The following is a 60,948-nucleotide window of genomic DNA, read 5'->3' on the forward strand; positions in this document are numbered from 1 at the left end:
CTGCTGTCCTGGAGTGGGCATGCACCAGAGCTCGATCCAAATTCTGTGGTTCCCCTTTTCTGGTCCTTCTTTTCCTTGCTGTGTGACCTTGGGCCAGTCACCTCTCCTCCCCAGTCTTCAGTCCCCTCATCGGTAAAATGGAAACATCCTAGAGTGTGAATTTCATGCACTCAGAGTGGTAGGGAATATCAGAAGAAGAAATGGATGGACAAAAAAAAAAAACCACATTGTAAACTGTAAAATGCCTGGACTTCTATTTGGGCTCAGTCCAACCTCTGCCTCCAGCCACTGCCCAGTGGATTTCTCAGACTTCACAGTCTGGATTTCTCAGCCCTCCCGGGAGGAAAAGACACAATGTGGAGCTCAAGGATCCTGCGATCTTATTATCCTGGCCCAGCAGGCTTGACATACCCACTGGACAGATGGGGAAAACTGAGAGGCAGACATCTGCTCAGAGTCACCAGACAGTTAGGCCTGAATTCAAAGGCTGGGCTCTCTGATCCAAAGACGAGAAAGATCCTTATCCATTCAGTGACCCAGTGGGACAGACGGAGTAAACTGCCAAAAAGGGGAAGCAACCTGCGTGGGGTCACGAAGGCAGCCAGCAGGCAGCAGGGCGGAAGGGTCACATGAGGTCCCTAACTCCCAGGCTGTGCTCCTTCTACCAGCCCTTGTCCACCGCCCCTGGAGCTTGCAAAGGGTCTCCCATCACACTGGGATAATCACAGTCATGTCACTGGCAGACTTGGGGCTCCTCCTCAGCCCCATTTTCTTCCCACCAGAACAGGCTGCAAACTTTCTTAAGAGATCCAACAGAGAGACATTGCCCCTCCTCAGCCTCAGAACAGAATTTGGGGATTAGTAGGGAATCTTTTGGGGTGGAGGGGCATACCATGCCTCCTCCACGGGAAGGTCAGGGGAAAGTCAATCAATCAGCTCTCTTTGGCTTTCAGGAGACAGCAGGGGATCTACTAACTGGGGATACTAATCAGGGAATCCACACGATTCAAAGAGCAAAAGACTCTCTGGGAATCCGTTGCTGTCCTCTAGAGGAATTTCTTCCCTGATTTGTTGGATAATGAAATCAGAGGCTGGGCTGGCTTGGTGCCAGAGTATAACACTACATATCACTTAATGAGCACTTACTGGGTTCTAGGAGCCTTTCTAAGGACCTTCCATGTAGTAACTCACTTAATACTCACAGCAAGCCTCTGAGGTTTGGTGATTCTCATTTTAAGGATGAGGACATCAAAGCTCAGAGAGGTGGCCTAATCTGGCCAAGGACTCACAGCTAGTGAGTTATGGAGCCTGGGCAGGAACCCAGTCCATTCATGTGACTGACCACCAAACCACACTGCCTTGGATGCTACTGGAGACCAGAGAAAGTGCTGCCTAAAGGGCCAAGTCTCACCCAGCCAAAGTCCCTGGGTACATGGAGTGTCCAGACACAGCAGGACTGCTGAATGGACAAAGCCCATGGCCACTGCAGAATTAGCAACCAGCCCAGCTTGTCTGAGGGTGAGTCTGAAGCATCAGTGCTGTGTTGAGTCCCAGTTCTGCCACTCGTGATGTGACACTGGGCAAGGCATCACCAAACCTCTCTGAGCCTCAGTTTCCTCCTCAGTAAAATGGGGTGAAATCAGTATCGGCTTCATAGGATTGTTGTGAAAAATTCAGCAAGGCCAGCAAAGCTTTTAAAGTGCTTAGCACCAAGCCAGGCACAAAGAAAATGCAGAATATATGTTGACTATTATTATTAATTATTTTTAAAATTTTTATTTTTTAGCTGTGCTGGGGTCTTTGTTGCTACATGCAGGATTTTCTCTAGTTGTGGCCCTTGGGCTTCTCATTGGGGTGGCCTCTCTTGTTGCTGAACATGGGCTCTAGGACACACGGACTTCAGCAGTTGTAGCACTAGGGCTCAGTAGTTGCAGCTCCTGGGCTCTAGAGCACAGGCTCAATAGTTGTGGTGCACCAGCTTAGCTGCTTCTTGGCATGTGGGATCTTCCCAGACCAGGGGTTGAACCTGTTTCTCTTGCATTGGCTGGCAGATTCTTTGCTACCAAGCCACCAGAGAGCCCTATTATTATTAATTACTATATTTCACTTCTGCACCCCCTTCTCTCCTTTGGGCTGCTGTGAATAAACAAGCTGTTGGGGTTCGGTTCTTTTTGGAAACAGAGGGATGTACGAGATGGCTTTGGAGCCCCCTCCCTCCCAAGGATTCCTGGATTATCCATACCCCTCCTCAGCCCCCCTCAGCCCTAGCAGCAGCTGTAGTCTCTCAGAACTCAGTTTTCATCCTTACACCCCAGGTACCCTGGCTCCCTGCCTGTGGTCCCCACTGGCTGGATGCTGTTGCTATGGCAACAGCATTTTAAGAGCCTTCAGCCCCCGTCTGAGGCAACAGGCATGGAGGGAGATGGGCAATCAAATGCCTCCTGCATCCTCAGGCCTGTCTGGACAGAAGGCAGGAGATTGGAATGAAAGATCAGAGCTGGCTTGGGGTTGGGGTGGGGGGACCGGTTCAGGTCTCAGCTCCAAGTGTTTCCCAACAGCACCCACACTTCACTGTGTTGCCTGAGCAGTTGGTTACAAATGCAAGTTCCAGCCACCCCGCCCCAAGGGTCTGGTTTTGATCATCTGGGGTGGGATCCCCTAGGAAGCTGCCTTTGATCAGTTCTGCTTGTGGTTCTCAAGAGAGAAGGCCTCAGATCACTCTTGACGGAATCTTGAGTCCCAGAAGATGCCCGAAGATATTTTGGGCATTGAGGTTTGTGTGGCTCTCTCTACTGAGACGGCTCTTGAGAAACCCTGTTTGTTCTCCAGTCCTGCCTCTCCCCCTCCTTCTAGAGCCTCATCTTGTGGGAGGACGTGTGCCCCACCCTCATCCCAGAGCCAGGGCTAAGCTACCAGAGGCCACCTTGGTGAGGCATCCTAGGACAGACAGGCGCTCGCTCTTGGGATAATGACATTCAGGGGAGGTGCCAGCCAGGGTCACTCCGGGCAGGGCGAAAGGCTCGCTTTCTTCTGGATGCTCTGAGATCAGAGCCTCTTGGGTCTCTTCCCACTGTCTCCTTGCACCACCTGCTGGCTGGGGAAGTGGCTCCCCACCACAGCAAAACCTGATGGCTCTGGACACCAGAGGCTGTGCCTGAAGAGAGGTGGGGCTTGGGGGTGGGGAGGGCAGATGGTAGGGTCTGAGGACCTGTGCTGGGGAGGGGAAGAAGACAGAGATACAGAAGGAAGGGGTCCTCTCTGGGGTTCCTTGAACTTGAGACTGATGCTCATGTGGGTTGGATGAGCCAAGTGACAGAGACGCGGCAGACAGTCCACCTCCCTATCCCTCTTTCGTGCACTAACTGGCCTGCAGCAGGTGATTCTCTTTGCTTGAGGCCAGGGGTGCCAGCGAATAAATTACACGCGATAATTCCCTTGACAGCACACCCTTTATTCCCTTCCCAGACTCACTGCCCTTGCTCCTTTGCCAGTAGTTCCTGGGATCAAAGCCAAAGAAATGTGCTCTTAAACCCTTACATAGGGTCTGTTTCCTTGTGGGCCCCTAAGACAAGAAACCACTCCCCAATCTCCCCAGCCTGGGTTCCATCATGAGGGCAGCTCTACCCATTGTGTTCCAAGAGGAAGCTGGCATACCCCAGAACTCCAGGTGGGCATCTGGCCCGCCTAAGTCAGAGACCTCTGGAAAGGTCTGTACCATCAGCTCTTTGCACGATGAGGCTCTGGGGTTTGGAGCCAATGCCACGCTCCCCCATGTCCTGCCCTGCCCTGCCCTGCGTTCTCATTATTCTGAATGTGAGAGTCGGGCTCCCTGGAGCTACCTGGAGCCAGGAGCAGGCACCGGCTTCTCGTCCTCCAAGCACGGGCCAAACTCAGTAGCCATGTTCTGAGGGATCGTCCCGGGCTCCCCATCTGTTGCTGGCTCCACCCCAACCACCCCCCAAGCCTTCGGGAGCCCGGTATGATGGACGGGAACTCCCAGCTAGAGGGATGCAGGGGGACTCGTGTGGGGCGAGTCCTCCAGAGACGTCTGTGAGCCTGTCCCCTCCGAGAAGCTGTCCCCGGCAGGCCGGGGGATCTGAGTCTGCCTGGGGAGTCGCTGCCAGGAGAAGAGGGTGGTGAGAAAACGCTCAGGAGCGGGGTCCAGGGGCCCATGGGGGCTTCTGCCTTCATCAGCCTCGACAGCCTGGCCAGCTTCCTGGGTGGGAGGGGCTGCTTGGAAATTTCTGTTCTGTCCGCGCCTGGGGCCCCAAGGAGGCCAACGGGATTTGGGCGAACGATCTGAACCCAGTGAGTCCTGGAGGGGCAGGTCCCATCTGCCCTTGGAAGTGACTTCCCCATTCAGGCCCTGGTCCTTGGCGGCCGCTCCCCTGAGTTCCGGGCACGTGGGGTGAGCCGGGGAACCAGCCGGGCACGGACAGTGGGCCAACGCCTTCTTCAGGAGCATCTGGATGTCCTCGTGTCTCGCCTGGGCCTCCTCCCACAGGTCGCGGCCCAGGCCCTCCCGGCTCAGCGAGGCCACCTGCAGCCCCATGGCTGTGAGCTTCTCAGCAGGAAACTCGGACACCAGGCGCTGCAGGTAGCGGTGGAGACGGCGCTGGTCCCCAGGGCTGGTCCTCTGGGCCTTGCCCAGCCTCAGCTGGGCCATCAGGTCCTGACAGTCCATGTGGAACCAGGTCACCTGGGAGACAAGAAAAGAGGGAGGTGGGGGCTCCGTGAAGATAGGGATGTACCCCCTCTGAGCAGAGAGGAGGATTCAAGAATGAATCTATCTAGAGAGAATTAATAAAAATGCCCAATCCATGTTAGCCACCCCCACCCCGCACCCCTGCCGGCATGGCTGTGGTTCTCTCTGCTACTGATGATGACAATATTCCTCTTTCTTCCCCAGGGACCCACCAGAAACAATCCCCAGCACCCTTGAGATCTTCAGGCACAGTCTTCCAGACTATGGGACCAGCAAGGACTCACCCCTCTCTAGGGCTCAGATTCCCCCTCTGTAAAGTGGAGGTTGTGGCAGATAATCATGAAAATTGGGGAGCTGAAAAATGTGGATTCTCAGACAGTATGAACCCCTTATAAGTGGTGCTGAGGGAGGAGACTGGCTCCTATTGATTGAACCACTGACTGTCTGCCAGCCTCTGTGTGTCTCATGTAGGATCTCACTGAACCAGTGGCCCATTTTACAGAGAAGGAAACTGAGGCTCACAGATGTGAAGTCACTTGCCTCGGGTCAGGGAGAAGCTGGGATTTGAACTCAACTGTCCTGCCACAAGAGGGTATCTTGCAAGCACCTCCTTGCACAGGAGAAACCAGCCCAGGCGGGACCACATCCTTGCAGTTCCACAAGGGGGCTGTCAGCCAGACCTGGCCTGGAGGCCCCCTCACTCTGGTCAGGTCTCTGCCTGCTTTGGGGATCTTGCCTGTCCCCACGTCACCCACAAAATGTCTGCAGGCCTCAAAGGAGCCAACACATTTCCAGCAGTTCGTGAAAAACATAATCTTTCTCTCCATTAATTTAGAAGCCGACAGCAAGTCGTTAGGCAGTGGGGACTGAAGAACCATTTTCTCCGAGGAAACCATCCTTCCGCGGATTAAAGGAACTTGTCTGTAGATAAATGGCTTCATATTCGCGGAAGCACATTGAGCTCATGGCTGGGAAAGGGCTCCATAAATCTCCCTTAGCGGTACAATCGTGTTATTATTATTTAGTGCCAAAGCTGCTACCCGCACGCTCTCCATCTGGGGCTGAGCCCAGCACTGAGCCGTCCGGCTGTCTGTCTGTCTGGGACCAGATATTCCAGGCCAAGCCAGACAGAGGTGGACAGCACCTCAGAAACCATCTTGCCCCATCCTGCTTATTGTGCGAATTAAAATTCAAAGCAGAGAGGAGAAGGGGCCTACCCAGGCTGAACACCGAGACAGGCCAGGTGGGAATGAAGGCTAAGGCCATCCCCTCCTGTCTTGTATGACCTCCGACAGACTCAGGCCTCCTGCACGCCCCCCAGCCTTTCTCCCTCCACCAGACTCCTCACTCTTCCTCCATTCACGCAACCAATTACTGAGCCTCCTCTGGGTGCTGACCCTGCCCTGGGCACCCTGATAGAACCAGGACCCAGTCAGACCCGGTCCCTGCTGGGGGAGCCCAGCTCACAGTGACAGATAAGGGAGAGGCAAGCAGGTGATGGAGGATAAGCTCAGATTACAAACAGCACCATGAAGTCATCAGCACAGGATGATGAGAGAGAACGGGGAAGGTGGGGCAGGGGCTGGGGGCTCAGGCAGGGCCTCTGTGAGGAAGGGACATATGAGCTGAGAGTTACCAGAGGCAAGAAGCCAGCCCGTCAAGAGGAAAAGTTTTCCGGCCTGAGAGAACAGCCAGTGCAAAGGCCTCAGTGCTGGAGCTAGTTTGCTTTCTCCAGAGAAGGTTGATGGGGCTGAAACTGGCTAAATTTAATAAACAAAGGGAGAGAAGCTTCCAGATACCCTTAGCCCACGAGGCATTACCCCTCTTCCTCCTGTTGCCCCAACTCTGCAACAGAGAGGTGGGACGAGATCAAGGTTCTCAGCCTGGTTCTCACCCCATGAAGTTGCCTGCAAAGGTCTACATATGGAGGGAAAGACTATGACTTTGATCAGATTTTCAGAAATCCCCAGGCTCCAAAAAGCAATGACAAACCTAGACAGCATATTAAAGAGCAGAGACATCACTTTGCCGACAAAGGTCTATAGAGTCAAAGCTATGGTTTTTCCAGTAGTCATGTATGGATGTGAGAGTTGGACCATAAAGAAGGCTGAACGCTGAAGAATCGATACTTTTGAACTGTGGTGCTGGAGAAGACTCTTGAGAGTCCCTTGGATAGTAAGGAAATCAAACCAGTCAATCCGAAAGGAAATCAACCCTGAATATTCATTGGAAGGACTGATGCTGAAGCTGAAGCTGAAGCTCCAATACTTTGACCACCTGATGCAAACAGCTGACTGACTAGAAAAGATCCTGATGCTGAGAAAGATTGAGGGCAGGAGGACAAGGGGGCGTAGGGGATGAGATGATTGGATGGCATCACCAACTCGATGGACATGAGTTTGAGCAAGCTCTGGGAGATGGTGAAGGACAGGGAAGCCTGGCGTGCTGCAGTCCATGGGGTCGCAAAGAGTGGGACAGGACTGAGTGACTGAACGACAACCTGGCCCTAAACCCATCACTTAAGAAGCAGATGTTTTCCTAGGGTCCTTTGAGAGTTTGTGTCCCTGGGGGGCTCCTGTATAGTGGGACAAACCGGGTTCAGAGGTCAGCTGCACCTGGTTTGGGAGGGTAACTTCATCTTGCAAACCTTGTTTCCCTTTCAGAAAATGCAGTTAATTCTCTTCCCTCCTCACGGGACTATGGAATGAAGACAGCCTAGGGCTGTGTCTGGCCGACTCCCTGCCCCCACCCTTCCTCCCAGGAGTTGGGGGGCAGCGGTGGGAAATCTACGCTGGAAGGCTCACCTTCTTGCAGAAGTGGTGCAGATGGAGCAGCGTCTCCAGATCTGTGCGTTGCCGCTCAGCTGCCATGTAGAAGTGGGTCAGCTTCGCCTGGAAGGCCCGCTGGGTGAAGGCAAAGGCTGCCAGCTCCGGGAGCTCGGTCCCTCCTGCCTCCCCAGCCCTGGCGGCCGCTGCCAGCTGGGCCACCTGCTTGCACAGCTCCAGGCCTCGGCGGTACTGGGCCTGAGCGGGGAGGGGAGGGTGTCCACTCAGCTTCAGCCTCTCTACCAAGATGCAAGACTTCCTGAGCCTGTTTCCTCATCTATAAAATGGGAACCCGGGGTTCACTTTGCCCACTGGGACTCTGCTAAGTGTCACCTTCTGGAGAAATTCCCTGACCCCAGAGTCTGGGTTAGAAGCTTCTCATCTGTGTCACCACGGTGTTCCTTTTCTGACTATTTCTCTGTTGCCCCTCCAACCTACCCTCCAAAAAAAAAAAAACAAACTGGCCTGAAAGTTCCCTGAGGGCTAAAACAGGGGCTGAATTGCCCTGGACCCCAGGGCTTAGCACATCGAGGAGGCAGACTCCCCCCGCCTCCCAGGCTGAGCCAGTAGGGCTAGAGTAGGACTCTGGAATCTGTATTTTAAGAAATCCATCAGGGATTCTGAGACTGGTCATTTTTGGACTTGGTAGTCAGGAAAGGCTTCCTGGAGAAGACAATTCTAAGCCGAACCCTTTGTGACGCAAGCTGCTTCCCTAACTGTCTCGAGCAACTTTCTAGCACTTTCCCACCTCCGCACGTTTTCCCAGCAATGCCACCCCCACCCTGCTCTGGTCCTCTCCATCTGCTCCCATCCTGTCCCTCAGTCTCAGGAACGCACCACAGCCTGAAGGAAGAAGTCCTCGAACTCTGCGTGGGCTTTCTCCACTGTCTCCAAGCTTCCGTCCCTGGGGGTCAGCACTTGCAGGCACCGGCTTCCTTCCTGCTCCATCCAGTGGCTGACCTGGAGCAGGGAGGGAGGTTTGGACGTAACGGACTGCTGAGGAGATATCCCTTGGCCAGCTTCCTGCTTTCCTGAGAGGCTGAGGTCTTGTCCTCCAGTCATTTGGGGGCCCACTGGCCTGGCCTGAAACCCCGCCCCCCCAATTCTGGAGACATGAGGATTCAATGAGGGACAGATGGGGTAAAATGACTCTCGATCCCACGAGTCCTCTTTGTATTCTGGGGTGTCTTAAAGGGCACATACTCACCCACTTTATCTTCACAAAGCCCCATGCGGCCACTAATTTTATCCTCCATTTAACAGATGAGGAAACCTAGGCACTGAATAGTTAAGTACTTGTCTAGATCACACCACTAGTAAGTGCTGGAGCTGGTACTGGATCCAGGCCGTCTGGCTCCGGGCCCCCTGTGCTCCACGACCCCGAGCATGCAGGGATGTGGTGGTTCTAGGCCCCAGCAGTTGGACAAGATGGTGCCCAGTGTGGGCCCCAGGATCAGACCCCCAGGTGTGCGACAAGGGCAGGTGACATAACGTCCCCCAGACTCCGTTTCCTCATCAGTGAGTAGGCGAAATTCTAACGTCTTCCCTGTGTCACTGGTAAGGGATGAGGTTGAAAAGCGGTGATGGTCGCAAAGGCTCCGGCCCAGGGCTTGGGACAAAGTTGGTGTTTAAGAAATGCAGCTTCTGGGGGGGCTTCCTTGGTGGCTCACCAGTAAAGAACCTGCCTGCCGATGCAGGAGACACAGGTTTGATCCCTGGTTGGGGAAGATCCCACGTGCTTCGGAGCAAGTAAGCCTGTGCACCACAACTAATGAGGCTGTGCTTTAGAGCCCAGGAGCTGCAACTACTGAGCCCGCAAGCCTAGAGCCAGCGACAAGGGAAGCCACCGTCATGAGACGCCTGTGCATCGTAACTAGAGAGTAGCTCCCGCTCGCCGCAACTAGAGAAAAACCCATGCAGCAATGAAGACCTAGCACAGGCAGAAATAAATAAATACACAAAATTCTATGTTATGTCCTCAGTCACCAAGCCCACTTACGGAGTGCATGTCGTGTGCTCCAAGAGCCCCCACCTGGCTCTCCAAGAAGTGCCAACCTGGTACCTTTATACCAGAGCAAAGCACCCGGCTGGGGCGGGGCCTGGAGCGGCAGAAGCCCCACCTCCACCCTCAGGTCCCTGGCCCCGCCTCCTTCCCCTCTCTCACCTGGTGGATGGCAGCTTCCAGGCGGCCCAGACGGACACGGAGCTCCAGCCTTCTCAGGAGGTGGTTGGACACAGTGACCAGGATGTGCAGCTGCTCATCCACAAGGCTGTACAGGGCGGTGGCTTCAGCCAGATGGCTCCTGGGAGGCCCCGGAGGGTGAGAGCAAACCCAAGAGGTCGATCCCCTGCACTCCTGCCCAGCATAGGCCTGCCTCCCTAGCTCCCTCCAGCTCTGTGGCCCCGGCCTGGGTGCTTCAGCTGCTGACTTGCTGGGTGACCTTGGGCGGGTCCCCACACCTCTCTGGGCCTCAGCCTCGGCCTTCCGTGGGACGGGGAGGACCAGAGCCACAGCAGGAAACCAAATGACCCTCTCTTTCCCTGGGAAGGTAGGAACTGAGCTGGACAGACCTGGGTTCACACCCCAGGCCTGCTACCTTCTAGTAAGAGGAGCTTATGCAAATTCCTCACTCCTTCTGTATCTCGGTTTCTTCACCTATACCAAGAAGGGATAACAGAACCCACTTCATGTTGTTGCACCCTCCTCCGCCCTAGCGATCCTTTAGAAGGAAAAGGTAAAAGGGAGGGAAGGAGAGTCCATTTTCCTGGAGGGAGCCTCATCTGACCGCCGCTTCCCATGGGTCACTGCCCTTCCAGGGAATGGGTGAGCACCCAGGGTGAGTGAACAGGATGGAAAATGCCAGGCTGTCTGGCAAAGGGAGGGAGGAGGTCGGGGGCAGGCAGGAGCTGCGGAACAACCACGCAGAGTGGCTCACATGGGACCACAACGCCCCCTGGTGGAGCTGCTGCTGGCCAGCAGTCTGGAGGGGCCTATGGAGAGCCAAGGGGGCCCCGGAGATGGACTAGTGAGGCAGGGGCGTGCTGGGAAAGGCAGTGCCAGCCGCGCCAGGCCATGTGAGGGGCAGGGAGATGACTCCACCTCCAGGACTAGGGCCCGCTGCTGCCCAGCGCTCGCATCTGCATGAATCTGTCTTTGGGCACAGCTCAGGGTGGTGTGCTCAAGATTCTGGGCCAGGTTGCCTGGGTTCACATCCTGGCTATGTGACCTTGGGCAAGTCACTTTTCCCCTCTCTGAGCTTCAGGCTCTTCCACTGTAAAATGAGGACGGTACTAGGATCCACTTTGTGGGTGGGAATTAAACACGCTAAGATTCTTGAGGCCCTTAGAACAATGCTGTGTTCATACTAAGTGCTACTTGGGTTTGGTTAAATAAACAACACGTTCTTGGAAGCGCATGCAAACTTTGTAATTGTGCTTGTTCTAACAGAGACAAAATTTTTACAAATACTGGCTGATTTAATTACTGACTTGCGCCCCCCCCCCCCCATCCCTGAATTTAAGAAAATTGGTACTTTCTAGGAATGTGCACTGTTTGCTCTGTGGTTCTAAGACCTTAACACACCGTGAAGTTCTCTCAGGCCCCTGCCAGAGAAGGCAGGGCAGTTCGGGGATTAGTGCTTACGTGGCCTGGCTCTTATTTCCCTTTGCTCAGCCTCAGCATCCATTAGCCAAATAGGAGGATGCAGACCTCATGTAATCTCATGAGGAAGAAGAGACAAGCTCTTGAAAGCACTCATCCCAGGGTTTAGGTCAGAGATACTGCTTGGTTGATGATAGTCACCGGAAGCGGGGGAGCCTGTCCTCCAATGCCTGGGCTTAGGAGGGCTGCAGAGAAGGAACTTGCCAAGGTACAAGCCTCAGCTCAGGATATGGGCACTGAAAACACCCCATCCTGGACCTCCTCGGAGCCCACCCTATGTGTCCCCTCAGCAAAGTGGCCCCAGCTCTGAGTCCCAGCCCAAGGAACAGGATGGGGGAAGGGAGGAAAAGCCTGGTGCCCGCACCTGACATCCGGGTTGAAGTTCAGCCTGCTGCCCTCCTGTCGCAGCCTGGCCAGGGTGGCTCCGCCTTCCCGCTGGAGGCCCATCAGGCCTGGGTCCCTCAGCACGGCCTCCATCAGCTCCTTGGACTTGCTCAGACACCTGGAGGCCTCCTGCCAGGGTAGGGAAGTGGCCTGAGGCTCAGTTCCCGCTCTCCTTCTATAACCTTCCAGGGCTCCCCACACCCTGATCCTGACTGACTTCCCCAGTTTGGCATTCAAGGTCTTATAGAAAGTCCATCCTTTCTATCTCTAAAACATCTCCGCAAGCCAAGCTTCCTCTCATCACCATGGCAACCTCACTGGTCCAAGCACCATCATGTCTTACTGGGACACCCATCCCAGTGCTCTGCTGATTTCCCCACAGCACCCTGGCTCCCCCTGCAGTCTGTTCTCTGTATGGCAACCAGATAGATCTCAAAGGGCCCTTTTGATCATCCCACTGCTGCATAGAATGCTCCGGCAGCCGCCCTTCCCCTTTAGAATCAAATCCCACCCCAGCTTCTCCCTGATACAGCTGTGGACCCAGAAGGTCTCCTCCTTTCCCCTTACTTTGTTTCACACTGGCCTTCTTGCTCAAATATACCAAGCACAGCCCCGCCTCAGGGCCTTTGAACGTGATTGCCTTCCACCTGGAGCACAGTCCCCTTCCTGTTCCCAGGGCTCCATCTCATCCTTCAAGGCTCAGCTTCAGTACCCTCCTTCCCCATTACTCTCAATCTTACTTTCACAGCCTTTAGCATCACTTGTAGTGACATGTCCATTTCTGTTTACTTTTTTTTTTTTTTAATGATGACCTCTCACACTGCACCATGAGCCCCATGAAGGCAGGGACAAGTCGATCTGCCCAGGCTGCATCTCCAGGATGTGACACATAGTAACTATCCAATAAAGATCAGCTGAATGAATGAATGAAAACAAAGCTCCTGCACTGAGCCCTTTGTCCTTGGAATTGGGGGTGTGTTGTGGTTTTCCCACCTCCGACTCCTGGCTCACCTGCACCCCTCCAGGGGGCTCACCCTTCTCGAACTCCTTGATGGAAGCCTTTAGCAGGCAGGAGGCCTGGCGAAGGTCAGCAAGGAAAGGATCCAGCTTCTGCAGGACAGGAGGCCCAGAGTGGGGGTGTCAGCCTGCGAAGAGGGTGCCGCTCCCCTCCACCCACCAGGAGGACATGCAGGCTGGTGGTTCTCAAACATTAGCTGCATCAGAATCGCCTGGAGAGCCAGTTAAAATCCAGGCTGCAGGACTTCCCTGGTGGGCCAGTGGTTAAGACTTTGCCTTCCAATGCAGGGGATGCAGGTCTGTCTGATCCTTGGTTGGGGAGCTAAGATTACACATGCCTCTTGGCCAAAAAAACAAAATGTAAAATAGAAGAAATATTGTAACAAATTCAACAAAGAATTTTAAAATTGTCCACATCAAGAGAATCATTGGAAAAAAAAAAAAAAACCCAGGCCGTTGAGCCCTCCTCCCAAGTTTCTGGCTTAGTTTCTCTTGGGTGGGTCATGAGAGCATGCATTTCTAACAGGTTCCCAGGTGATACTGATGCTGCTGGTCCAGAGACCACAGTTTGAGAACTACTCATGCTGGAAATGAGAGGGAAAAAGAGAGGACAGGTCTGACCTACTCCCAGGCCACTGGGGATACGGTGGGGGAGGGAATGGTAGGAGGGGTGAGATGGCAGGGTGGAGGACATCCTCTCTGGGTCCCACTTCAGCCTGGCTTTACCACTTCCTAGCTGTGGGGCCTTGGGCAAGTTTCTTAACCTCTCTGTGCCTCCACTTCCTCTATAAAATGGGAGCACAGTAGTTCCTGCCTTAGAAGCTTGTGGGTTTATTTGTGCCAGGCACTTAGAATAGCATCCTTAATCATCTTCATTATCAGCTTTATGAAAGTGAAAATGTTAATCACTCAGTCGTGTACAACTCTTTGTGACCCCATGGACTGTAGCCCACCAGGCTCCTCTCTCTTTGGGATTCTCCAGGCAAGAATACTGAAGTGGGCTGCCATTCCCTTCTCCAGGGGATCTTCCTGACCCAGGGATTGAACCCAGGTCTCCTGAATTGCAGGCAGATTCTTTCCCATCTGAGCGACCAGGGAAGCCTCTATAGGCTGGGTCTATAGCTAAGATTCTATTTAAAGGGAAGGCATTAAAGCAAAAATATAGTTTAAAAGCCCCTGGAGGAACTGGAGATCTCTGGAGAGGGGAATTGGGGGCCTGTGGGACAAGTAGGGTAAGAGATTTTTCAGTTTATACCCTTCTGTACTAATAGGATTTTGAACGTATGGTCTGTTTGAAAATAGACCCAATTAAAAAGAAGAGCGCAGGCCAAAAGCAAATAAGCAAACGGCCACGTGAGACTAGAGACCGGTGGTTCTCAGTGGGGATGGTCTCCCATGCCAGGGGACACCTGGCGATGTCTGGAGACATTTTTGGTTGTCATCATTTGGAGAATGATATTGTCAGAGTGGGTAGGGTCTAGGGATGGTACTAATCATGTGACAGTGCACAAACAGCTCACCCCCAAAATGAATCATCCAGCTCCAAATGGGAATAGTGCTGAAGCCGCCCTGGTCTAGAGAAAGCCCAGGGCCGGCTTTCTGCACTGGTCCTCGAGTGGTTATAAGCACCTGTGTGCCGCTGCAGAAGTGCCCATCCTGTGTGTCCTCATGTGCTAAGCTGGACGTGAGATGCCCCCTCGCAGGGTTGGGTTGAGGAGGGACTGAGCTCACATCGGAAAGGAGCAGACCCCTGGCGGTTTCCTTACTTCCTCTCTCTTACAGGAGGGAACACGCCTGCCTCCCCCACCAGACCCCCATCTCCCTGAGATTTGTGCGTCCACAAAGCAGATGCCTGTAAATGTGTTTGCAGGAAACACTCACATCACTCTCAGCATGTGTCAGGCACTCTTTCTTCTAAGCGCTTTAACCACCTTAACTCAAGTCTCACATTAGCCCCCAGAGGAGGTACTTTTCTTAAGCCCCATTCTGTCACAGAGCAAAAGGCCTCAGAGAAGTATATAACTTCCCAAGTTCACACAGCAGAGCTGGGGCTGGGAGCCAGGCCGTCTGGCCCCAAAGCCTGAGCTGTTCTTCATCACTCCACTCTGCACCCTCATTATCAGTGTTCGTTGAATGACTGTTTTTGAACCAGATAAGCTCAGGTGGATCCATGGAACAGGATAGAGAATGGAGAAAGAGAAGGGATGAGGGTGTGGGGTGAGGGCTGTGATGATAGACACCTGGAAGAATTGCACCCACTCGCCATGACAGTAGGGGAAAGGGCCTTCCAGGGCTGTAGGGAGCTGGCTGGGGTCCACGTGGTGGCTCAGGGCCTTCAGTGAGGTCAGCACCTCTACCTGCAGACCAAAAAAAAAAAAAAAAAGTCATTCTGACCAGGGAACTCAACGTAGAGACCAGTGTCTGAGAAGGTCCTGCCCAGATCCATGTCCCAGCATTTCTCCACCTCCCAGGGGTAAGGCTGTCCCTGGCTTTAAGAGTTGCTTTCTGGGCAAAGAATTTTCTATGGAAACTCTGATCAGTAAAAATTGAGAGCCAGACCCTGGGTAAGTAAGAGCAAATAATAGCTATTATTTGTTCATACTGCTACTCTCCTAGCCTGTGATCAAGGCAGACGTCATTAATCAATCACGGCACTCCTTCCCTCTGAGCTGGGCTCTTTCCAGCACAGTTGTCCAGGCAATCACACAGACGGATTAAAGCTGGCCCTTGTCATGCAACTTCTCTGCAATCCTTGTACCGTTTTCTGGAGACCCATGAAGATGTTCTTGGGGATGTTGAGAAAGGTCACCAAATCCTAACGGTACCCACTAAGACATGGAGCAGGGACTAGGTGACTGCTTCTCCCAGGTCGTGAAGCTTGAAGCTTATGGTACAAACAGCTCCAGATACCTAAGCTTGGGGTGGGGAGAATTCTGTGGGGTTCTGGAGCCCATTTTTCATCCCTGGTTTTTCAAGTGTGCTCCACGGACCAGCAGTCCCAGTAGCACTTTAGGAACATGCTAGAATGCAGAATCCCAGGCCCAACCCAGAACCACTTAATCAGTACTTTGGTGATTCTCCAAGAAATTTGTAGGCACCCCTGATGGCTGAGTGGTAAAGAATCTGCCTGCCAATGTAGGGCACACAGGTTCGATCCCTGGGTCAGAAAGATCCCCTGGAGGAGGAAATGGCAACCCACTCCAGTATTCTTGGCTGGAGAATTCCATGGATAGAGAAGCCTGACAGGCTACAGTCCATGGGGTCGCAAAGAATCAGATGCGAGTGACCACGCCTGCACGCCATGGGGGCTGGGCAGGAGACTCGTAGCATCCAGGCCTCGTATCTAATTGACTGGCACTCTGTTATTCCAGGGCCACCATTCTTCACCCCAGCTCAGCTGAAGCCCAACTCCTCTGCACCTCAACTGATGCTGCCTGCCCCTTACCTGAATGTCAGGTAATGCCTCCAGCTGGAGAGCTGCCTCCTTCTCCCCCAGGAAGAGCATGGCACGGATGGAGGCTGGGACCAGCGCCTGTCAGAAAGAACCATTTCAGAGCTGATCTGCCTAGGCCCTCACCGAGCCTCCCCTCTAAGATGTAGGCAAATGGGCCACGGAGACAGGGGTAAGGGTTCCCCATGGCTGGGATCCACATGGAAAGGAGGGCTGGGATCCTTATTTGGAGGATGAGTCAAATGATTCATTGGGAGTCATCGGAAGTCAAGGGAACAGCAGCTTCAAGTTGGGTTGCAAACTTTCTGGGTGCCCTGCCCTCTCTGAGTCTCAGTTTCCCCATCTGTAAAGGGAGAAGTAGGAGGAGATGGGGTGGAGGTCAGAACACAAGGTGAGCTTATCCCAGACTTCCATTTATGCTGCTTCCTGTACGGTGAGTCATGAATCTCCTCCCTGCCCCATTCTCAGTTGGTGAGATTTATGTGAGTTAAACCTAAGCCAATCAGCGTGTCACAGTCCCCTGATCACAGACGTTGGCTGATGGATGGATACCTGAGCCAACGGGGGCAAAGAAGACCCTCAAAAAAGCTTTTACTGGGACTTCTGGGAAAAGAATTGCTCTTTTCTATTGGACTTAAATGACAGACCATATGAAGTTAGAGATGGTGGGGACCACACTGCCACAAAGAGTGGGACCTGGCTGATAATGGCACTCTCCCAGAGGAATGGAGCCAGAAATGGGGAAAGAAACCAGATCCTGGTGACAATATTTGAGCCCCCAAATCAAGTCATACTTGAAGTTGGATTTAATTTCCAGACTGAGTCACATCAACCGATGAATGACCTTTGTCTTTAAGCATGTTTGGGTTTGGGTTTCTTTCACTGCACGGCATGTGGGATCTTAGTTCCCCAAACAGGAAACAAACGCAAGCTCCCTGCAGTGGAAGTACAGAGTCTTACCCACTGGACCGCCAGGGAAATCCCCTGGGCTGCGGTTTCTATTATCTGCAACTAAGGTTCCCTGCCTGGGGTTCCGGTCCTAGCTCTGAGAACCCCCAGGATCTGTGGATATCCAAAGGCCTCCAGTGCTTCTAAGACTTGGTAGGCTGAGGCTGTCCACTTCCACTCACCTGGGTGGCCTGCAGGGCTCTGACGAGACCAGGATGTGGGGGCTGTTTCCTAGCATCAATCACAACTGCCAGCCCCTTAGTTTTATCTTCAGGCCTGTGGGTGGTAAACAGAACTGATAGTCTTATTGGATGAATAAGGGCCCTCGAAGGGGAACAACCCAGTGGAAGGTGAGGAAAGCTGGCTGCTAGAAGCCTGGATACTACTGAACTCTTCATCCTGCAAGACAAATTTCCAGCGCCTCCCCAAGCCCCCAACACACACCACTTCCAGGGAGCCCTCCATGATTCTTCTCCAGGCAGAGTTTATTGCTCCCTCTTGAGGGCTCCTACAGTACCTCACACAGCCCTCTCAGACACCCTAACAATCATAAACTATATGCTACTATCCCAGTTGCAGTAGGTGAGTCACCCAACCTTCCATTCACCCCTTTTGTTGGGGCAGAAGGCTCATTTTGTTCAAGAACCTAACTTTCTTCTTATAACCACATCCCTTCCTCCCCCAGGGGCTGGATTCTTATTGGTTGAGGCCAACAGCTGACCCAATTCCCCTGGCCAATGATCAATTTAGATAGGGACCATGTGACATTTTCTGGCCAATGAGATGTGAGGAGATGTTTGTTGGAGACTTCTGGGAAAGGCGTTTTCTACATTATAATGTTCTTACAAAGAGATGTAAGGCAGAGACAAAGACTGATACATTTACTTATCAGATAAGACATTTTGAATTAGAGTTTGTTACTTGCAGCCCAAACACCCTCACCAGTTCACAGTGCACTTTTCAGTGATTGCCTTGGGATTTTCCAAACAGGCTCAATTGTCAGAACTTGTTAAAATAACGATGCTTCACTTCCACCCCTCCTCTGTCCCCCAAGAAATGTGTCCAGTGGGTAGGGAGTGGAGCTGGGCAGTCGGTGGTTCCAAGTACCCTGGCCATTCAATCAGACTGGGAAAGTAACCCCCAACTGCCTTCAAGTCTTACAACCACCCAAGTCACAGACCAAAGCCAGAGGTGGCCAGTGTGGGATGTGGAGCCGTGGCAGTCACCTGGGCATGCTGTTTCACCTCTCTGGGAGTCAATTTCCCAGCTGTAAATGGGGCTAATGATAGTATAGGCTTCCGGGGGCTGTGGTGAGGACTGATGGATTCATTCTGGTAAAATGCTAAGGGACCGTGCAGAAAAACAGGGATGTCAATGTCTGCTGTCATCACTGTCCTGAGAGAGGAAACTGAGGTGCTGGGCAGTGACATAGCATACAGTGAGGGGAGGCTCTCGGAGGTGAGGCCAGGGCTCTGACTTCATGCCCTCACCTGCTTCTGGCTATGCCCATACTGGGAGGGAAGTGCACTTCCACGCCTGCCTCCACTGCCAGCCTGAACACCCATAGAGATCAAGGCCCAATACAGGAGGATTGGGGTCCCTAGCGTGGCCCAGCATGAAACCTGGCTCAGGGCAGGTGCCCAGCATTGGAGGTTCACAACAGGAGTGGAGAGGCAAGCCCAGCATATGAGAACCCCATGCCCAGTGCTAAAGGAAATCCCCAGGTGCAATCCTAAAGGAAATCAGCCCTGAATATTCACTAGAAGCACTGATGCTGAAGCTGAAGCTCCAGTGCTCTGGCCACCTGATGCGAAGAGCCAACTCGTTAGAAAAGACCTTGATACTGGGAAAGGTTGAAGGCAGGAGGAGAAGGGGATGACAGAGGATGAGATGGTTGGATGGCATCACCAACTCAATGGACATGAATTTGAGCAAATTCCGGGAGATGGTGAAGGACAGGGAAGCCCAGCGTGCTGCAGTCCATGGGGTCGAAAAGAATCGGACAAGACTGAGCGACTGAAAAACAACAAATGCGCAATTCACACTGCACCTCACTTCCCTTTTTGTGATCATGCTTGATCCTCACAGCCCACTTGGTCATCTCCCTTTTTCAGGGGGCGTTTCAGAGAGGGAAAGTTACCACTCCCAGGTCACACAGCAGGTTGGTGGGGGGTGGGGGTGGTGTCCATCTCCCCTTCAGACCGGGAAAACCACTCCTCTTTGGACAAAGGGTAGAAAAATCTCAGTGGCCAGCAGGTGGCAGTGTTGGCTCCCATGGGGGGGAGTTGGAGGTGGAGGTCCCAAAGGGTCCCATGAGTCCCTCCCCCACCCACCCCAGCCTGGGCGCTGCAACTTGGAGGAAAGATGGTGTCTCTTCCCCAGGCAGTCCAACCTGAAGTTTTATGGGAGGTGGAGGGAAGGAGTGGTGGTAGAAATAAACCTGGTCACTCATCACTCGTTCTCTTGCTCTCTCACTTATTCATTCCTTCACCCATTCACCCTTTCCTTCATTTGTTCAACAAATACTTATAATTCAGATCAGTTCAGTTCAGTCTCTCAGTCGTGTTTGACTTTGCGACCCCATGGACTGCCACATGCCAGGCTTTCCTGTCCATCACCAATTCAATTATCACCTCCTCAGGGAAGCCTTCCCTGATTTCCCAATTGAAACTAACTGCCTCTCGCCCTTCATTTTACAACAGAGGCTCTCAAAATGTGTTTGCAGCCCACCCACATCAGTATCACCAGGAAACTTGTTGGAAATACACATTGTCAGGTCTTATGCAGACCGACTGAACCAGAAACTCTGGAGGTGGGGCCCAACCATCTGTTTTAACAGCCCTCCAGATGGTTCTGATGCCTTTTGAGTTTGAGAGCCACTGATCTACGATATCCCTGTTTTCTTCACCACACTAACACTCCTGAGAGCTGCTGGTCCATGGCTGGTTCCTTGCATACCATCCATCTCCCCCGCCAGCCTGGGAACACCCCATTGGCAGGGACTATCCTGTTTTTTTGGCCTGTCCTGCTTTTTTCCCAGCATCTGACTCAGAACCAAGAGGGTGTGATGTCTCTTCACATGGTACCTGGTGCTGGGCTCCGGGCTGAGAGGCCGAGGGGGCATGGGGTGGTCAGGCTGGCCCAGCCCCTTACCTGGGGATGGTGCACAGGTAAGAAAACAGCTTGGTGACCTCCGAGGCAGTGCACCATGGCGCCTCCCAGGGGCCCTTGGTGGTCGACACCAGAAGCAGGGGCCGCCCCGCCCTGTCCCGACCGCCTGGAAGAGAAAGCACACACATGAGCAGTGAGCATTTTGGTGGAGCCCCTTCTATAGGAACCTGCTCTGTGGCCTCTAGGCTTTGCCTGTACTGGTCTCTCTGTCTGGAATGCCCTTCCTCTTCTCCATCTAAACTCCTATTCATCCCTCAAGACCCAGTTCAAAAGCTACTTCTTCAGAAAAATCATCCCCAAAACCATCCTCCATGCAGAGGCAGCCTCACCCTCCTCTGGGCACCCCTTGCCCTGGGCACCTTGGGCAGAATAGAGCTCACGGAATGAGCTTTGGGGTTCACACGGACAGGAATTGAAGTCCCAGTTCTGCACTGACTTGCTCTGTGTCCTTAGACAAGTCAGTGTGTCTCTGAGCATCAGTTTCCTCATCTGTTAAATGGGGAGAATACAATACTGAGCAGATTAGGTTACTTCAAAGACTAAATGAAACAGCTCCTGAGAAGCATTTAACATGGGGCAAGGGCCTCATAAACAGCAGTTGTGGTAACAGCCATTATCTCTGTCCTCATCTCAGCCCCCATGTGGTGAGTGTGCATTCCACAGCTGACAGCTCACTATTTATTCTTTTTTTTTTTTTTTTTTTTTGTGGCCATACCACGCGGCATGCGGGATCTTCCCTGACCAGGGATTGAACCCATGCCCCCTGCACTGCAGAGTTTGGACCACAAGGGAAGTCCCACTATTTATTCTTGCAGACTTCTAACCATGAGTTCTTCACAGACTATTTCCTGTTCCAGGAATCCAGACAGTGTGCCCCACGCTCCCCACAAGGGTCAAGAGTCTGAGGCCCAGGGAGTCAGCACAGCCTGTTTACACCACGGGAAAGGAAAAGTATAGCAGGGGGAAAGAGGCCCTGGTCACTGGAACTGGGCCTGTCCTGCACCCTGGGCTCACAGCCCTGACCCCCAGAGTCACCTCACTCAAGGCCACCCTTCAATGAGCACTGTGGACTCCATGCAGGTACGACCCTCCACAGTGTGGAGTGTGGGAGACCCTTTGGAGCTCATGAAGCCTTCAACAGACTTAACCACCTTCACAAGTGTTGCCTTAAACATGGGTGCAACCATCTAGAACATAGAAGGATTGTGAGACTTTGTGAACAATTAATATGGGGACAGGGCTTCCCAGATGGTGCTAGTGGTAAAGAACTCACCTGCCAATGCAGGAAACATAAGAGACGCAGGTTCAGTCCCTAGGTCGGGAAGATCCCTTGGAGGAGGGCATGGCAACCCACTCCAGTGTTCTTGCCTGGAGAATTCTGTGGACAGAGGAGCCTGGCGGGCTGCAGTCCACGGGATCTCAAAGAGTCAGACATGACTGAAGCAACTTAGCACAAATATAGGAACAAACAGCCTGAGCTGCAACAAAGATGACCAGGAAGACAGACAATGCCCCCCAGGAGTTTTAAAATGACAGAGCAGGGACTGCCCTGGTGGTCCAATGGTTACGGATCCATCTTCCAATGCAGGGGATATGGGCTCGATCCCTGGTTGTGGAACTAAGATCCCACATGCCACGGGCAACTAAGCCCCAGCCCTGCAACTATTAAGGCCACGTGCTGCAACTGGAGAGTAGCCCACACATCACAACAAAGAACCCACATGCCAGAACTAAGACTCGAGGCAGCCAAGTAAATAAATAAATCTTTTTAAAAAGGAAAACAAAACAAAATGATAGATCGGTGTCCCCCAGGACATGTCTGCAGAAATTTAGATGTCTGTGAAATAAAACAGACTTGCAGGACAGTCAGGTCCCAGAAAGCACTGTGGTTTCTCTTGCTTCGAGAACTCTGCACATGCTGTTCTCTCTGCCTGGAACACCATCCCCACCATTTTACACAGATAACACCTACTCATACTACAGAACTGAGTTTCACATTACTTCCTTCAGGAAGTCTTGCCTGACCTCTCCTCTACCCCAAGCACCCCAAGGGCCTCATCTCTCCTCCCAAAGCTCCCTGTAATGCCACATAGTCACATTTTACAGTGAATTATAATAATCTACTGTAATAACCTGTCAAATTTACTCCCAGAATATGCTTCCTGAGAGCAGGCTTCATTCTCTGCTGAAGCCTCAGTGCTAAGCCCAGGGTCGGACACACAGTAGGTGCTCAATAAATCTTTATTGCAAAGATGAATAAATGTTAAACAAGAGTGATAACACTCTCAGTACTGGATGACGCTGACACCCTAATCAGACCCTCCTTATCAGGTCAGAGAGCTCACCCCCCAGAGGCTGTAGTTACGGGCTGTAAATTGGCCCAGAGATGTCCCCTTGTCTGAAGAATTGCCCTCCACTGAACTGGATCATGAGTTCACTTGCATCATCATCCCAGGATCAGCCTGCCGCTGATGACTCACAGATCCAGGTGTACAAAAGGTCAGCTCCTGAACCTTAAGATAGAACCATCTCTGTGATGTAATTCATGCTCCAGAGCTGCCCCGCCCCTGGAAAATCAGGTCACATCCTGATTTGACCTAGCTTCTCCCCTGCCTTGCCCTGCTTCCCTTAGTCCCCTTCCCCTGAGAGCAACCTTCAGGAAAATAAATCACTACCCCAAGGATCCCTGTCTTAAGCTCTGCTTCTAGGGAACCTGACCTAAGACATCCGCCTTGATGGCCTCACTAGAAGTGAGACAGATGGATGGAGGGATGGAGGGAGGGAGGGAGGGATGGATAGATGGATGAATGAATACCTAGAAATTGCTTTAACCTCCTTCATTGGAAAGATGAAGAATCTGAGTTCCAGGGAGGCCTGGTCCAGAACACAGGCATCTAGGACCTTCCCTGCCTCCCCCACACCCACCAACATCTGAAGATTCTCAGCCACCCCTATTCCCGCCCCCACAGCTCCCTCCCCTTCACCTCCACTCGCCCTTACAGCCCCTGAGGACCTGGCAGACATGCTATCCTGGAATGGAAGATCTCCACGCTCAGGGCCCCAATCCTGGGCTCAAGTCCTGGGGGGTCCTTGTCCAGAGTGGGGCTTTTTTCTGAAAGGCCTGCAGAAGCTTCTGGGAAGTCAGCCTTTTCCTCGGTCACTGGGTCTGAGTCAGCGTCTAGGCCAGATGTTTTGGTCTGAGTTGTTCCAGCTGCGGATAAACAACAAAGAATATTGCAGAAGATGGATTTTCCCAGGGAAAATATTTTCTCACATTCTGCCTAATGATAAGCGCTTACAATATTGATCTCCTTCTATGTGGCAGGCATTGTGCTAAGCTCCTTACTACTGGTGTTGTCTTTGAACCTCAAAACAACTCGAGGAGGCAGATGAGATCCTCATTGCACAGAGGGGGAGACCTGGCCTTACAGAGGTTAAGTCATTGATCAAGATCACCCAGACAGTATATGGCCAAGCTGGGGTATAAACTCAGGCTGTCTCAGCACAACCACAGAATCTTGCTCAATTACAGGCTCAAAAGACCTTAAGCTTCTTGACACGCTACCCCGTGTTCTAAACCCCTGAGATGGACCCAGCCCAAGCGGATCTCAGCCCTGACATCCTACACCACCTTGTCACCTGATCACATCCAGAGAACAGTTGCCCTGTCCAGCTGAGTATGCGGGCACCTTACCTTTCCCTAAGCACTTGGCTCGGTTGGGTTTGGGTGAGTAGAGTGAACACAAGACTTTCCAGGGTCCGTCATGCTGGAGCGAGGCTTTCTCTGGGGCCCCAGGCGCTTGCCTCTGCCCCTTTAAGAATGAGAATTTGAGCCCAGGAGTGGGCGACCCGGAAGAGGAAGTGTTTCGACCGCGGTTGGTCACAGGCTTGGCAAGTCTCCCATTGCCCTGTTTGGTCATCTCTTCCACCTTGGTTTCGGAGGCTGGAGCAGCAAGAGGAGAAACTGGGCACAGCCGGGGAGAGGATGCTTGTTTTGGTCCTGGCTTGAGCTGGTCCATGTTCTCTGAGTTTCCCAGAATGCCCTCTGTTGTGGAGGCCGGTGGCTCTTCTGAGTCACCTGTTCCAAGGCCAGACGCACAAAGCAGTGGGTTTACAAAGATGCTGAGGTATGGCTCTCGGGGCTGGTGTTCTGAGTCTTGGGTAGGGACTTTATCATTAGCCTTTCTCCTTGAGCCCCAAACACAGGGTTTCTCCCCCAAGCTTTCAGGCTTCTCACAAGCCCATTTTTCCAAGGAAGGCTCTCCATTGGCCCCTGACAGAGGCAGCATCCTTTGAGAGAAAGGGATTTCCTTGGTTCCAGATAGCTCCTTTGGTACCCCCAAAGGACACCCATTGGGCGTCACCACCTCCTTACTGGGAGACCCTTCTCTACTCTCTTGGGAGAAGTCCAGAAGAGCCACATACTCTCCCCCCAGGTCCTGGCTGGCCACACTGTCCACCCTGAAGCCCACCTCCCCAGGTCCAGCTTGCTCCACCTTGATGAGGCCTGGGTACTTGTTCCTGTGTGTCCTGCCCTTGCCCAAACTCCGGACAAGCAGCACTTGGCTGTCTGGGCACCTGGCCTGGTGCAGCTCTTGAGAGCTGCTCAAATCCAGTGCCTCTAACTGAAGGGACTCCCAGGCTGGGGAGAGGAGATTCACTGCTGGGGCTCTGTCATCCACAAACTCTGGGCTGGTTATCTTGGTCCAGGGCACAGGGGCCATGCCATCTTCTGAAGCTACCAGGCAGTTGTGTAGGGGACTGCCCTCAGAGTCACCGTTGATGGCCTCCAGCCAGGCTTGGCTGAAAAGTATAGGATAGGATGACTCAGGGATTGGCTTCGTGTCCACTGTGCGGAGGTCCACAGAGAGGCACTTGATCGTGAGGCAGACGGACTGCTCCTCCCGGGGCTCGACTTGGAGGTAGAAGTCACCTTGGCGCAGTAAGAGGGGATTGAGGGGTGCCAGGTGGACCACAACCTCATCCCGCAGGCACAGCGGCCAGCCCTCATGCAGGAAGAGGCGGTGTGAGTAGGGGGCCTGCAAAGAGGAGGGGGACAGCATCAGAGAATCAGGTTCTGAAAGCCCCAGCCATGGGTTTCTTCCTTCCCTCTCCCAGAAGGAACGTTGAACAGGTCGAGGACTCAGGTGAGGCAAGAAAGGTGCCTAGGACACAGCATCCAAGGAGGCCCCACTCTCGGCATCCTGCAAGTCACGCAGCCCCGAGAGGGAGCACCTCCTTAAACGTTAGGACCTCCATGCCTCTTGCTCCCCCTAGTCCTGGCCTTGACCTTGAAAATATCAATACCTCCTCACCTACTGGGCCAAGGGAGAAAAAAGTTCTGAGTGCCAGGCATCAGTTAGCAAGAGCCTTTTCCATTGTCCTGCTGGTTGCCTTCTCCTCTCCAACCATCAAAACTCCTCTCAACCCAGTTCAAGTTGAACGCTCCACTTGAGGGCCAGGGAGACATGGGTTCCAAGGTCTGAATTACTAACTTGTGCAAATGACATAATTTCTTTGAGCCTCAGCTTCTCTATTTGCAAATAGGAATAATGATGCATATTGGTATAATTAGGACTTTCCCAGGTGGTAGAGAATCCACCTTTCAATGCAGAAGATGCAGGTTCAGATCCTGGGTCAGGAAGATCAGCTGGAGGAGGAAATGGCAACCCACTCAGGCACTCTTGCCTGGAAAAATCTCATGGATGGAGGAGCTTGGCTGGCTGCAATCCAGGGAGTCACAAAGAATCAGACACAACTGAGTGACTGAGCTCAGATACCAATACACACATTGGTATTATTGGGTTGGTACAAGGATTAAGTGAGATCATAAATACATGTATGTTTTTTAAAAAACAATGCAATGCATAAAATATAATAAGTAGATGTTCGTGCATGCTCAGTCACTTAGTTGGCCCTGTGCAGGCCCAGTGTTCAACAGTGACCCCAAATGGCATCAACAGAAACAACAGCTCCACCAAGCTGAAAACAGGTCTTTCTCTTCCTGACTTTTGGAAAAGAGTCTGATTCCTGTAGATCAAATAAGCCCCAATAATCTCATGTAATTTGGATGAGTGTAGGGGAGAGCTGGAGAATTGACACTGAACGTCCTGCAAATCAAGCAGGTGTTTCCTGGAATTAAGAATTGGGGGAATGATGAGATCTGACGACACCTGTACCTGCCTTGTTGATAAGCCAGTTCATTTCAGTTACACTGCAGATTTGGCTGTCTCCAAGAAACTTTCTATCCACAAACCACAAGTCTGTGTGTTATTTCACCCTCTTCATATAGTCCTCTGCTGTTTACAGCATCTTTCCCCCTTCCCTCCACTTCTCAGTGAATGAGATGAAACAGCCGAGCGGTGTTTTGCAAATAGCAAATCACCATAGAAATGACTGTTATGATCATCTTATTTGACTCACAGTAATTCAGGAGTGCAGGCAGTTCGGGAACTATCATTCCCGCTTTACAGATGAGAAAACCAAGGCTCAGAGAGATAGTTTAAAAAAAAAAAAAAGCCTCATCATCACACAGCTGAAAAGCAGCCAAAGCAGGACTTGTGCTCACATTTAGAATCAGCCGTATGTTTGTCTCCAGTCTCCCTAGACTTCATTGATTGTGGCTATCTGTCTCGGTGCTGGTGGTTATAAAGGCAGACTTTGAGGCCGGAGCATTCTTATTTCATAGGGAGAAAGGAGACAGTGGTCAGGTAACAGCCAGCAGCTACTGAGCAATTTCTTCATGCCAGGTTCTGTGCTAAGCTGTGTGTATCATCTCAGCAAGGTACATACATCCTGTGTTATTAACATTCCTGCTTTCCTCATGAGGAAACTGAAGTTCAGAGAGGGGACATGGATCCCCCAACTTCACAGTAATGGAGACTGGATTTGAGCCTGGGGCACCTGACCCCTGGGGACATACATTAATTCCATGCCACCACTCCCTGCTCTGAAGTGACACAAATTCACCTATAATTACAATTAAAGTTGTTTGTAATTTAAAACATAAAAAACCTAAATGTTTTGATCCTTGCCCCCAGAAGAAATGGGAAAAGGAACAGTGCAAATGCAGTTTTAATGGCCAAATAAAAGAAGCAGGTAGATGTATAGCTTGTTAGGGAGAAGAAATAAAGATGGGGAGGCATTGTGTGCATGGTCAGTGGCTCAGTCATGTCCGAATTTTTGCAACCCATGGATGGTAGCCCACCAAGCTCCTCTGCCCATGGGATTTTTCAGGCAAGAATACTGGAGTGGGTTGTCTTTTCCTCCTCCAAGAGAGCTTCCTGACCCAGGGATCGAACCTGCATCTCCTACATTGGCAGGCAGATTCTTTACTATTGAGCCACGAAGGAAGGATGGGGAGGATACAGCTTAAATAATCTCAACACAGATATGTGGAAATTGGCTGCAAGGTTTCAGCAAGATTCTTTCTTCTCATCCAAGAACAGTGAATGTGTGTGGAGCTATTTCTATGTGCTAGGCACCGTGCTAAGCCCTAGAATGAAATGACCTATTTCCTTCCAGTTCCAACCATCTCTTATTCTAGCCTCCTAAGCCCGAACTTTTAGCTGCTGCATTCAATTTCTTCTACCACTGAAATGATGCACATAATTCCTCCATTTATTTCTGCTCCTGATATGCCAGGTCCCTGACAGATACGAGCAACTCAGGAAAGGCTAGTAGGACCTAAGATGCTCTTAGCAATTCTTGAGGCTGGAACAGTTAGGGGTGGGCATTGAATAACAGAAGGGCAGGGCAGAATCAGCAACTCTGTGAAGAATGTGGGTAAGTTCCATGAGTAGGCATCTGAAGCTTTGGTCTCCGAAGGCCTCTCCCCACCCTTTTCTTAAAACAATCTCCACCCTTTGAGCACAGAGGTAGGCATAGGATTCAAGTCTGCAGAGTCCTCATATCCATTCCTCTGGCTGCAATAATTGGTCCAAGGATAGACACAGGATCCAAGCCTGGCCAATCCTGGTACCGCATTCCCCTTGCCTCAATGATTGGTCCAAGCACAGATGCCAGACTCAAGCCCAGCCAATCAGGATCCTCCCTTGTGATTTTCTATCTGCAACTGATGGGGAAGAGTTCATTTTCCTCTTCAGGGTAGGATTTGATCCTGTTGCTGCCCTGGCTCCACCCTCGAGGAAACACCTAGCTTGTAAGAATGATCCTGACAAGCAGTAGCAGAGACAAGAGACAGAGTCCCAAAGGGGTCTGATCAGTGGATCACCTCAGACCCATGTCGGGATCACCTTGTCCTGATCTAAGCAAGGATCTGTCATTTGCAGCTGATGAGTTCTGCCTAAAACACTTTTCTTTCCACTTTGCCTCAGGAGAGGGCTCCCTGAGATCTCGGTTTGAAGGAGTCTCATTGGCTTCCCAGGTGGCTCAGTGGTAAAGAATCCGCCTGCCAATGCAGGAGGCGTGAGTTCGAATCCTGGGTCAGGAAGATCCCTGGAGGAGGAAATGACAACCCACTCCAGTATTCTTGACTGGAGAATCCCATGGATAGAGGAGCCTGGCAGGCTACAGTCCATGGGGCCACAAAGCGTCAGACAAGCACTAGTATCTCTATCGTACCCTCAAACATGGCAGACATCATTAACCATTCAGAGAATTCCTTCTTACTGAGCCAAACAGGTGCTCTAGGCAGTCCCTACTAATAGATCAAAGTTGGTATTTGTTCATTCATCATCCAGGGAAGAAAGTGAGAATTCTGATGCCACAAGGGCTTCAGGGAAAGTCTGGGACATTCTCTACTATTTCCACTGAAGCTTCCCCACTTCAGTCAAGACAGTTAGACAGTGCCCACAGTATCAATTCCTGGGGGCCAGAGAATCCACACAGATGCTTTACCCAGGCCTCCCTCCTTGTTATTCAAAGTGCAAATGTGATTGACTCCTAGATATCAGAGGGTAAAGGCCCAAGTGACCTTCCTGTCCATCTATGGGGCTGAAGTTTTTTGGGGGGCAAGCAATTAATACCTGAAAACCATCCCATGTCCTCAGTTCATGCTCTTCAACAAGATACATACCAGCCCACTTCCTTCTCTGCTCACCTCCAGCCCTTCTGGGAGAGCTTGTACCCTGACCCCATGTCCCTTTCAACTTACACAGGCCGCTTCACGCACTTGTTCACACAGGCGCTTGGCAGGGATCAGGAAATCCAGGAGGAAGTTCAGTCCATCACCCTGGAAGTCAGAATCCAGGAGACGGAACACCTGACCCAGGATGGTAGATGCTGTTGCTTCAAAAGGGGGATAGAGGCCTGCCAGGGCGTGCTGGATGGCTGCGTCCAGGGATGGGGGGTCCTGTGGGGGACAGGAGAAAAAGATGAAAACTGATAGCAGCAATAATAATAATTCCCAGGACCTTCCTGGCCCCATATGACTAAGGTCCTTGCTAACTCTGATTTCTTCGTCTACCCCTTCCCACTCGCATACCCCCTCCAGCCACACTGCTTTCTTTCCTGTTCCTCAAACTCTAGGCACAATCTCACCTCAGGGCCTTTGCACTGGCTGTTGCCTCTGCCTATAATGCTCCTCCTTAAGACATCCTCATTCCCTCACCTCCTGCAGCTCTTTGCTTGGTTGTCATCTGCTGGTCCAAGGTAGGGTAGAAGAACAAGGGAAGGCATTCAGGTCAGGGCCAGAAGGAAAGGGGTGGTCAGCAATCCCAAATCTGGCCACTTAGCTGGCCTGCAGGCCTGCAGGTTGAAGGTGAGCCATCAGCAAAGCCCAGCCTGGATCAGGCAAGCCCTAACCATATGCAGACACATGAGTGATAATAAGCGGTTGCTGTTTTATACTACTTGTTTGGAGTGGTTTGCTACACAGCTATAACTAACTGATATAAGTTGGTATAATTGATACAAGCGCCCATATTCATATATCAAGGATGTCTTCCCTAGGTGTTTATTGGTAACAGACCATCAACACATACCCTCCTAAACCTACTCCTTCCCCACATCCCTACCTTAGTGATTGGCCCCCTCATCCAGTCAGACTCTGAAACCAGAAATCTGCTCATCATCTTGCCCCTTCCTCCTGCCTCTCCTGCCCACAAGCAACTGTCAGCTGCATTCTATAGTCTTCTCATCTCCAACAGCTCACCAACCCACTCCCTCTGTTCTGTTCCCCCTGCCTTGCCTTGATCCAGGTCCCCATCACGTCTTTTACTGAATCACCTCATCACTGGTTTCCCATCTCTTGTTTCCCTCCCAGCCATTTCTCCAACAGGACCCCAGGGTGATCTTTCTCAAATGCAAACCTGGGGGATTTCCCTGGTGGTCCAGTGGCTAAGACTCTGCACTCCCAATGCAGGGGGCCTGGATTTGATCCTTGATCAGAGAACTAGATCCTACATGCTGCAACTAACAATCTTGCTTCCCAGGTAGCTCAAACAGTAAAGAATCTGCCTGTAATGTGGGAGACCTGGGTTGGATCCCTGGGTCAGGAAGATCCCCTGGAGAAGGGCATGGCAACCCACTCCAGTATTCTTGCCTGGAGGATTCCATGGACAGAGGAGCCTGGGGGGCTACAATCCAAGGGGTCGTAAAGAGCTGGACACGTCTGAGTGACCAGCACCACCACCAACGATCTCGCATGCCACAACGATGATCGAAGATCCTATGTGCCACAACTAAGTCCCAGCACAGCCAAATAAATAATTTTTTTTAAATGCAAATCTGGCCTTGCAAGTCTCCTGCTCAAAACCTGCTCACAGTTTTCTCACTGCCTTCAGAAAACAGGCAGCCTGGCCTCCAGCCTCACTATTCTCCCCAGGCTTCTGCCACAAGGACACACACACTCTTCCTCACCTCCAGGCTTCGCACATGCTGTTCCTTCCTCCAGGGATGCCGCCCACCTCCATGCCCACTAAACTAACTCCTTCTCATCTGCAACATCCCAGCCAGTCCATCATCTCTTCCAGACTTTCTCTGACCTCCCGCGCCCATCCCAGCTGGGTCAAGTGTCCCTTTTTCTTGGCTTCCATGGCGAATGCCACGCTCATTTTGTCTCCCTTGGTGGACCCCAGGCTCCCTGAGGACGGGAGTGGTATTCAGAATAATGCTCCCCGCAAATGCCCACATTCTAATTTGTGGAACCTGTCACTAAATCCCCTTACATGGCAAAGAGGAACTAAAATTGCAGATGGAATAAAAATTGTTAATCAGCTGGACTTAAAATAGGGAGATTATTCTGGATTATTCAAGTGGGCCCAATCCAGTAACAAGCGTCCTCAAAAGTAGAAGAGAATGCAGAAGAGGCAAAAGTCAGGAGGAAATGTGACTGTGGAAGAAGCATCCAAGAGAGGACATGCTGCTGGCTTTGAAAATGGAGGCAGAGCCAAGGAATGCGGGCGGCTCCTAGAAGCTGGGAAAGGCAAACAGATTCTCGCTGAGAGTCTCCAGAAAAGAATGCAGCCCATCAACACCTTGGTGTGAGCCCAATGAGTTGGACCTGCTGATCTATAGAGCTGCAAGATAACAAATTCATGTTGCTGGAAGCTACTAGACTTGTGGTCATTTATTCCAGCAGCACCAGAACTAACACAGCCAGCACTGGCTCCTATTCGTCTAGGGCCTTCATTCCTGCATAAAATAGGTGCTCAGTAAATGCGGCGGGATGAGTAAAGTGTCCCTCTCTGAATCACAGCTTTTCCACCCATAAAATGGGCAAGTGGGACAAGGCCAGAGGTTCCCAACCAGGTACAGTAATAGGGTCCGTGGGTTGTGATTTTCAGCTCTTAAAAAGACTGATGAAAGCCCTTCTGGTTGCCCCAGATTGGGTGCCCGCTATCACTGAGGGATGTAAAGGAAGATGAGAATAAATAAGACAGCAACATAAAGAGGGCCTATCTAGGGCAGAAAAATCATTTTTCTAAATGAGGTCCCTGGAGATAGGGAAATAAAATAGAGACTTTGAGGAGAAGGAAGAATGCATTTCTCCATCCCAGAAAGATTCCAATGCCAGGAGGCTATAAAGCAAGGGATGCTAGCCCAGGCATTTAGACAAGTGTCAGGGTCACTGCTGGGTCCCCAGTACCCACAGAGCTGAGCCCAAGGGAGGCCCTCTACTGCTCTCTGTAGAATGAATGAATGAATGTCTACAGCCCCCATTCTGAAGGAAAGAGGGTCCTGACATGACAGTAAGCTCAGAGGGGACACACACCCACACACAGCAGTGCGCAAGCCCCCGAGCAGCTATTTTCACACTAACATGGGGATGGGGTTTGATTTCAAAGAACTAGGAAAAGCTCATCTGGCCTGGTGACCTCTCTCAACGCCTCCCCTGGCCAACACCCAGTAATCCCAATACCAACTTTCCTCCCCGGCCATCTAATACTGAGGCCATTAGTGGGGACAGGAAGTTGGGGGACCCTGTCTGATATCCATGAACTCACAGATACTCTAAGTTAGGCCACCACCCATCCCTCCCCTCCCCTAGGTCCTACTCCACTGTGCTGCCCGGAGTAGGCGCTTGCCTTGCTGGGCCTCATTCCTCGTGGGCTCATGGAGTTGGGCTAGATATGTTTTGTTTTGTTTTTGGAAATTTAATCATTTATTGTCACCTTCATGAATGTTAGCATATCTGAATATGTTTTCTTTTTAATACCTTTTGTACTATCATCATTTACTACTTTTCTTCAAATCCACTCACTTTTTTTTTTTAAATCTCTTGATCACGCTTCAGGATTCTAGTTCCCAGACAAGAGAAGGAACGCACACTCCCTGCCGTGGAAGCATAAAGGCTTAACCACTGCACCGCCAGAGAAGTCCCTCCGCTTATTACTTCTTAAAAACATACATACATAATTGCATCTTTTTTAAAAATTCATTTATTTATTATTTTCAGCTGTGCTGGACCTCCGTTGGTTTGTGGCTTCAGTACTTGAGGTGCGCAGGATCAGTAGTGGTGGAGCACCGGCTTAGTGGCTCCGTGGCATGTGGGATCTTCCTGGATCAGGGATTGAACCTGGCCCCATAACTGCATCTTAAATGGAGACTATGTCACCATACTGGTTATGAGACTGTGGCCAGATTGCTTGAATTCAAATTCTAACTCTGTCATTTATTGGTCATTTGACCTGGCAAGTGACTTAATTCTCTTTGCTTCAATTTCCTCATCTTTAAAGCTGGAGACTATCATCCTACCTGCCTTAAAGAGTTCAGACAGGTTGAGTCAGAGAGTACACATAGATTCCCTGCTGAAGTCGAGCACTTAGTAAGTGCTTTAAACAACAGCCATCACTGCCTTTTCTGTAGTCAGGTTACAATTATTATTATATCACTACTTTAAATGGAAAAACCAATATAAATTGGCCTAACTAGAATGTAACTCCAAAAATAGACCAAAGATGCATTGGGTAGTTTTTATATTATTTTATTTATTTAAATATATATATATATATATACTTATTTTTAATGTATTTAAATATGTATTTCTTTATATTTATTCATAAGTATATTTACACGTATTATTATAATAGCTATACATATATATCTCATGTAACTGCATCCTCAATTGCTTCGGTCATGTCCAGCTCTTTGTGACCTATGGACTGTGGCTGCCAGGCTCCTCTGTCCATGTGATTGTCCAGGCAAGACTACTGGACTGGGTTGCCATGCCCTCCTCCAAGGAATCTTCTCAAACCAGATTGAGACCTCAAGCCCGTGTCTCCTGCATTGCAGGTAGATTCTTTACCACTGAGCCATTGGGAAAACCCCTCTGTAAGTGTATATTTATGCAAATAATTTAATATATAACTATACAATAATTACACATTTATTATATAAAATCTATTTTTACTATTCAATTTCCATAAAAATAAACTATTTTTAAAAGAAAGAGTAATGGATTTGCAAAGCAACTCTACTTCAGTAAAATTTAATTTAAAAAAAAAAGGTAATGGATAAACAGCAAGGTCCTGCTGTAAGCACAGAGACCTACATTCAATAGCCTATGGTAGGACTTCCCTGGTGGTCCAGTGGTTAAGAATCCACCTGCCAACGCAGAAGACATGGGTTCAGTCCCTGGTCCAGGAAGATCCTACCTGCCATGAGGCAATTAAGCCCCTGTACCTTTACTACTGAGCCGGCATGCGGCAACTACTGAAGCCCATGTGCCCTAGAACCCATGCTCCACAACAAGAGGGGCCACTACAGGGAGAAAACACAGCCAAACAGTAGCCCCTCCCCTGCTTACACAACTAGAGAAAGGCTGTGCATAGCCACAAAGACCCAGCACAACCAAAAATAAAAACAGTAAATAAACTTCTAAGAAAGCAGTGTTTGCTTTAAAAAATATGCTCTAGTAAATCATAATGGAAAATAACATAAAAGTGTGTATATATGTATAACTGAATCACCCTGCCATACAGCAGAAATTAACATAACATTGTAAGTCAACTGTATTTCAAAAAAAATATTGAAAACAAACAGTAAACAATGAAAAGAAATACTGCCGTTAAATTCTAGGGACATTTGGTGACCTCCTGAAGGTCAGGACATCTTTCTTCCCAAAGGAGATCACCACACCCTAGAAAGGTGTTAAAGACATCTTTTCACAGAGGGAGGCTTACTCCCTGGGTGCTCAGATCAGAGGAGAGTTTGAAAGAGACAGACTCTGACCACACAATACCATGTTACTTAGTTTCAGTCTGGGACCACTTGTGTCTCAACTACAGCCTGCATCCCAATATCTGGGGGAAAGAAAAAATGATAAGCCTCAGTTCCCCATCTGTAAATAGGAATTCTAGTCCCCTGCCTGTCTTGCTCAGATGACTATTCTGGACATAGAAGGAGATAAAGAATGTAGGAAGTCATAGGAAAAGTAAAAGTTTTGCTGTTGTTGTTATTGTTATTAACTGTTATTTATTTTTACTCATCCTGTCGAACAAAGCTCAAGTCCTGGCCTCTGTGTGAAGACACCTGGTCCCTTCCCGAATCCACAAGGGCCACCCCCATACTAATAACAGTTTCCAGGCACCTGCTGTGAACGACACCCTCTACTCACATTGCTTGGCCACACACAATCATCCTAGGGGCAAAATAGGAACATCCCACTTTGCAGATAAAGAGACTGAGGCTGATCTGGCCCAAGGTCACAGAGAAGGGGAGAAAAAGCCAGGATCCAACCTAGGTCTGGGAGGGTCAAGTCTACCCTCTGCCTCATCCCTGGGGGTCTGCCTTGGGGTCCCCAACAGCCACCAGATTTGGGGGCGCCCTTCCCAGCTGTCTGTCTTGCCCTGTTTCGAGTGGGGCCTAAAGACGCTCTTTGCCTCTCACCGTTACAGGCTTGTAGCCTGGGACGCCTTGGCTTTCACACACTGGCTCAGCTTGCCGCACACTCTATCCATATAAGGAGCAGCCAGTAAAAAGGAAGAATGTTCCAAGTTAACATGACTCTGAGCTCTTGGCCAGAGCATTACCTGCTACAGGCCTGAACCCCAGGGGCTCATAAGCTGTCCAAGTATGGGGGGAAGCACATGGAGACGGGGCCCAGGCGGCTGCAGAGAGGAAAGCTGGCCAGTCTCCACTCAAAATCAACCGAGCAGCCCAGCCTGGGACCACAGGAACCCAAACACCGTCGGCCAGACGTGGGCCCCTCAAAATGATTTCCGTGAAACTCAATCAACATGTTTCCATTCCTCCCCTGTGAGCACAGCCCGGCTGCGCCTTTAACTGCTCCTCGACAGAATCTGAGGCAGGAGACAGCCTGAAGCTGAGAAAGAAGAGGGTGTCGTAGCCCAGAGCCCGTCTGTAGCCCCCCAGCCCCCTCCCCTGTGACCCAGTGCCAGAGATGGAAACACCAGTGGGGCTGGCAGGATCGGCCTGCAAGGCTGCCACCTGTACCAAGCTCACAGACCTTCTGGAATGACCCACGGTACCTTGTATTATGCCAAAGGACAGAGAAGAGTGCCTGTTCCCGGCAGTCCTGTCTGGGCATGAGAGAAACGGGGAGTATGGGTGTTTGTAAATTTCTGATCAATGTCTTTGCAAAGAGCCTCTATTATTATTGTAATCTTAAGTCTTGTCTTTATCAAGTAAAATAAGCAAATAGAAAGTGCACGGGCTTCCCGGTGGCTCTGATGGTAAAGAATCTGCCCACAATGAAGGAGATCTGGGTTTGATTCCTCGGTTGGGAAGATCCCCTGGAGAAGGGAATGGCAACCCACTCCAGTATGCTTGCCTGGAGAATTTCATCATGGACAAAGGAGCCCGCTGGGTTGCAAAAAGTTGGAAACGACTGAACGACTAACACAACATAAAGGGCACAGGTTGACGCATTTTTAGCTCTGTACATACCCCTGGAACCACTACCCAAATTGAAAAGTCAAGATTTCCACGCCCCTCCCCGCAAGAAAGAGGCCCCCACCCAGACCACTCTCCCATTCCAGCGGTAAGTACTCTTCTGACTATTGGAATTTTTTTTAAAGAAAAATTCCCATGCAGTGTGATATCCACTGTGTAAAAATGTGTGTAAGCTGAGAGGCCATGAAATAAAGTGTTAACTGTAGTTACCCCTGAGGGCTGTGAGGGGCAGGGGCTTGTAAGTCGCAGTTTTAATTTTCCTTCTCAGTCGCTGGATTTTCCGAACACTCTGTAACCAGCCTGTAGAGATTTTATAATTGGGGGACGGGGATATAAAAGTGTGATTGTGAGTGTGTTTTTAAGTCTGGTTCCCTTTTTAAATAGTCTCACCAGATGTGGCTAGCTGGGCCTTTTGAGAGGCGGGCTGAACTCTTAAAGGTCCAGCTTTATCCATTTGCTCCAACAGGCACAGATTTTAGCATCACCTAGTATCGACACCTCCAAGCTTGGGAAAAGACAGGATGGAGGAAAGCTGAGGTAAGCAGTATCCTCGGGCTACAACCTTCAACCCCTGCTCTCCTCTGTGGCAGAAATGCCAAGGGAAGATGAGATTCCACCGTTGACTCACTGAGTCATCTTGGCCTCAGTTTCCCCGTCTGTAAAATGGGGGCATTGGGCTTATCTATCTCCAAGGCCATTCCAAGTGGGGCCTTTCTAGAATTCAAGGTATAATCAGGTCCAGGAAGGACTGGAGCTGGTATGTGGTTCCCCAGTGGGATCAGTTAACCCACAGGTAGTGAGAAAGTTTACAAAGGTCTGTTTCATCCATCTTCCTACTCAGGTCCAGGGAAGGTCTAAACTAGCAGCCACAGATGCAAATGCCTATGGAGGCCTGAGAGCTGACATGGAAGACGGAATCGGTCTATGTGTGAGAAAATAGCCCCTCTAGCCCTTTGGCGAGTGACCCCTTATGGTGGGACTTAGAATCAGGGAAGCAGTAGGGAGCTGTGGCTCCTGGGGCACATGCCCCATTTCATCAGCTCCAGCCCAGTGCTGCCTTTGCCCAGCATTGCCAGGTCCACTGACATTTTAGTAAAACCTCCGAATATTTTAAAGTTTGGCCAAACCAAATACATCTGTGAGCCTGATGCAGCCTGGTGGGTATCAAGCTGCGACCGCCAGACTCAACTACCTGGGACCTTCCCCTTGAACTTCTCCAGGCAGGAAAATCTAACCAGTGTTCTGTTGCTCTGGGTGCCAGGAAGTTATTGCTCACATCCATCTAAAGCTTCTCCTGCTTTGAATCCTTTTTAGTTTTGTGTGGGTGGAAGTATGAGTGAGAATTGGCTCCTTATTAAAAAAAAAAAAACTTTCAGAAACTGGAAAAACAACTCAGATGCAGTGAACTAAAAAGCAAGTGGGAGCCAGCAGACCCACGTTCAAGTCTAGCTTTGTTGTGTATCATCTGTGTGATCTTGAGCAATTTGGTTCACCTCTCTGGGCCTTAGTTCTATATTTGTTCCTTTCCCTCCTGGCCCTTTTGCCTCTGCCCTGGGGTTCATCTCCCAACCAAACCACATAAGGTTAATAACAATTATAACTAGAGCTTCTTCCTACTGAGCAGGCTTCTGTGGCATGTCTTATGCTAAAAAATTTCCATACATTCTTTTATCTCATCTTCTCAACAATTCTATGAGATGGGTATATTTATTCCCATTTTACAGATTAAGAAACGGAGCCCAAGTCAATGGTAGAGCCAGCATATGAACCTGCCCACATAACTACCAGTTCTTCTGCCTCTTCCCCAGGCTCCCTGCCACCTGGCTAGGCTCCCCTTTGGCCACGATGGTCTTTCTAACACAGACCCAACTGTAACCTTCCACTGCTCAACTATCTTGAGAGGCTCCCCATTGCCTGAGCAGCTCAGCCTGGCATTAGTGGCCCATTAATCTCCCCAGAATCCCCTTCCTATGTCTAATACACAATACACCCTAGCTCTGGGCTTCCCAATGACCCATGTATCTCACTCATGAGTTTTTCTTACTGTTCACCTAACCTAGTTTATTGTTTCTTTAATATCCATTATTTATAGGGTTGGCCAAAAAGTTTGTTTGGGTTTTCCCAAACATTTTGGCCAGCCCAATACTTCCTATTCATCTTTCTGTCAATTCATTCTCAACTTGAATTTATTTGTATTTATTATCATGTGTTCCTGCTGTTTAAACCACTTCCTAACACTCATTAAGATGAAAAGCTGCAAAATGAGAAATGTTCATCTAAGTGCCATCGAAGTCTCCCCTTCCAGGACCCTTTGTGGGCTCCCCACTTTGGGAAGCACATCCTGAACTCCCACGAGCTCCTCTCCAGACTGGATGAGCTCTTCCTCACCCTTCAGAGACCTGCTCCACCTGCATTTTTTTTTTTTTTTTGGCCGCTTGTGGAAATCTTAGTTCCTTGACCAACGATTGAACCCAGGGCACTGAAAGCCCTGAGTCCTAACCACTGGACCGCCAAAGAACTCCCTCGACCCATAGCTTTAATTTTTTCATGCTACGGGTGCTTCCAGGCAAAGTGATGGACTCCCCTGCCCATTATTCAGCACAGAATTCCCAGGGAGTGGTCTGCCTTCCCCAGTGACCACAAGCCCCTCAGGCAGGGACCAGGGCTGACTCATCTCCAGGCCCTGATCCTTACACAGGGCCTGGCACACAGTAGGTGCTTTGGAGGACCACCTACCATTGCAAAGATAGGTACTTTGCAATGTTGAATGAATTGAATTGGACTCAATCAGCGTTTTTCAAAGCATGGGATGGGATCACAGGTGGCCCATGAGATGATTTGAGGAGGACATGAACTTAATGTGAAAATCTCAGTAAGAAAGTTATTCTAATTCTCTCCCAGTCCTCTTTATGAGACCAAAGAGAAAGCTCAGTGCCAATATACCTGGAACACCTCTCAGACACTTAGCTACTACTTCTTTTAAGAGAAAGAAAATAGTCCTGGGCTTAGAATCATCCACATCCAACTTGATCCAGCCACAATTTTCTAATATATATTCACTTTCATTGCATTTATTTTTACAGTTACTTTCTATTAATGACAATGAATACCGATTTTTCATGGGCATAAGATTTCCTATTTAAATATTTTTTTAAACTTACAAAGTAGTTGATTTCAAGAAAATATTAAGTAAACAATAAGTAGTAAATTTTATAATTTCTTTATACCTTATCCAGTAAGTAGTTATGCAAAAATTATTATAATAATATGGAAATCTCAGAAATGTGGGACTAGGTAAGCCCTAAGCCCTTGTCATAAGATGCTCTGACCTTGGGCTGCCCAGAACACTAAATAGCCATTAATCAAATCACCCCACAAACATTACAGCTGTGATGGGTGCCACGAAATAGAGATACATAGCATGCTAGAGTGAAAGGCAGAGGAATCAGGAAAGACTTTCTTGAGGAGGTGACATCGGGTGGAGATTCACAAGATGAATAGGAATTCATTTAGAGGAAGGTGTTCCACCTAGCAGGAACATGTGCAAAGGCCCTGTGGCAGAAGAGAGCATGAAACATGAAAACTCGGAACCAAAGTCAGAGAGGCTGGAGTACTCTGACTCCAGAAAAGATGGGCAAGTGGCAACCTTTAATATTTAAAGACAGAGATAAGAGGAAAATCCATCCCTCACTCCCATTCAGAAAAGAATTGTTCACCCTTTGAGAGGAGCCACTCAGTGTCTGAGCTTTGATCTGAGGGGTCTGCGGCTCAGCAGGGCATCTGGATTCTAAAACGAATAACTTGTTGAGTCTGAAGCCAGAAAAAATGGCTCTGGGGTGGTCAAGACCACCCAGTGCAGGTTCAGAATTTGGGCTGTCCTACTTGCCACTTCCTGATAGGAGTGACCTTGGGCAGTCACTTAAGTTCCCAGAGCTTTGGGTCTCCATCTGTGGGGTGGAGATACAGCAGGTTTACTGTTAGAGGAGGTGTGAGTTATATGATCTCCCTTATGTAAATTGCCCAGCTCAGAGCCTTGCCTGTGGTGAGATGTGAATATCCATTAACCCATGATGACTATTGTCAAACAGCTCCAAGAGCGACATATGTGTATACCTGCCCTGGGGTGTGTGGATTTAGGAGTCTGGTTTTACAGTATGTCTGTGGTGTATATGCAGGTGATTAAGCTCATATTCTAGCAATCTGGGGGAGCAGGCATACAAGGCTCGGGTTCTAGAGGGCATGTGTGTTCAGCGGTGTGAGAATGTTTGGATGCTCTGTGTGTGTATGTGTGAATCTGTCTGTATAGAAGTCTGCATGTGCACAAATTCAACTGACACAGATTCAACCTCATCCATCACAGTCAGGGATTAAAGTTGTGGCCTGTCCCCAGAGCCCTTTTCCAAATCCCCACCACTTCTGTGAACCGGCCCGGGGCTCCTGGCTGAAACTGGGCTGAGATTCCTTGAAAACAAGCTTTTCTTTCATTCTGTTTCCAGATATTGGCACAAACACACACACACACAGCACCCCAACCTTCTCAAGGTGCCAGCTCAGAAAGACATGGCCTGGGGGTATAACCCTCCCTCCTCCCTCTCCCACTCCCCTAGGCCTACCGCCCCACCCGATTCCCATGGGAGCACTTCGTCTTGGACCAATAAGTAGACCTGACTTTGTTTCTCTGAGTTGAAAGCAGCAACACCACAGCAAGTCGGGGTGAACAAGTCCCTCCCCTCCCCTCGGAACCCTAACCCACCTTGCCCTGTGGCGCCGGACTGGGCTGAGAGGGGACTTGAACCCTGTCCCCATCCAAACACCGACAACAATGCACATATGTGACCCTCAGCCTCAGGTCTGAAATGTAACACGACCCCAAGTTTGTCCAAGGTTCAGAGCTAGGTTTCAGCTCTGATCTGTGCAATGGGATGGTGCGGTATCAGAGTTTACCAAACATCCAATCTTAATGCATCCACTTCACACAAGGACAGAAGCAGGCCCAGAGAGGAGGGGGGAAGCCATCGCCAGAGATGGGTTCCTGCACCCTCCACCCCACCCCTGCTGGTGGGGGCAGTTAAGCACAGACCCCTGACCAGGAACTGAAGGTGGTCTCCACGTTAAAGGAGTCTGCCTTGGACACCCCCTCTAGGGCTGTGCCCATCAACAGGGGACAGAGCAAGGTGGTCCAGGCCTTGGCAGGCGTTACCATGGTGACGGGGTACAAGCGGTGGCGACGGCTGCTCCTCTCCCCGGTGACTCTCAGAGGGTCCGGTCCGCGCGTTGGTGCCTCCCCGTCTGTCGGATGCAGCCTCAGACCCTCCACCTAGGCCTGGAGCGGGCGGAGCGGGCTGGCCCTGGGGCGCCGACCCCGCCTCATCTGCGAGGGGAGCCGGGGATTCGGGCAGAGAGACAGAGGGGATGCAGGAGAGACGCACGGTGATTGAGACTGGAGACAGACAGAAGGGGAGAGCCGCGGGCGGAGAGGGCCGGGCCACCACCGAGGGCGGCCGCCGGGGCGGGGCGGGCGGGGCGGGGGCTGCTCCCCGCGTGGGACCCCGCGGCCGACGGCGGCCCCTCGGAGCCGGCGCCTTGCCCCCGCCCCGCCCGCCGCCGCCTGTGATGAGAACCAGACGCCCCCCTCCCGGCCCAGGGCCGCGGGCTGCCAAGGGGAATTTGATCTGGCCCTGTTCCTCACTCCTCCCGCCGAGCTCCTGCCTCCGTCCTCTTGCATCCCGCCCACCCCAGGAAGTGCCCATTGTACAGACTGACAGAACGAGGCTCTGGCACAGTCCTGCTGCTGGGTGAAGTGAACTCTTCCTCGTCCACTTGCCAGTTGGGGGGATTCCAGCAAGTCAGGAAATCTTGTAAATCAGTTTCCTCATCTGTAAGATGGGGATGGTGATGGTGGTAGTGATGATAATGGTGACAATGGTGACAATAGTACCTGCCTCTTAGATTTGGTGGCAAGAAGTAAGCATACGTCCCAACGCCTTTCCCCTGTGAAGCCCACCCATGCTTCACCAGGACCTCCCAACCCAAGGCTTGGAGGAGATGGCGGTTGTGTGTGAGTACTAGTCTTGTTTCTCTCAAATAGTGACCGGTCGTGTGACTGTGGCCAAACCACTGTTCCCAGCTAAGCTTCAGTTTTGGAGGGAGACTGGGAAACTAGATGATAGCTAGTTATTCTTGTCGGGTGACTCTGGGATCCATCCACTGCTTTATCAAACATTGTACCATGCACTGAGCCATAACAGGACAGAGCCCCTGTCCTTGGGTAATGTACAGTCTGGTGCGAAAGATGGGGAAAAACACAAACAAGTAATACCTGAGTGTGTGAGCTGCTAAGAAGGAAACAGACAAATGTTAATGCTGGGCACAGTAGGGGGATCAGCCTAGAGCTGGTGGTTTAGGAAAGAGGAGAGAAGCCTAGATCTGAAAGAGGGGAAGAAATTAGGTGAAGAGTGGGGATGGAGTGGGAGAATCAGAGTTCCAGGCAAAAGGAACAGCACGTACAAAGGCCCTGAGGTAATATTAAGCTTAAAGAAGTTGGGACTAAGCAAAGAACTGAAAACGGACGAGTATAGTAGTAAGGGTTTAAGTTCAAAGTCCAAGCATCATTCACAGCCCATCTCCCAACCCACATAGGTCAACCAGTCTTTTTGCAGAAAGTACCCAAGCTAGGAGCCATCTCATCTTGCTTGTATAACTTTTACAAGTCCCTTTTCATCCCTGGACCTCTGTTTGTTCATTGTTCATTCGGGACTAAGAATCTCCTATTTCTAATAGCTCCAGCCCGGGGGATCTCTTAATGGTATGTATTCAGCAATCAAACCCTCTCCCACCTGCAGGAGCTGGTTTGGATGGTTTTGGTATCATTACTCCAGACTCGAGCTTTGGAGAGAACAGACTTGTTGATATCAGGTGGCAGGATTCTGCTGGAAGTTGAGGGTATCATAGGTTGGAGGTTCTAGAGTTCCAGCTTTGCTGGGAAACAGAATTGACATGACATCTAGTGTTTGGGATCTGCAGGCAACGGAGACTGACTGTGAGTTAGGCAAAAGATTAGTGGAGTATGGGGTGCTCACAGAATCAGTGAGAAGGCTAGGGGCCATCCTCTGAAACATTCAAGGTAAGTGGGATGGTCCTGGCAGGAATGAGTTGTAAACTCTTGATGACCGATGGAATTACATCAAGACAGAAAACAAACCAAAGTAGAGCTTTCCATGTGTCAGGTGGAAACTATTTAAGAATTACGATGTAAATTCTATTATTGTCCTCATTTTACAGGTGAAAAAAACATGAGGTAATGAGAGGTTATGCAGTTTGCTCAAAGTTGGATAGGAGTTAACTGTAGAAACCAAAATTGGACTCAATTGTGCTCAATTGTGCTCAACTGTGTCCAATTCTTTGTGACCCCATGGACTGTAGACCATCAGGCTCCTCTGTCCATGGGATTTTCCAGGCAAGAATACTGTAATAAGTTGCCATTTCCTACTGCAGGGGATCTTCCTGACCCAGGGATCAAACCTGTGTCTCTTGCATCTCCTGCATTGGTAGGTGGATTCTTTACCACTGCCCTACATGGGAAGCCAAAATTGGACAAGGCTGTCCATTTCTAGAAATAATGGTATAAACTACCTCCCTTTTGCTACCACAATGAATCCCAAGCTGTGTATCTCTCCTTGACAGTTTCAAAGACTTAAAAGAGAAATTCTCATTGGGCCACATGCCCAAGGTCTCTCCAACCCCAAACATGTCAGATCAATTGGTCACCCAAAAGAAAATTAAGTTGCATACAAAGGGTGGGAAAGGATCTGAAGTGGCATATAAACCACAGGTGTGCTGTTTATAAAGTCCATTGCTTGGCTCCATTGACATCCTTGGCTACTTTATTCCCATCCCATATTCTTCCAAAAATACTTTGTACTTTATGGTTCAATTCCGCATGCAACCAAAAATGTACACACACATATCCATACAGCCTTGGCCTCATGTTCTGTGTGACCTCAAGCAAGTTCACCTTCCTGTGCCTCAGCTTTATCCTCTGTAAGCCAGAGAGAATAATATTTACTTCCTCATAGAGCTATGGTGGGGATTAAATAAGTTAATGAGTGTAAGGTGCTTTGCACTGTGTCTGGTACATGGCAGAATTAATATACAACACTAAAATGGTGTTGTTTATGTTAGGGACCAACGGTTGTGAAATCAGCCTCTAAATACACGGGCTTAAATGCTGCATTGGATTTGGTTCATCTCCCAGGAACTTTCCAGAGGATTTTCCAAGAACTATTCAAGTATTCATTTCCTCTCTTTTTGGTAAATGAATAACTGAATCTTGCTCCAATTGCTCCACTAAATTTGGAGAAATAACAAAATCCATCACCGTTCTTACATACAGTGGAGTAGAGTAAACCAGGAAGGGATGTGCAAGTGGGATCTGCTCCGATGTGCTGTGCGGCCTTGCACAGATGGAGACCACAGTATCCACAGCATAAAGCACAGGTTATAATCTCTTCCTCCTGAGACTTTTGTGAGAATCCAATGAGATAATGCATCGAAAGGACTTCACACAGTGCCTGGCATGTAATAGGTCTCCAGCAAATGGCAGCTCTATCTACGGTTCTGAGATTCCCAGGGCCAGGTGCCAGGATAGCTCATCAGGGAACAGTCTTACTTGGAGAAAGAGAAAGTTGCCTAATTTTTTTTAAAGTCATGGGATTCAGAATTTATTTATTCAGTAAATATTTATTTGTTCCTACTATCAGCAGAAGTACTTGGCACACGTGCATACATTCACCCCCTTCCTACCCACCGGAGACACCCTGAATCAATCATGGAACATCCTGCTGAACCTAGAAGCCGCCTCAGAATCCTCTTCAACACGGATCCCAGGTAACTGCTTCCAATCAACATGAGCTGGCATTGGAGATGAAGCTGATTTACCACCTGTGGTCCCTCATGTATAAGGAAGATTGACATTGGAGAAGACACAGACTCTGGATGCAGAAGGCCTGGGTTTGAATCTTGCCCCCTACACATCTTTATTAAAACGAGCAGGGGACTTACCTGTACAGTGGCTAAGAATCCACCTGACAATGCAGAGGACACGGGTTCGATCCCTGGTCAGAAAGATTCTACATGCCACAGAGCAACTAAGCTCGTGCGCTACAACTACTGAGCCCGTGCTCTAGAGCCTGCAAGCCGCAACTCCTGCATCCCATGCACCCTAGAGCCCCTGCTCCACAACAAGAGAAGCCACCACAATGAGAAGCCCGCACACCACCACCAAGAGGAGCCCCCACTCGCCACAACTAGAGAAAGCCTAAGGGCAGCAATGAAGACCCAGCACAGCCAGAAAAGTTTTTAATAATCAATTAATTAGAAATTAAGTTTAAAAATTATTTAAAAAATAAAATGAGTATGTATTGAGGCATTGTATCAGCCATGGAGTGTGCCCCTTACATCTCCCTTCAAGCGAGAGCCTGTTGCAGGAAGTTCCATGAGCCCTGGATGACTCAGGACACCGCTTGTGGCCAAGGCCACATGCTTCCTGGACAGCCCCTGGCTAAGCACACTCTGCACAAGGGTTCACCCCTTCTGCCTGATGTGGGACTCTTCTCTAAACAATTTCCATGCCAGAGCTCCCCACTGGGCTGATTGAGACTCCCTCAGTACTGTGCCACAGACTGAAATTCTTTCTACCCAGTCCTCCTTTCCTCCCCCTTTCCTTTTGCAGTTGTCGGACCTGCGGCACAGTCCTTGTCTCTCCCGGCTCCCTCTTCCCTTTATCCTCACAGGCATCACCCCCAGTGAATCTCTTGCACTTCTAACTCTGTCTGTAGTTTCTGTTTCTCAGATGCTGCAACTAACACAGCACTGAACTGTGAAAGTCTGGGTTGAAAAGGAGTGGTTTGCTCCCCTTCTCTGGTGGTGCCTGGAGGGGGTGGCACAGAAATGCTTGTGAGGGCTGCAGGCCAAGAGTGACTCAGAACAGGGAGGCCGAAGGGCACACAGAACATCACCCCTGGCCTCTCCTGGATGAAATTGACCTGACCCATCAAAGACTCTTGATTGTAAATGACAGAAGTTCAACTCAACCTGGCTTAAGTGGAAAAAGGGACTTTAGAGTCTTAAAAGTGAGACAGGTGCCAGAGCTCTGTCATCATTCTTCAGGTGGTTTCTCTCACGTGGCCAGGGAAGGTCTCCAGGAACTTCAGGGTTACATGGTCTCAGCTCAGCAGTCCTAGTACAATGACAACTTTTTCCCCTGCCTCTATATACTAACTCTAAGGAAGACCCTGATTGGCCTTGCTTATGTCACATGTCTATTCCTGAACCAATCACTATGGCCAGAGTAATAAGGCTATTCTGATTGGCCAGAACAGATTCCATGCCCACCCCTCAGTGGGAACACATAAGGACAAATCTACCAGGACTGTATGGAGCTGGGAGAACTTCTCAAAGAAGCCAGAAGGAGAGAGATGGAAACACAGGTTAAGTCAACAAAAGCTATGATGATCATTGCCCACTTCATAAACACTAGGAAGAAAAAAGACATTGTTTTCTCCCTCAATGACCTTCTCTTCTTACAGGGGGGAAATATGATGTTTAACTGAGCTCTCTGATACCAGGTCTTGGGATCAGAGTGGAGGACTCCTGTGGACACACAGGTACCTCAGACACTGTTCCACCTTCTCCTAGGATGCCCACAATCTGGTGGCAGGGACAAGGAAGGAAATCTATGAGAACAAAATGACTCAGTGGCCCGGAGACTTAAAACTTCACTTGTTTTAATTGTCCTAATTTACAGCAGGGAGATCCACCCAGAGAGGGGTTGACTCACGCAGTGTCACACTGCCCAGCCAGGATAGCTACCAGGTCTGCTCTTAAAACTGCTTCATGGGGACTTCCCTGGTGGTCCAGTAGTTAAGAATCTGCCTGCAATGCTGGGGATGCGGGTTCGATGCCTGTTCAGGGAGCTAAGATCCACATGCCACAGAGCAACTAAGTCTGCAAGCCACAACTAGAGAACCCATGCACCACAACAAAAGACCCTGCATGCCACAACTAAGACCTGAAGCAGCCAAATCAATCAATCAGTCAATATATATATATATATTTTAAATCCACTTCATGGAAGGAGAGCCCTGATATATAAGTAAGGGCCCTGGGTTCAAGTTCCTGCCTTTCCACTACCTCCCTGCAGGGTCATGAGGGTTTGTCTAAATTCTCTGAACCTCAGTTTTCTCAACTGTACAATGGAACCAATAACTTCTGCTTTGGCTCCCTCCTCTGACTGCTGTGAGGCAACACCCATGTGCATTTATGTCCTGCAGGGGATAGCGGTTCTGAGATGCACTCATTGATCACCCGCTCTATTCCAGGGACAATGTGTGTGCTGGGGTGGCGTGGTGAACACAACAGACCCTCCCTGCCCTTGTGTAGCTCATAGTATGGTAAGAGATCACATCTTAGTAATGAATGCACCATACATGTGTGGGTACTGTTGTTCAAGGGAAAAACAGAATCCATGTCAAAGGAACCCAGTGGCTTCTAGGTCTGGGAGGGCTGCCCTGAAGGCTTAAGCTGAGATCTGACAAGAGAGGAAGGAGGAACTAGTGAAAGAAGTCAGGGAAGAGCGTTACAGTCGGCGGGAACAGCACATGCGAAAGTCCTGTGGCAGGAGAGTGGATTGGAGGCACATTAGAGGCGGAGTGAAGGGGGCAGGGACACGACCAGAAGTGAGAGAGGTGGGCAAGGTTCTGCAGGTCACAAAGAATGAGAATTGTCTCCTTAGAGCCATGAAAAACCATGGAGGGAATTACAGAGGGAGTAATGAGATCAGATTTTTTTTTTCAAGATTCTGCTAGCTGCAGGATGGAAGATACAGCAGAAAGAAGGCAGGGGTTGCGGGGAGACCCACCAGCAAGGAGGCTGCAGAGGGCTGGAGAAGGGTCTAGCTCCAAGGGCAGTGGAAACCAGAAGCCAAGGCCCCAGGGGAATCTGCGGCTGGAGACCCTAAGGTGGGGACACTAAGGACCTTTCTGCTTCCCTCTGTCTACCCCTTAGCCCCCTGCCCCCTCTCTTTCCCTCCTAGTCCAGCCCTCCCTGTCTTGTTATTGTAGGACTGACTCCACAGATGACTCATCTAGGAGTTGGGTTTCTTGTTCCAGCTGTCTCCCCTTCCCCAGCTACTTGGAGCTTCTCGGGCCCTGCAGACCTCACCCATCACTATCTGGGGAGGCAGCCAAGAGCCCGCCAGCTGCAGGGAGGTCCAAGGAGGAAGGAGCTGGGCCTCAGCCAGCCTCAGGCACGACCCACGCCTTCCTGCCTCTGTGGTTTTGCTTATCCTCTTGCCCTCACCAGGGGATCCCCTTCCTGCAAGTCCCATTCATCCTCCCAGGACCACCTTCTCTGGGGAGCCCTGCCCAGTGGCCCCAGGTGATCTTCCCCCTTCTGCTCAGCAGCACCTGTCTTTTCACTCAACCCTCAGGAGCTCACTTTCTGGGGAAAGAAGCAGAAAAGTGCTATAATGGAGCTGTGGAGGAAAATATGCTAGGAGCCTACAGGAGAGAACCAGTAACACCCACTAGAGGTGGGGTCCAAGGAGGTTTCCCAGAGGAGGGACACTGGCATCTGGGTTGTGAAGGAGGAATAGGAGTTCAATGTAGGGAGAAAGATGAGAAGGTACTCCAGGCCAAGAAAAGGGGGTATACAGGGGCTGATTGCAGGTCATTTCTTTAATGTGTGAGAGGGGCCCCGTGCATACAGATGTTTGTGAAATGAATAAATGAATGTTTGAGAAGAACACTGAGAAATTCAGTGTAGCTGCAAACTAGTGGCATATGGACCAAACCAGGCAGACAGAAGAATTAAAAAAAAAAAAAACCAAAAAACTGAATTTGTTGTCAATGTCTAAAAAGAAGGAAGCTTTACATAAGCTTCTGAAGCTGGCCAGCAACCTCTCCCTTCATCAAGGCATGGGGTAGCCAGCTCAGCAGAGTCCCTATCTGGTTCATTTGTTCATGCTATTTCTTGGACCCTGCAGACAACTGCATTTGCACTCATGATCCAGATGACACTCTTTTCAAGGTTCTAGACTGTGAGTTGCTCACAAGGCCAGGTGTGAGCAACAGGTACTCAATTAATGTTCATTGGCTAGGTGGATGGATAGAATGGTGATTCTAAAACATGCCTGCAAATTTCTTAACAATCCTGCCTTTCCAAAGGGGAGCCCCCTTCAGTGTGGGCTGGATCTAGACTCACCTGGAAAGAATCAGATGTAGAGAAAGTTATATATGTGACTTCTGAGACTAGGTCACAAAAGACATTGTAGCTTCCACCTTGACATCCATAGGTAGAGAGGGAGATTTCATTCAGAAAGTGAGTAGAGATCAGATCTGAACTAGAAAACCAAAAAAGCTTGCAATACAGGAGTACCATGGTCACCTCTGGGCTTCCCAGGTGACACTATGGTAAAGAACCAGAACCCACCTGCCAACACAGGAGACCTGGGTTTGATCCCTGGGTCAGGAAGATCCCCTGGAGGAGGGCATGGCAACCCACTCCAGTAGTGTTGCCTGGAGAATTCCATGGACAGAGGAGCCTGGCAGGCTACAGTCCATAGAGTTGCAAAGAGTCGGACACAACTGAGGCGACTTAGCGTGCACATGGTCACCTCTAAGTTTTAGGCATGTCACACAGGCAGTCAGGTAGGAGAGGATGGAGTGAAAGAGCCTTAGGTCTAAGAGGTAAGTAAGACGCTGTGTCAAACATTCTAGGGAGATTAGGTGCCCTGTGTCTCCAATCTAGCATCCTCAAAGAGTGGTCCCAGCCCAGTCCTTCACACCCTGAGGTCCTGGCTTCATCATTCCTCAGCCCCAGCTGGCCCTCTGAGCTGTGGAGGAGGTCAAGACTTCAGAATTTCTCAGAGGCCAAGTCATCCTCCTCACTCAGAGTCTTCTTTGTGTGGAGGAAGCAGTTGCTGCCTTGCCCAGTGTGGGGCTGAGGGGAGGAGGGTCAGTGGCCTTGGGGAACCAGAGATGGGGGATGAGGAGATGGGGGATCTCTGTGGAGTTCCCACTGGCCCCTGGGTGTGATGGGAGTCACAGCCACCAACCAAACATGCGGTTGGGACAGCCCTGAAGTCCAGTCTACCGAGGTTGTTTGAAATGTATGTACAGATGGAACTAAGTTTTAATGCAGATCAGACTGCCCTGAAGTGCCATTTCTCATCCATCAATTAGGCGAAAGTTCAAAAGCTTGACGACACATGCTGATAGCCTTGGAGCCCACAGGCACTCTTACACATCATTGGTGGGGAATTCAGTAATATCTAGAAGAATGACATAGGCTGTACCCTCTGATTCAGGATTCTTCTAGGGTTTATTGTAAAGACATAATTACGCAAATATTTAAAAACCTCCATACAAGAGTATTCATTGTTATTTGTAATAACAAAATGAACTTTGTTTCTATATAACGAATGTTTGGGGCCTCTCAGGTGGCACAGTGGTGATGAATCCACCTGCCAATGCATAAGAACCCAGGGTTCAATCTGGGTTCAGGAAGATGCCCTAGAGTAGGAAAAGGCAACCTGCTTCAGTATTCTTGCCTAGAAAATTCCATGGACAGAGGATCCTGACGGGCTACATTCCACGGGGTCTCAAAGAGTCAGACACAACTGGGCACACACGCACAGACACGCAATGATTGTTATGCTGCCATAAAAGCTGGGAGGACGAGCTCAATGAACCTGTGTGCAGTGATTTAAAACACACGTTGTTAAACAAAATGTAAAGAATTGTGCATAGCATGCTGCCTTTCATGTAAGAAAAAGTTTAAATTATTTATTTCTACATATACTTATTTGATTATGCAAAAGAAACCAAGGAAGGATAAATCAGAAACTTATTAAAAACAGTTTCTCATAAGGAACTGGCGGTAATGCAGCAGAGAAGAAAAAGATGGGAGTAAGATTTCTCTGAGTATATTTTTATACAGTTTTGACTTTTTAACCATGTAAATATTTTACATTTTCAAAAATAAAATAAATTAAAACATGAAAACCTAAATCCTAAACTTGAAAACAAAGGGGGAAAAATGAGCTTAATTGCATGTCAAGTTTATAATATAACCACACAAAGAAAACAATTAATTTAAGTAAGTTTGGCCACGGGACTCTGACTCCTAGCCTCTTAATAGGATATATTCTAAGAATAAAGAGAGCCACAAAGAAGTCTTGAACTTTCATTTATCGTACTTGGCAAAGGTATTGGTGCTGTAATTCTGAAACTCCTATTTCTGTTGTCTGATTGAAGAAATGAATAAATATATTGATGACTTGGGAACCTGGGTTCTCACTAGGGGAGATGAAAATAAAAAACAGCACAGAAGAAGGATCTGTGGTTATGAGTTTAGTTGGAGACATCAGTGTGAGCTCACGCTTCACACGCATACACACACATATATTCTCTAGCTCTGCCCATTAAGTAGACTACGGAACCATAACAACCTCATAGCAATTAGCACATCTAGTGCCCAGATCTTGGTCCCTCAATACCATTCCCCACTAAAAGAGACTCACATCCTTACAGAAATGGCTGATTCCAGGATTGTTCAGAGAAAGTGTGAGGTGAACCTGAAATGTCTCGTGTCAGGAAGCAAGAAAGCCTTCAAAGAATGGTGAAGTCAAGTGAAAGGAGCCAACTTAAAGGGAATTCAACTAGCCAGAGTTCAGACAATTTGATCATCAAAAGAAGAATGGGGCAGGTTTCTCACTATTGGAATGAGAAGTTACAGACCAGCAAGGGACTAGAATGATCCAGGTGGTAATAATGGTTTAGAGCTGGAGACAGTATGAACTCATACTTAGCTTAATATAGATACAGATATAGAGAGTTGGTAGATTGATAGATACAGATAGAAATCTTTATGGATATGTGTATACATAGAAGTTAGCCTAGACACATGTATTTCCTTGCTCCATCAGCTGAGAGGGCTTGAGGCAAAAACACCCCAGTAGCAATGAGCACACCTCGCATCCACATCCTGGTTTCTAATGCCGTTCTCCAATAAAAGAACCAGGGCTCTTTGGAGAAGTGGATTCTTCCGGGACTAGGATAGGAATACACAAGATAAGCCTGGATCAGTGCCAGCAAATAAGTGAAAGTGAAACTTATTTGCACACTCATGTGCAACTCTTTGCGAGTCCATGGACTGCAGTCTGTCCCATTCCTCTGTCCATGGAATTCTCCAGGCAAGAGTACTGGAGTGGGTTGCCATTTCCTTCCCCATCGGATCTTCCTGACCCAGGAATTGAACCTGGGTCTTCTGCATTTCAGGCAGATTCTTTACCAACTGAGCCACTAGGGAAGCCCCAGCAAGTAAGGAAGCACTAAACAAAAAAAAACTCTTTTTTTTTTTTTTAGTGCAGCAAGTAAGGAAGCACTAAAATAAAAATCCACAATGATGGCAGCATGTCAAAGGGACACAAGATCCAGCTGAAAGAGCTTTTAAAGACCAAATCTGGAATAATTTGAGCAAGAAAATAAAGCATTATATTTATATAAATAAATAAGTGGGAGACAATAGGCAAATATTCTTGCAGAATAATTCCAAATAATTTATGTAGATACGTCACCTTCAAGGGGATAGAGCATAGTTTCTCACTAAAGGGTCCCTGGAGAAAGAAATGGCAACCCACTCCAGTACTCTTGCCTGGAAAATTCCTTGGACAGAGGAGCCTTGTGGGCTAGTCTATGGGGTCGCAAAGGGTCGGACACAACTGTAAGACTGACTTTCACTTTCTCACCAAAGTGTGGGCTGCACACAGTGATTTTGTTTCAAAGAGCTCAGTATGGAAAGAGAAAAAAAAGAGTAACTTTAAGTGGAGAAACCTGGAAAACACTACCTCTGGCTGGGTGATCAAGGTCAACATCAACTGTGATAAACCCTCTTGGTAGTAAATGCTCTTGATATGTACAAGGATAAGGTAATTAAGTTACAAACTGCCTTAGGCACACTCCACTCTACTCCCACTTACTTTGCAAAGATGCCCAGAGAGGGCAATAGCCTTCCCCAAGGCCACACAGCGTGTCCATGGCAGAATCAGGATTCAAACCCACTATCCTGACCGTTAGCCCAGGGATCTATCTACTTCTAAATTTCAGAGTGCTGGAAATGGGAGGCACCTAAAGGTCTGTTTACAATATTATCAGAGCTGTTACCATAGAACACTCATTTCATAGAGAAGGTAAGTGGGGTTCAAAGGGTCAGTAGAATTTCTTCCACATCACCTTGGAGTGGCAGAATTGCAAAAAAAATAGGAAGTGGGCTTCCCCAAGTCGTGTATGCCCTCAACAGCCACAGTTTAGCCTGATTGATCTTCCTCCCTGGAATTCTCAGCACTAAAATGTTTCTGTCCCCCAAATTCTAGCTCCTTCCTCTTTTCACATGAGAAAGGCCCCTTCCCCTCTGTGGCCCCACTTCAAGGCCCTTGGACCACCCAAGGACACCCAGGGACTTCTTCCTGGGGTGAAAAGTCATGAGCATCGAGAAAAAACTGGGCAGATGGTGGTGTGGCAATGGGGCTGGGGTCACACTGCGGCCTTTCCCCACCAGCCAGCCAAGAACTAAGCTCCTAATGAAAGGGCTAAATTGTCCTGTGCAGCTGTGCTTGTCCCCACTGGCCCCCCTTTCAATCTGCAGCCCTGATGGGGCATGGGGGAAGTCAGTGGAGGGGCGGGGGGAAGTCACTTTCTTCCTGTGTGCGCTCCACCCCCCAGCCCTGGGGGATTCCCCAGGACTGTCCTCCAGGGGCCATCAAGTGCCACTTTTCCCTTCTGGTTTCTTTTTAAGGCAGAATCTCAGGTCTGCACAGTGAACAGGGGGCCTAGCCATGGTGTCCAACTGTTGGCACATCAGAATGACCCAGAGGGGTGCATTACATGCAGACACTCTCTTCTCCAGAATCAGAACCTCCAAGGCTGGGCCTGGAAATTGTATTTTCATAAACACAGCTGGTTGTGAGACACCTGGTTACACAGATCGAGAAAAACTGGGGTCCACGGAGAGCTGTGGACTTGCTCAGAATCACAGAGCAATTTTTATGTTTAGACCCGAGCCAACTCATTCATTCATTCAGTCATAAAAGCATTCACTCAGCACTGACTCTATCAGGCTGTATGTTAAGGATTTACCAGAAAGAAGGTTTGCTAACAAGATGCTCACAACAAGCAAATGAGCAATAAACAGGTCCTTCAAAAGCACAGTGATAAATCTGACCACTGAGACATCCAAGATACTGCAGGAGCCCTGCAAAGGCTATGTAACCAGGCAATGGGGCAGTAATCAGGAAAGGCTACCTGAAGGAGGTGATAACCCAAGCAGACTCTTCAAGGAAGAGTCTATGGAATATCAGCGTAGTGGAGAAAGTCTCTCCAGGTAGGTAGGTCAGCTCGAGCAAAGGCTTGGAGGTGATAAACAGCGTGATGTGTAGTAGCGTTAGTCACTCAGTCGTGTCCGACTCTTTGTGACCCCATGGCCTGTAGCCCACCAGGTTCTTCTGTCCATGGAATTCTCCAGGCAAGAATACTGGAGTGGGTTGCCATTTCTTTCTCCAATGATGTGTATGGGCAGCCAAAACCAGCTCAGTGTTGCTGAAGCCCAAAATCTGAGGTAGGAGGAATTAGAAATTTTACTCACTGGTTTTATCTGTCTTGAGTGCTTACTGTATGCTGGACCTTTTTCAGGTGCTGGGTTTGGGCATAGATAACAAAGCAGACAAAATCCCTGCCTTCCTTGGCCTCACATTCTAGTAGGAAGGAGAGAAAAACACAAACTGGTAAGCAAACAAGCACATAACTTGCATGAGGTGATAAATGCTGTGAAGGAATAGAAAGCAAGGTGAGAGGCTGGGGGTTCCTAGTTCCTGAGGTGCAGATAAGAAGTCCTCCTAAAGAAAAACAGTCATTAGTGGAGATTTAAAAGAAGCAAGGCAGTGAGTCATAAAGAATCTGAGTGGAACGTGTTCTGGGAAGAGGGAATAGCAAGTGCAAAGGTCCTGAGGCTTAAGTGAGATGGAGAAAGGCTGGCAGGGACCAAGTCAAGGAGGAACTTATGCAGCATGTTAAGAATTTTGTTTTTCTTCTATTCGTAAAACTGTAAATCAGCAAAAGATTTAAGCAGAGGAAGGAGCTTAAATGTAGATTTTTTTTAAAAATTTTATTTTTGGCTGTGTTGGGTCTTCACTGCTGCATGCTGGCTTTCTCCAGTTTCCAAGAGCGAGGGCTACCCTCCAGTTATGGTGTGCAGGCTTCTCACTGAGTTGATTTCTCGTTGCAGAACACGGGTTCTAGGCATAAAGAGTCAGTGTGTGGGAGCAGCATGTGGGCTTTAGGCTGCAGGCTCAGCAGCTGTGGGGCACGGGCTAAGTTACCCCACAGCCTGTGGTATCTTGTCCAAACAGGGATCGAACCTGTGTCTCCTGCATTGGCAGGCAGCTTCTCCACCACTGGACCACCAGGGACACCCTAATGTAGATTTTAAAGGTCCTCCTGACTGCCATTTAGACAACAGAGCAGACAGCAAGGAAAACCAGTGAGGAGGCTGCTATGGTGGTCCAGGTGGGAGGAGATGGCAGCCTGGAGTCCAGGGTGGGGCGAGGGTGGTAGTGGTGAGGAGGAGGAGGAAAAAAAATGCTAAACTTACTCTCCAGAAGCAAGATCCACAAGGCTGGATTGGTTACTATTGTTGGGAGAGAAATGAGCCATCTAGGAGGGCATCAGGTTACAGGTGGGAGACAGGGCCATCTCTTAGAGTTTTACTTGGACCTGGATGCACAGGACTGGGGGAAAGTACACTTCGTTTTAAACTCCTGAGCCTGGGGTTCCTGTGGGATGCCCCTGTCCAAGGGGATGACGATCTGGGGCTCCAGAGAGATCTGAGATGGGGTCTGAGATGAGGTGGGAGGGGGGTGAGTTGGTAGCATAATGAGGGGCTGCAGAGAGGCTGGACCCATTGGTCATTTGAGCTGGTTCATGATCATTGAGAGGGAAGGACTCTGCATAAAAACACAGGAGTCTCAAGTTCGATCCCTGGGTCAGGAAGATGCCCTGGAGAAGGAAATGGCAACCCACTCCAGTATTCTTGTCTGGAAAATCCCATGGACAGAGGAGCCTGGTGGGCTACAGTCCATGGGATCACAAAGAGTCAGACACAACTGAGTGACTAATACTTTTAACACTGTTCAGCTCATAACATCACCTTATGAACCTGGTGAGAGAGACAGACGATAAACAAATCAGCATATGCTGCCTTAGGAGGTGAGGGGTGTGAGGGAGAGAGAGAGGTCAAAGCTGTGGGTCTCACACAGAGGAGGAAAGGTTCCTGGGGCTGAGTGGGGAGGGGTGGCCTGGGGACAGGAAATGGGAGTCTGGGCTAAGGAGACAATCCGGCCTTTGAGGAGGTTTGGCTGAAGAAGGGGTGGAGGATGATAGCTGGAGGGAGGCCTGGGATCAAAGGGAAGTTTTATCTAATCTTTATGAGGAAGAATTCTGTGAGCTGAGAAGACTCAAAAAAAATTCAAGGAAGAGGAGAAGACCCCAGGTGGAAAGCTGGGCCTTTTCTGGGAGCTTCAAGGAAGGAGGGAGAGGTCCACGAGGTGGTGTATATGCCTAAGTGTGGGGGGACGGGAGGACAGGAGGGGAAGGAGGAGGCCTATTGATGGAGCTGAAGGGTGGTGTGAGGAGGAGGCTGAGAGCTTGGCTGAGGGACACGGGAAGCTTGAAGGTGGGGTCTCCGCAGCTGTCTCTGTTCACAGGCCTCCCTCCCAATCCCCCACCAAGCCCTGCAGCCTCTGTCTTTCTCGTTTCCTCCCCGTCTCCCCCAGGACCCTCCTATGACACTCCCTCCCACTGCTGTTCATCAATGGATGCTGTGTTCTCTCCAGCGCACCCCCCACCCCCCACGTGTCCACTGTCACAAGGACCTCACGGCCCAGGGTCAGTCAAGGCCATCTGCCTCTGGCCGCAGGGAAGATGGCCTCCACATCTATGACAATTTTGAAATTCTTAAGAAGCTGTATTTTTGGGGTTTTTTAAATCTTTTTATGAGAAGCTGTGCATTGTCTTTTCACGGGACTGGACTCTGCCCCACCTTTTGAAAACCCTCCAGTGACGCCCCGTTGCTCAGAGGACAGAATCCAAACATACCAGAGTGGCCTCCAAGGAGGATCCTGCATGGTTTGGCTTCTGCAGTACTTTTTAAAACCTTTTTCTTGTTTTGAAATAATTTCAGGTTTGCAGAAGAGTGGCAAAGACAATATAGGAAATTTTAACATATCCTTCACCAAGGTTCCCCTAATGTTACCATCTTACATCATCATAGTACTTTTATCAAAACTAAGAGATGAAGGGACTTCCCTGGCCATCCAGTGGTTAAGACTGTGCTTCCACTGCAGGGGGTGCAGGTTTGAACCCCAGTCAGGAAACTAAGATCCCACATGCCATGTGTGCAACCAAAAAATTTAAAAAGAAAACAGTGAAACTAAGAAATTAAAGTTGGGAACTCCCTGGTGGCCCAGTGGCTAAGACTGTGCTCCTAATGCAGGGGGCCCAGGTTCAATCCCTGGTCAGGGAACTGGATCCTGCATGCTGCAACTAAGACCTGGTATAGCCAAATAAATAAATAGTTTAAAAAAATGTTTTTAAAAAGAGAAATTAATGTTGGTACAATGATGTGTTACTTTTGTAATAGATAAAATGCTTATGATTTTTTTCATTTTTATAGTGGACTATACCATAATTACAAAGGCATGTGTGTGCAGTTTGAAGAATAATGATGATGTCGTTGAGCCCACCAGTCCATTTAAGAAATAGAACTTTACCATTACCTTGAAGATCTCTGGGTGCCCCTCCCTGACCAATCTCCCTATCTTAATGATTATACTCAGATTTTTAATGTTTGGATGTGACCGAGGGATGATTCAAAGAGTCTAAAGTCACTGAAAAAAAGAACAGATGACTTAACACTTTTCAAGGGAAGGAGGCATCCCACATCACTCAGGGGCACATGAGAAAGACATCTGGGTGGTTAGAAGGCAGAAGCAAGGATGTGGGGAGTTTAAGAGCCTTTACTAGAGTTTCCAGTAGTCATGTATGGATGTGAGAGTTGGACTATAAAGAAAGCTGAGTGCCAAAAAATTGATGCTTTTGAACTATGGTGTTGGAGAAGACTCTTGAGAGTCTCTTGGCCTGCAAGGAGATCCAACCAGTCCATCCTAAAGGAAACCAGTCCCGAATATTCATTGAAAGGACTGATGCTGAAGCTGAAACTCCAATTCTTTGGCCACCTGATGCGGAGAACTGACTCATTTGAAAAGACCCTGATGCTGGGAAAGATTGAAGGCAGGAGGAGAAGGGGATGACAGAGGATGAGATGGTTGGATGGCATCACCGACTCAATGGGCAAATTTGAGCAAGCTCCAAGAGATGGTGAAGGACAGAGGAGCCTGGCGTGCTGCAGTCCGTGGGGTTGTAAAGGGTCAGACTTGGCAACTGAACAACAAACAACAGCCATGACTGTAGGGATGGTCTTTAGTTGCCTGGTTAGCTGACTCTGGGATGATTTAAGGCGGGGAAGTATTAGTTTGGTGTGTGAAAATTAGATAAAATATTGGATGGGCAAAAAAGTTTGTCCAGGTTTCTCTGTAGCATCTTTTTTAAAAGTTAATTTATGCTTGGCTGCACCATGCAGCATGCAGGATCCTAGTTCTCTGAACAGGGATCGAACCCGCACCACTTGCAGTGGAAGCCCATAATCTTAACCACTGGACCACCAGGGATGTCCCTTTCTATAGCAATTTATAGAAAAACCCCAATGAACTTTTTCGCCAACCCCAATAGGTAGAAGTGGGTATGAACTCTGGATTCGCTGGTTTGCACATAAAAGGCATACTCCTGACAGAATCCTTGGCAATCTCTAAGAATTGGCTACCCTGCAGTGCCATCTGTCTTGGGCCAGCAAGATTTTCAAGATGTCAAAACACCACAAGATACAGAAAATAAAAAATATGATTAATACACACATCCCATGCTTGTGCTCTTCACCCCAGAAAACCCAACTCCTTGTTTTTCTCTATAGTTTTACACCTTATATATAGTTTGCTAAACAAAATATTCTTTTACTTTGTCTGCTTTCAAACTTTGTAAAAATGGAGTCATACTGAATACATTCCTCTGTGATTTTCTCCTCCACCCCATCCCAAACCTTCTGCTTTTGAGACTCATTTGTGTGAACACAAGCAGCAGAAGTTCATTTGCCTTCACTGTTGTATAGTACTGCATTGTCTGCACATTACTGTGTACATTGTACAACGCACATTTCACAGTGTACAGTACATATTACACAATGTATCTGTGTTCTACTGTGGGTGGATCCTTGCGTTTTCTCCAGGTTTTTGTGGTGGTTGTTTTTCTGTTGTGAACAATGTTTCTTTGAGTATTCCTACAGAAATTGCTGATATACAGATGTGCTTCTTTTGGATAAACCCAGCAGGGAGCTTCCCAGGTGGACCAATGGTAAGGAATCTGCCTGCCAATGAAAGACACAGGTTCGATCCCTGGGTCGGGAAGACCCCCTGGAGGAGGGCATGGCAACCCACTCCAGTATTCTTGCCTGGAGAACCCCATGGGCATAGGAGCCTGGCGGGCTTCAGTCCACGGGGTCCCAGAGTCTGACCAAACTGAGCAACAACAAGAAGCAGTGGGAAGGCATGTACAAATATGTCCACATCAAAGCCCCCAGAATCTTCAGCATTACTGTGAATAATAGAAAACTGTTTTACAAAGTTTACATGCCTGCTAGCTCCCTTCAGGCCCTCATCATCTCTTGGTGCCATCTGACTTTCAAAATTTGCCAATCCAGTGGGTATGTAAGGATATCTCTGAATCCTTTTAAAAATATGTATATTTGCTTATTTATTGGCTGTGTTGGGTCTTCATTGCTGCTTGCAGGCTTTCCTCTAGTTGTGGCAAGCAGGGGCTACTCTCTAGTTACAGCATACGGGCTTCTCCTTGCGGTGGCTTCTCTTGTTGCAGAGCACAGGCTCCAGAGCATGGACTCAGTAGCTGTGGCGCGCAGGCTGAGTTGTCCTGCACATGTGGAACCTTCCCAGACAGGAGATCAGACCTGTGTCCCCAGCATCTTAACCACTGGACCACCAGGGAAGTCTTCTCATTGGGTCTTAATCTCTACTTCTTTGACTGATAATGAGGTATCGATCCAAACTGTTGGCTTTTCGTTTTGTAAAGGAATTGCCTGACTTAAGCTTTAATCGCCCAGACACCCACTTCAAAAAGGGCTGTCTCAAATAAACACATTGGTGGCCACAGGACTAGGTAAAAATCAGGTCCCCCTGCCCCAGCTGAGACTCTTTTGCTTTAGAGATCCTGATTGATTTCAATAACTGACCTTT

At 49.4% G+C, this 60,948-nt stretch overlaps 1 protein-coding gene across 1 annotated transcript; it reads right to left on the bottom strand.

The window, feature by feature from the left end:
• Positions 1–3,430: 3,430 nt before the first annotated feature.
• KIAA1755 (KIAA1755 ortholog) lies at positions 3,431–41,819 on the bottom strand. The gene is made up of 14 exons (XM_043884479.1): positions 41,680–41,819; positions 29,278–29,475; positions 23,857–25,201; positions 23,176–23,373; positions 20,145–20,268; positions 17,174–17,267; positions 16,038–16,124; positions 14,833–14,949; positions 12,587–12,685; positions 11,556–11,704; positions 9,695–9,833; positions 8,368–8,490; positions 7,510–7,728; positions 3,431–4,699 (listed from the first exon to the last, which is right to left on the bottom strand). Exons 1-14 carry the CDS (start codon positions 41,680–41,682, stop codon positions 4,001–4,003), a joined length of 3,594 nt encoding a protein of 1,197 aa, XP_043740414.1. The 5' UTR covers positions 41,683–41,819; the 3' UTR covers positions 3,431–4,000.
• Positions 41,820–60,948: the final 19,129 nt, after the last annotated feature.

This window comes from Cervus elaphus, chromosome 23 (genome assembly GCF_910594005.1).
Source record: "Cervus elaphus chromosome 23, mCerEla1.1, whole genome shotgun sequence".
Lineage (NCBI taxonomy): Eukaryota > Metazoa > Chordata > Mammalia > Artiodactyla > Cervidae > Cervus > Cervus elaphus.

What these genes read in the sequence shown, in the direction of transcription:
- KIAA1755 (XM_043884479.1), bottom strand. An exon ending in AGCCCCCTGGAGGGGTGCAG is followed by an intron (nt 11,705 to 12,586) that starts GTGAGCCAGGAG and finishes CTACCCTGGCAG; the next exon opens with GAGGCCTCCAGGTGTCTGAG. An exon ending in ACTTCTTCCTTCAGGCTGTG is followed by an intron (nt 7,729 to 8,367) that starts GTGCGTTCCTGA and finishes CTCCCCGCTCAG; the next exon opens with GCCCAGTACCGCCGAGGCCT.